We start from the raw sequence: 72,089 nt of genomic DNA, 5'->3' as shown, positions 1-72,089 counted from the left end.
ATCCTCTCCTAACTTCATGGAAGTGTAGCAAAATCAATGAACATTGTATAGAGTTCAGAGACTTCAGAGCTGAGGGGGAAAAAATGAAGCTTAATAGAATTCTACAGTGAATGAGGTCATCTACTGAATAATGAGGGAAAGACAAATTATTGTCTATTTTTTTTGCTAAGTATAATATCTTTTGAAAGAAGCCTTGGGCTTACAGAAAACAGACATTGATGACAACAGTCTTTGGAACTATATCATCTGTATTTGCTGCACAATTTTAGAGTAAAAAGCTTGCGTTCTGTGATATGCATAAGAAGACTAAAGCTCAGATATCTTTATCCTATTGTGAAATATTCATATTTACAACCTTATAAAGGTAATGTAGTTTTATGGTGTGAGATATCTGTCTGTCTATATAAATACCTCTCTACTAGTACAGCACACCAGAGAAGTGATATCTTTCCTGATAAATGTTTGTTTACATGTGAATTAAGAAAAAGCAAACAACTGAAAGAGTAGAAAATAGTAATTCCCACACATGTAAATACATTGCTCACTTTATGCATCCATTTTTGGGAACTGAAGATGTCACTAAGCACAGACACAGAGCTAGCTGTGTGCATATGTGCAGTTCCTCCAGGGCTGGTTGACATAGGGCTGCTCTCTCTGCAGGACAGTCACACGGCTCTGCTGCTTGGCTGCCAGCTGTGCTCATGGAAACACTCTGCAAGTACCCAGAGTGCATCCCTCAGCAGGAGCTCAGTGAGAAAAAAGGAAACACGCTGACTTCTGGACTCTAAAGTAAAATTCTGAATCTCCAATACAGCTTTATTCGGATTGATGTGGGGGCACGAAGTAGATCTCTGTAGAGATTAGATTCCCCCTCTGTGTAGCCCCTGCTTACCCCAGGACACTCATCAAAAAGTGCACAGCCTGAACTGCTGCTTCCCAGGGAATTTAGTGACTGTCTCCAGCCTTATACTCCATGGGCTAATCCTCCTGCCCCTGAACAGGTGGGATGTGCTGGTTCTGAAGGAAGGCTGTTTCTGTGAAAACTACCATAATGGAGGACAGTTCAAATTCAGAAGAAGAAATCTTAGAGAAGTGATGTTTGCCTGAGTTACATACGTCTTAGGAGGATGCAAGGAAAGAATTGCTGAAGCTAGCAAATGAAGTATAAGAAATACAAGAACAAGCAAATGAAGTTATTTATGTGTTGATGATCTTAGAGGACCCTTGCAACCAAAGCCATTCTATGATGCTGTGATCCTAATTATAAGAGCAGTGAGCCTGGGGAGTCATAGAGGCTCAATACCCAGCCAGTTCTGACCCAGATCCTAACAACTTTCTGAAAGAAATCACGTGGCAGAAGTGCTCTGAGAACAGAGATTGAAGGGGGCATCCCATCCATATTTCTGCTCCCAGCTCTGCTCTGCTGTGAGTGCAGTGCTTCCTTTTCACAGCCTGCGGATGGAGTATCACCCTACTGCCTCTAAGGGCTTCCAGCCCTGGGGATGTTCTGTGCTTTCAGAGACTCTCAGAGCGAAGAGTACTCTAAAACTATCACATGCTGCCAAAATAAAGCATGCATTCCTTCTAACAAACTCTCAGATTAATTCAAGCTCCAAGCAACAGCCATTCAAGTGTCCTCTAAATGTGGATGGGAGTGAGGATTTCATTTTTATCACTACCGAGCATTAGGCATTTTGTAAAGCACTAGCCAAGCTGTATGCAATACAAAACTTTCCTCAACTGGAGAACAACACAAAGTATAATTCCTGGCTCTGTTTTTAAGTTTTTTGAGAATTTGAGTAAAGCACATGGCATATCTATGGAAGGAACTGAACTATTTGTGCCCTACATAGTGTTCTTGGAAAAAGCTCAGCTTCCCCTGAAACATGGCTGTTTCTGGATTGCAAGGCCAGAGTACAGTGGACAGGTGTACCGCTGTGAAGGCAGTTCTGAAATGGCTGCTGCCTGATGTCTTAGCCCAAGTCTTAGCCACGTCAGCCTTAAAATCTGGATCAATGTAAAAATATGTAAAGATCTTTTTTTGGATAAAATGCATAAAAGATCTTGATTCTGTTTCTTACTTGGAGAATTGGCTAGCAAACCCTTAAGCCTCATGATGATGCATTGATTTAGTGGTTAGTATGGATGAAAAAATAAAAGACTCAATAGATCAACAATTCGGTCTCCTGTCCTTAGTAGGGGTGTGTTTAGAACAAAGACAAAGGCTTCAAATGGTGCAGAAGCAAGCAGAAACAGTGACAGCAGCTTCAACATAGACAGTAATGCTAATAATAATGTCAACATTGAAGCTGCAGTTGCCTGGATTGCTGTGTGTGCTAGACAGGTCCATGGGGCATCCTGAGTAGCCATGCTGCTAGCTGCCAAGCTGGCTACTTTGGGTATTTCTGTCTTTGCTGCTGTCATGCATCTTATTGCAATACTTCTGGGAGTCTCAAAGTCCAGCACCGAGGCCCTTTGCTCAGAATATGAAAACTGCTGCTTGACATACAAACGGCACCTTAAAAAGAGAAAGCCAAGAAACAAGGTCAGCATGGTCAACAGACCCATGGAAGTTCATCAAGATGGCTAGGAGGATCATGCTCAGGAGGTTTCGCTGGCTGTGTGAGGCTGCCCAAGAACTACCTCTGCTGGAGCTGCTGTGTCTTTGCAGAACGATTAACTCCGTTTCTGCTACATGACAAACACAACTCCAGAATTTCCCGGGGCAATGTATGCTGCTTTTTACGCAGCTAAACAGTGCAGAATGGTTCACTACAAGATTTCCATTGAGACACCACCAAAGCTGTAATGTACAATCAATATTATTGACTGCTGCCTGGTTCCTGGCCCATCCCTAGGGTCCATGAAAGGAAGGAAGACCCGATGGGCAAAAAGCCATCATAAAAAGCTTTTCATTTTTACATGTTGTCAAAAGAAAAGCATCTGCAGGCAACAAAATTCTTGCTGTGCTTGCTTCCTTGCCATGCTGTTTTTTTCAGTGCAGATAAACTGAAGCCTGGATGACTCATGGTTATCACAAGTGTCTGGAGGAGTACGTGATGGCTTCAGGGCTCAGGCAGTCTGGAGCACTGGTTCAAGTGCCTAAGGCAGGAGCCCATGGAGTTGGTTTTGTCAGAGCCAAATGAAACCTGGCCCAACATTGCCTTGGGCAGTGGCTCCTGCTTTGGATCTGGGACCAGAATCTCCACTTTCATGAGTGTTCCACACTTACATTTGTGGGGCTGTGTCTCAATTTGACTTCCTGTACATGTTTTGTATACAGTCCCACTGGGTATGGAAGAAAAATTTTAAAGCCTCTTCCTTGCTTAATGTATTTAATGCTAATCTCAAGAAAGACTGTTTTATCCCTGCAGCTGCCTAGATGTTAGGACACGCCTGCCATATGGCAGACTAAAGTCCCATCCAAGTGTTTTGAGTACCATTTAATTGCTTTTAATCATCAACCAAAAAGACACATCAAAAGGCCTTCCTTTGAAACAGAAAACTCTAAAATCTCAAATTGTTTCCTACCCAGACCGAGATGTGAGACTGCAGACTCACTGCAGACAGCAATTGGACTTTTTTTCTGCAGTCGGTTGCTCTGGCTCCATGCAAACCCTAGCAGTCATATTTTCTCTCCAGGTGGCTGCGGGATCCTGAACGAACTGTAACACTATTCATGGGCACAGGAGCTAGCAAGCTTACAACCAGGATTTACAGGAGGGCTTGCTTCTTTTTCTATCAGGGCCAAAATTAACTGAGTTCTTCAGGTGTAACTGATTGGGTCAGAAATTGCTGCAGCTCTATCAGAGAGAAAAGGGCATTGGAAACTTTTCTGCACTGTTTCTAAGGTCAAAAGACCCCAGCATTTGCACCATCCACTTGTAAAGGTGGTGAGGTTTTTCATATTGGAAGGTCTGAAGACTGCTGATCACCTCCCAGGGGCTTAAAGCATCGGAAGGGATGCAGCTCCCCGGAAAGGTTCAGGGGTGGCATTAACACCACGCAGATCGCAGCCCAAACACAAAACCCCACACACTGCTCTCTGCCGCGAGCCTTTCTTCATCTTTGAAAAACAACCGCAACGTCATTTTGCAGAGAGGCAAAAGCCGCTCTCAAACTCTCTCAGACCGCTGGGCATGATGTCGGCATGGCTGCAAAGCACAGACCATTTGCTGCAGCAATTAAAGCTGGAGAAGAAGGAGGTCAGCGGACCAGTCAATAACCGGTGCATCTTTTCCTCGCAGCTGATACGCGGTGCTGCTTGAGCTTGGTGCTTAACGAAGGGCTGGAGTTTTCGGTAGAGCACTTCTGCCATCTAGAGGCTCATTGCCATTCCGAAATCTCTACCAGGGCGGATTTGTATATTCCAAACGTCCCTAATCAGGTATCAAAGCCGATCAGAAAATGACAAGGTTAAGGCTATATCACATAAGACAAAACTAGAATGAAGAATTAGTTGGGAATGGGAAAGAGATGTTCTGTGGATCACAGTTTCGTTGGACTGAAGATTTTATCTGTCAAGTATATTTCTTCATAATCTCTAATAGGAAACATTTTGAAGCAGGGAGGATAATACCTGAATCAATACCTAAGATATAGCATTCTGGGGGAAAAAAAGAAAAAATAAGAAAAAAAAAAAAAAAGAAAAAAAAGAAACAGCATAAGACTCTGATCCCTTTTAGAGCTCTCTAAGACTGGGAAAGAACAATCCTTCTACTTATTGCCCACAAATTAATTTGACTTCTAATGAAGGCTGATCCTGTGATTAATAGAAGCCTCATACAAAATGCACAGCCAGCACATCACAATTAAATATCTCTCAGCACTTGAAAGTAAAGTACGGGGATTTACATAATGACTGCACCCAGCCTGCAGATCTCTCCTCACGCCCAGGCTCATGCTGCCATCAAGTTGTCACCTGGCGTCTTGACTCCGACCTTCAAGACATCCTCAGAACTTCTTTCAGCATGCCCAGCTCCTTATGCAGGTTTCAGACACTTCACAAGAGGGACAAGAGTCGTATTAACTGAGCTGACGTATCTTTGCCCTGCAATCTGATGATGCCGATAGCACCAGACTCGCCACTACAGCAGCAGACAGGAAAGCTAAGCTGCAGAAAGAGGTAAGACCTGTCTTCTATGCTTTTTGTGTGCAAAATACACCTGACAGGGTGTTGCCAAGCGTATCCAGAAAGCTTGTGTTTGGGCTACGCATGAGATAGCTTCTTGGTCTGAAGGCAAGTGGACCATGAGCCTATATGCTCATACCTGCTCTTGTGCATCCATCAAACTCATCCATCCATCACATGTAAGGCACTACAGCCAGTCAACTGTCAGCTATCTCAGTTTAAAGTACAACCTCAACATTCATTTTCAACAGCTGCCACTTGCTTAAAGCCTGAAAGTTCACCAGGAAGATGCAGACCTGGTGATCTGTGCCAACAAACCTCCAGCCCCTGCTGGAACCTCAGAGCTGCTGTGGAGCAGTGCCCATGTCCCTCAGAAACAGCTGACAGATGTGATCGGCACACACCTGATGTACAACAATAGGATCCACCTGCTAATGATGTAGCATTACAGATTTTTTTTCTTAGTTGAGTGGGTGAAGGATCCTGCTTGAATTTTTAGCATAGTGTTGGCTTATTGTAAACAGCATGGCAGGAAGACTCAAGGTACCATGTCGTCTTCTTGGGAATGTGTTGAGCACTAAAGAACAAAAATCCTTAGTGCTTTACCATTGAGCTTGATTCTGCTTTTGAGAGAAGTTCATGCTTGCTGTCGGGAGCCAGGGGCCCTGGCCTCTCTCTTACCATGCAGGGCTCCAAGGGGAACAGATTTTGGGAACATTCCTGTGTTACCGTTCCCGGTGGCTTGTTTGGCATTCCTCATTGCTCTGCACAAGTCCTTTTCAATAACTTATCAACAACTGTACAGGATTTATATATAGTTATATACCCTAGCACTGTCTGTGGGCTTCAGCTCCTGCGTGTTCCATACAATCACCTATGCTCCAGGTCCTATAGATTCAGATGAAGTCTCTGAAGGTCTGAAGGAGGACTGATCATTAGCCATTTCTGCCACCCCAGGAACAGACTTAGTCATTAAGCACAGACACTGCCTTGAAGTTTGTAAGAGCTGAGAGGAAAACATGGGGGAGAGAAGAGGAGCATGGGGTGGCAGAGCTTGAGCCATCAATGTGCTTCCACACAATGCAGCCATCTGCCATCATTTGGTACGTCAAGTCTAAGCCAGCTCACATCAGGGAAGAAACTCAAGTGCCAGAGAAGGACCTTGCCATTTGTGATGTGATCATGGATGCTGCGGAAGGCTCAGCAAGTACAAAGCACATGTATTTCAGCAGCCTTGAGGAGCAAAGTCTCTGAGATTTCTCTCTTTTGAAGACATCAGGGACTCTTCTGGCAAGTGGTTAAACTAATCTACTTTGTCAGCCTTTAAAGAATTCACTGTAGGATCGGGCTACCTCCTAGTGCTCAGGGCCTGACCCTACTGAGTGCTTTAAAGTTTTAGGAAAATTCAACTTCCACCTCCGCCAGATAAGCATTTCAGCTCTTCTGCCAAGCAGGAATCCCACTGCTGCTACCCAGGGAATAAAGGCCATAAACAAGCAGTGGAAATGTCCTGCAGAGAAACCTTTTTGTTCAGTGTTCAGAGAGTAGCTGACACAGTGGGGTAGCAGCAACACAAATCATCATTATTATCATCCTGAAAGACAGAGGGAAAAATGCAGACAGAAACTAAATGAAAAGGGAAGCCTGTTTCCAGGTCAGATTTAAACCAGAGGCTGCACTTGAACAAGCAGTGACTTAACTGCCAGAAGTTTTTGTCCTCTGCATTTTATAAGGCACACAGTTCAGATGTAATTGAACAGATGTAACACAAACTCCTCCAGGGCAGCAGAAGGAAGGTATTACAAACACCAGCTGAAGACAACGAGATGGATTTCAAGGCCTGTGTTCTAAGTTATAATGCACTGAATTATGCTATTGTCACTAGTATTGACTTGAAGTGATTATTTTCACCAAATTCACTGATTCATACAAATAGTAGTGACAGTGACTTAATTCAGTATGCCTTCAGTATACTTCAGAATGTAAAAAATATTGGGTATTCAAAAATACTGAAATCAAAGTCTGCTCACTCCATTTGGTTTATGTCTGTCTGTGAGCAGACACATGTAAAAGCCTGTACACCATACCTGTGCAAACAGCACCAGCTCTGCTGGGAACATTCTTCCTTGTCTGACTCTAGCCCAGTTTTATTGCCTTCCCAATTGTGTTGAAAACATCATGCTTCTCATCAGATCCTTGCACTGGCTTGCTCTTCCTTAAGTTTTCCTCTGGTTTCTTCCAAACTGTGCCATTTTCAGCTGTGCAAAGAAAAAGCCCTCCCATGTGTGGTCACTTGTCATTCACTATCAAAGAAATAGACTAGGCAGCGTGATTAATTTTTCGTTTCATCTTTCAACCTTTATGCTGTTAAAACTTGGTAGGTATTCATGGCCCATCTGAGGTATGATTCCCCCAGATAACTGCACCTGACACAAGCTGGTTCCCTGGCTTCGTATCATGCTTTATTTCATGTCAGGTCCCGCACAGAACAACATCTGAGGTATAGAGAAGATTTGAGAAGTCAGGGGGTGCTGCCACCGGCTCAAAGCACTGTCAACACTGATATTACAACAAAGCTCCTTTCAAACAGAAAGGTGAGCTGTGCTTGCTGCCACGGCTTGTGTTTGCAGTCCCTGTCCTTGTCCTTTGTTTGAGGCCAGAGGACAAGGGAGTCCTTAGAGGGAAAAGAGGAAGAGCCATCGTGCTCAGCATGCCAGGAGCTGGTGGCTGATCTGAGTTCAACAGCTGAAGCAGATATTATGATTTAAACGAACCCTGTGCTTAGGAACAAATTAAACCAGAAAATGTATTACAGGCCCTGCTCTTCCATTTGATGAACTGTATGTCTATTGATTTAAATATATATTTTTCTTTCTCATTATCAGTTAAATGTATGAGGATGGTGACTGATTCATAAAGCAGCAGGTATTGGTTCTTTTACATTTGATGGTAATTACTTTTATTTAATGAATAAGGTCCAGGTTCAATAAAAGACCCATCTGGCTTCATATAATAAATTGATTTTATGGGGCTGCTGTGAAGCGGAAGCCAGAGAGAATTTTTATTGAATCTAGGCCCTAACACAATATATCACAACTCTCATTTTCAGCTCATTTCATCTATTAATAAAACTCCATTTAATATCTTTGGATATTTTTCAAAGGTTTGTCCTTTATCCTCTTTGTCGTAATTAGCACAGAGGGTAATTAGTTTTTACATAGGCGTTCTCCTTCATCTAGATACAAGTCATCTAAATTATTTTCATTTGCTTATGGAAATGAGAGCACCACAATTTTATTTCTCCTTCAATTGCTCCCTGGCAATTACCTTAATTGGACTTGCTATTTCTATACTGCTATCATGGAGTTTAACTCTTCAGGCATTGTTGTGATGGACAACTACCTCCGACCTTTCCACAGAGGTTTTGGTGGATGGCTAAATCTGGCTCTGTGTGGAAAGGCAGTGTGGCACCATGGCCACCGTACAACATAAGGCCTCCAGCCTCCATACCAAATACCCATGAGGAAGGTTGAGGGCAGCGGGATCGAGGCCCGCAGATGTTCTGGAGAAGGTTTTGGTCAAGGAAACAGCAGAAATAAGATGTTAGAAGCATGATGGTGTATAATTCGGCACTGCTGATGATTGAGGCACATTTCTTTGGAAAAGGACATTAGAACTTCAATGACTGTAACTGGTGCTGTCATTCCTGTAGGTATCAAAGCCTAAGCAGGTGTTCAAGAAAGGTCTGAAGGTGGAAAGCACAACGACTTCACCCACTCACAGAACGCGGCTGATGCTGCAACTGCAGCACTCCTGCCCTCTGCTGAGGATCCTGCAAAGCCATTTTGGCCATGCCTAAGCACAGCTCTGACCCCTGACCCTGTGTGGATCCTGATCCTGGCCTACATCCCCATGTTCTTAGGCTACAGGGTGACCTTCACGAGCCCCTCGTTGTTACAGCCCTTCAGCTCTGCCTGAGTGAGCACACATCCTCATCCCACTTGGCTTGTGCTGGCCATCAGGCTATATAAATCTATATTAGCATCCCATTAAACATGTTCTATAAAATTAATATTAAACTTCAAAATACAATAATACAATAATAATAACATACTATTTATTTAGCAAAAATAACATCTTAATTTTTATTCCAGTTTCTAAAGTAAATGGAGGAAAAAAGGTATTCAGGCCGCAGAAGTTTTCCTCTCTTCTTCATTTGCTGCTGTCTTCATCTTCATGGCACTCTGCAGTATGCTTACCTCCAGGAGATAGGGAAGGACTGCAGGAAAAATGGAATGGAAAATATGAAACCATTTTAAAATTACTTTCTAATTCTCTAAAAGAACAATTCATTTTAAACAGCATGAGATACAACATTTTCTGTCATTTCGGAATAAATATTGTTTAATCTTAAATATTTCTAGGAGCGCTTACTCTCATCCTTGCTGTGAAGCACTCTAAGACTTCACAAAGATATTTTGTTACTTTTGTAATTCTTGGATTCACACGTAAGAGTTTTTAAAAGACCTGAGAGCTTATTCAAAGCGTTTTGATTAATTATAAAGGAGCAAGTAACTTTCTGTTCCAGCTGAATAAAATAGACAATAAAACCTTACTTAGTATGACTGCATTTAATATCTACTTGACATCTTTATGTCACACACCCAGTGGCATATTATTTTAGATAATAAGGTCATTAGAAATACTCAGCTTGACTGTTCTCACATCAGGAGAAACACTTTCAAAGCTAATGTAGTAAAACTAAAAGTGCCAGGAAAAATAAAGAGCTATAAAATGAAACCCAAAATTAAAAATATGGGCAAGCTCATTCATTCAGGTATCATCTCTGTGTGTGTACCCAAAAATATATCTAAGAAAGGAAAAGATTCCCAGCTGATGTAGTGTTTAACAAAGCTAGCTATGATGCATCTGCAACCATGCTGGTATGGTCAACACACTGAGCTCAAGTTATGAATGACTGTAACTCACCAACTTCACTGCTGAGAAGGCAGAAAAGCCCCATATGTCAAATATTCAAATCTCAGGTGATTCACTTCAGATGTAATGCTGAAGAGGGGAAACATTTGAAAGCAGGTGCAAAGTCAGTACAGAAAGCCATGGAGATCTAAAAATGAATATGAGATAAGAATTCAGTTACCCCTCTGAGCCAAACGTCACTTTCTGGAACTGACTGTTCACTTAAAATTGAAAAATCTGAACAATTCTCCAAGACCAAATTTAGATGCCAAATATTTATGTTGTGTGATCAGTAGAATATCCTCCTGTGGATTCCTGCACGTTGCTTTGGGAATCAATTAAAGGCTCAGCATCTTCCTTCCAGTCCTGAAGGTTTCATCTCTCAGCCAGGGGGGCCAGGGATTGCCAGATGCCAGAAGTACTAAGCTGAAGATTAGTGGAGATATGAAGGGCAGAATGGCAAGAGAGGAGGTGGGGAAATCTGTTTCCTGCAACTATTCATACAATAAAGCATTATCGTGCCCTTATTCAGAACAAGAATGAAATGTATGCTAATGAAATTGCTGAAAAATAATACCATGGTTCAGTATGAACTGAGGAAGTAAGGGACCAGTGTTAAATTCCCCTTACCCTTGGGTATGAACAGGTGCATGTGGAGTGGTACTGTGTCAAGCACTAAGGGTGATGATTAGTGGCACAGACTCTAGTTGGAATCCAGTAACTAGTGGTGTACCTCAGGGGTCAGTACTGGGTCCAGCACTGCTTGATACCTTCATGATCTGTATGGTGGAGAATGATCCTGAATGATCTGGATGACGGAGAAGAGGGTACCCTCAGCAAGTCTGCAGGTGACACAAAGCTGTGGGGGGTGGTGGGTACACCGAAGTGTCATGCTGCCACACAGAGACTCAGATAGGCTGGAGAAATGGGCTGAATCTCACAAAGTTCAGCAAGGGGAAGGACAAAATCCTGAACCCAGTGCAAGCTGGGGGCCACCCAGATAGAAAGGAGGTTTGTAGAAAAAAATTCAGAAGTCTTGGTGGACACTAAGCTGACCATGAGCCAGCAAAGTGTCCTTGTTGTAAAGAAGGTTAATGGTATTCTTGGCAGCATTAAGAACAGTATGGTCAGCATGTTTGAGGGAGGTGATCTAGAGCCTTGTGCCCAGTTCTAGGCCTCCCAGTACAAGAAACCCATGGACATACTGGAGAGTCTAGGAAAATGCCACAAAAATGGTCAAGGGAGTGCTAGCACAGGTTGCCCAGAGGCTGAGTTCTCCAAAAGCCACCTGGACGTGGTACTGGCAGCCCTGCTCTAGGTGCCCTGTTTGTGCAAGGGTTTGGGCTACAGGGACCCAGAAGTCCCTGACAATCTCAGTCATGCTGGGATTCTGTAACAAAGAGTTCAAGTGAAAAGATCCTGTTCCCTGTAATAACAATTTTTTTCATCTCAACTATTTTTGCCACAAAAAATGAAGAAACTGTGACTTGGACCTACTGGAGAAGAGAAACCAACTGATAATTGTGCAAGAGGTATCCTATGTGTTACAGTTCTTGGACAAGGCAAGTTTACATGAGACAAGGTTTGGGTAGTGAGATACTACAGAAAATACTTTCTGAGATGACTAGAGACCAGCACCTGGGACAGAGGTTGAGATGGAAAGAGACGAATTAATTTCAGAGACATACTATGGGCTCAGAATTTTAGTAGGAATTTAGTTTGCGGGAGTGAAAAGGTTTGGAGGCAGGAAAAAGAAGCAGATCTGAGATGACATCAATTCAAGGGTACTTTTCAAAGATATCTGCAGGGTCGTCAGCCTGGATACCCACAAGAGCTCCCAGATGAGACATCCCATTCCTCTTCTTATTAAAATTTAAAAAAACATTGTTTTCTAAGGATTTCTATTATAGAAACAATGTCACAAAGTAGGAATGAGTTCTTACTGCTCGAATCTATGTCCGTAAAACTAGTTCCCAGTGCTTTCAGATTGCTAATGGAGCTGGGCTTCTTGTGAAGGACTCAGCAGAAATGCACCACATATGCTCTGATTTCCCTTTGCAGGTGCTTACAGGTGGAAGTTAGATGAGTAGCATAGAGCGGCTACCTTTTAGATAACTAATATATGTAGGTAGAAGCAGATTGAAGCAAATACCTCAAGATGAATTGATGAATTGAGTGTTAAGGCTTAGCATGTGATCAGGCTAGAAGAGGCAGTGAGACCAGCTTCCTGCACGCTGCACTTGCCTGGAGTCAGCCAATCTGGATAAGCAGTACAGTTCCAGTGATGGCAATGGATCACCTTCTGTCAAACATGTCATTTCTTAAACTCATGGGTTGCTGCATAACTTTATCTTCAGACAATTTACTTTGCAGTACTTCTAAAATGTCACAAATTATTTTGATACAAGACAAAATCTTACTCAGAGCCAATCAAATGTCTATTAGTTCCATTAATCTTCATGGAACACCCTTCACACAGGTGCATCCCTGTGCACTTCATAACAGAAATCAATTTCAATTGCAGTATCTACTAACGAATCTTCTTTAATTGCTGACAGTGGGATAAGCGACATCAGCTTCTTCTATGAAGCTGTGTCCAGCTGTTGCACAGTCTTCCTAGCTGCAAAAGTAATTGGCAAATACAGCAGCCTCAATGTCCTGGTACATCAGGTTTAAGCTGATGGCCCAGGTGTTTTCCCATTGCAGCTAAGCTGGTATTTTCCTGCTCCTGACTAAAAGCCTGACATTCCTTAGATTTCTGTGTACTAACTCTACTGTATGGAGGATGCTCTGGATGGCCAGTCAGCGACAAGACAACTGGTGCTCTGCAGTTTCTAGGCAATATGTGCAGGTATACTAATAGCTGAATATGAAGGCTTTTAGGCCCATCTCCCCTGTCAGTCTGCTGCACACACCTAACACCTAACAGTAAAATTGCAATAAGACGAGGCTCTTAAAAAAATACTTGGGTAAATCTAATGTAAAATTCATATACTGTAATGCATGAGAAGATATTGAGTCACCACATAATATACTAGTAAGGCTCATGGCCTTTTAAAAATGATCCTGTTTCTTTTTCCCTCCTCTGCTAGTTCAATTACTTGGCTCTCCAACCCAGCATACTAATTTCTTGTGGTCTTCTTTTCTGTCTTACTGCTTTATGCAGTTCAATTCCTAATTGTTCACATTACCATCAGTTGTTACCAGTCCCACTTTCCCAGTTTTCTGCCATAATAAAATGCTGATTTTGTTTAGACATGAAGGATGCTCCAAAAGTAATGCCTCCTATATTATGATGTTGGCCCGTGATGTCAGAGGCGGATGCTGGTGGTATGGCAATAGAGGCTGAACCTTCTCAACAATATTCCGTTACATTTTGTTGCCATCTGATAGATGGCAGCAGAGGAGCAGTCTGACAAAATGGCATCTGACCTGGAAGTGTGTATGAAGCAAAAGTGTGTCAATGGATTCCTCCATACAGAAAAAATGGCACCCACTGACATTCATTGATGTTTGCTGAATATTTATGGATACCAAACAGTGGATGCGAGCACAGTGAGGTGGATGGTGCACTTCAGCAGTGGTGATAGCAACAGTAGGCCACCTCTGCTGGTGCAGAATTTTATTAGCATGGCATGCAGGCTCCTGTTCATGACTGGTGAAAATACACAGCTAATGGTGGCAGCTATGGTAAAAAAAATTTTGTAGCTAAGAATTTGGTATATCAAATCATATTATTGTGCTCTTTGTGTATCTCTTGTAGTTTTCATGGAAATAAATGGAATCATAGAATCATTTGAGTTGGGTAAGACCCTTAAAGGCAATCTAATCCAACTCCCCTGCAATGAACAAGGACACCTGCAGCTAGAGCAGGGTGTTCATGGCCCTGTCCAGCCTGACCTTGAACATCTGCAGGGATGGAACATCCATCACCTCTCTGGGCAACCTGTTCCAGTGCCTTACCACCCTCACTGTAAAAAATGTCTACCTTATATCCAGTGTAAATCTTTCCTTTAAGTTTGAAACCATTTCCCCTTGCCCTATCACAGCAAACACAGTCTTAAGAGTCTGTCCTATTCTTTCTTACAGTCCCCCTTTACCTACTGAAAGGCTGCTATCAGGGCTTCCCAGAGCCTTCTCTTCTCCACGCTGAACAGCCCCAGCTCTCTCAACCTGTCCTCATAGGAGAGGTGTTCCTTCCCTTGAATCATTTTTGTGGCCCTCCTCTGGATGCACTCCAACAGTTTTGTTCTCTCCTGCACTGAGGACTTCACATCTGGATGCGGTAACTCCAGGTGAGGCCCCACCAGCACAGAGCAGAGGGGCAGGATCACCTCCCTCACCTTGCTGGCCATGCTTCTTTTGATGCAGCCCAGCATTCAGTTGGCTTTCTGGGATGTGAGGGCACATTGCTGGTTCAGGTCCAGCTTCCCATCCACCAGTATCCCTAGGTCCTTTTCAGCAATGTTGTGTTCAATCCTTTCATCCCCCAACTGGTATTGATAGTATATAGGAGGCATTACTTCTGGAGCAATCTACATAAATTAAAACATTAAAAATCTTGGAATACCCTCACTGCAAAGAAATGCCTGTACAGACATGCAAGCTGGTCCAACTAACTGAGATCAACATGCACTGGTTTTGTGAGTCATCAATAGCTCTTACAGAAATATTACAGTGATAAGCAATACATGCTATTAGTGTGTCTGATCACATTATTGGCAGGCAGTCACATTCATGGTAGGTTATCAGAGGATGAAATTTCTATTCTGTGGGGAAAATCAGTATTTCTGAATTTGCTTTCATATTGAGCGAGAACAGAGATAAAACACAGACTTTCTTGGGAAGAAAATGTCAGAAAAGAAAAGATTTAGAAGTACATAAAAAAATTACTGAGAATGCTCTTCAGTGAATTATTTCAATATCGGTGAAGTGGCCTTCTCCCCTTCTGTTTAACCTTTTCTAATGTATAATGATATATAAATATTTTGACGAGTCTGATATAAAATATTTCACCTCTTCCAGAATTTGATCTTTCAATATTTTTTCATTACACGTTGAATAACCAATACATCTAATTAGCATTTTTATATCTTCAAATCGGAATTTTCTGATAAAAGTTATTGGCCAACTTACTACATTTACAATTACTCCGTTGATGTGTTGTCAATAGCAACAGTAATTTATTCTCCTTTAGAAATGGCAGCTGCAACCTGAATACCAGGTATTAAACTTGACTCACCCATGACCCCTCAGGTGAAGCTGGAAAACATGCACGTTCTGTAATTTTCCAGACCCAATCAACCTCTTAGAAGAGATGGATGACAACATTCAGAACAATTCTCATATTCCTCAGCTGTTCACTTGCTTAATTGGTGTCAAGTCAACTTCACTTAAAAAAAAACCCTGACATCAGAGAGTGGGAGGTAGAGATTACTTTTAACAATCTTCTTTGTTTCAAGCCTTAAACACATCAACTTCAAAATAGGTTGGAAACTGTTTATCTCAGTGAAAAGCCTTTCGTAGCTTGGATGAAGAAGAGGCAGTCCCTACCACTAATAATAATAATAATAATTCAGAGGCTTTGGACTTCTTGACAGCAGTGAGATTCTTTATATTTTGTTTTAGGGAATTTATTTTTATTGGTTAATACAAGCCTGACGGTGATTTACAGAAAGTTCCACATCCTCTTTAGCTGCTGAGGCATTTGTTTCCTTGCCAGGCTGCAGTGCGAGCACCAGGTGGCACTCACATCTTGCTGTTCTCAAGGCAACCGCCGGGAGAGGAACAAAAGCTCTGCCAGGGTGGGCAGAGCCCTGGGGAAACTTCTGGGCAGGTTTGTGGGAATTCTTGCCCTGCAAATGACATTTATATTCTGCAAAGGCGATCGGATAGAAACCTGTATTTTAATTCAGATTGCTACGCCATCCCATGGTGAGGGCACAAGACAAAGTAGATAGCTTGGAAAGATGTGTCAGTGCATAGGATTTGATTGTTATTACAACTGTTATTTCTTTTTGCGTTACTTTTAAAGATCATCTTCCCTAGAGAAAAGAAACAGACTGACAGTTTTCAGATATGTAAGAAATTCTTTCGAAGTACAGCGCTCTTTGTATTCATCCCGAATAAGACAAAAAAGTAATAAGCTTAAATTGCCACAAGGTCAGACAATAGATAAAACGCTGTAGCAAAGAGAGTGAAGCACTAGAAATGAGTGCACAAAGAGGCTCTGGAGAGCTCATCACACCCTGCTCAGGAACAAATGGGACAACAAACTGGTTAAGGAGCAAGGGCAGTAGAGGAAGGATAGAGCACGCATCAGGATTCCTCCTACAGCCATTTTCTCTGGCTAGGTGAGATAAAGACTGTACTCAGGTTCTCCAACAGCACATTGCACAATTATACTAGCTACATCATGTTGGATAAAATTCTTTATAATAAACACTTGGTAACTACAGCTCCTCAGATCCAAACTTGCTCAGTTAACTCCAACACATCCATACTAAAGGCAATCAAACCTTTGCATTGTATCCCATTCGTAATATATCCTTAGAATTTGCATTCAGAGGACAGACTGGGATAAAGAAGCAGCTCCTTTATCTTGTAAATAATTTTTGTTTTTCCCTTTGGATACGTTCTGTTTAATATTTGAAAATATCTACTAGCCTGGTTGGCTTGATCTGTATCTTCTGGCCCTTGGAAATTGCTCAGAAACAGATTCTGTTGTATATATGTGCAACAGCTTCCCACACTGTGGGCCATAAGAATAAAACTCAACTTGAACTAAAAGAGAAAATAATCGTATTTCGTGAACACCATGGTCTAACACTCCTATATATCATCACACAAGTGAACATTTTTCATATAATAACAAACATGGAAATTGTGAGATTATTTTCAGAGACTGGTCAGGTAAAACTATTTTTCTTTTACTAGATGACCATGATGCTTCTGAATGGAAATATAGAATTCACTGAGACATCGATAAAATCCTTATTCTTGGCATTATTTAAAATGTCTGTTGATGGATCCCATTAAAACTTGGCAGAGCCTTTCAAATTGAGATCGTTGTCAACTTTTTTGCATTGTTGGTGACTTTTGTTAAGTAAGAGCTTAATTATCCTTTCAGTGAAGAGAATTCTCCTTTTTCATACAGCAGGTTTCCAGTGTTAGGCTTTTCCTGGCACAGAAACTTCCAGTTCCAGATGTACATTCCCTGTGCTGGCTGCTCTGTAGTATGTGCACAGCCTCCGGAATGAACCTGATGGTGAAGTGGCTGTTTGGGACCGCCACCTCTTTAAAAATGACTGAAAGGGAATGAGATAAAATGATACAACATGAAGCTACAAGTAGTGAAATGATCCCCAGTCTGAGACATTTGGAATGCTGGTAGTACAAAATGCCTTCGAGATATTAACTAATGCACACACAGCTTCATGGTACAGGCAGAGACTCTTCTTAACAAGCTGTAAGCCCAAGGCTACCTGGATTAAAAGTCACTCCAGGCATTCTGTGCAGTTACACCATGTAGAGCTATGATGAGTACAAGAAATCAAACCTGTACCAGTGCACCTTTCATCTATGCCATCAGCAGGGGAACGTGTCAAACTATTCATGTGAAGTGGAAAAACAGCTGTTCCTCATCATTTCTTTCCCTACAAACATACATACACAAGGAAGCACATGCTAAAACTATCTCCTATTGAAGACAACAATTCTTATGCTACGTTTCAGTTTTACACATTGATTTTCTGGTGTGTGTCTCTCTAATTTCCACTGTGTAAACTGGTCACTATTATGGCTTATTGATGGCTATGAATCAGCTCAAGGTTGACTGGAAAGCTGTAATAAAAAGTATGAGCAGCATTTACTTGTATTATGAATAATAAATCTTTCATTAAAATTCCTCCCATCTCTCTCAGTTCCCTTCTGGCTGGATTAACCACATCACCCATATAGACTGCTGATTCGTTGGCTCTGATGTCTGAAGGAGGAAGAAATGGAATCAAGCGGTCCCAGGGAAGTACTTGACTACAGTAAAGTGGCAGATTACGGCCATCAAGAGATTTTTCCATCAGATGCTGTAACCAACCATCTTAAAAATGGTTAATAAAAAGACTTGACAACAAACCCACCTTAGTTTTTGGAGAAGCAAACAAATTTTCTTGTACTCCTACAACCATTTTAGCCTTCCTTCTGAAGTTCCCACATTCTGGTACAGCATCCCTCACTAACGTTCATCTATCTTTTAAGAATTCCATCTCTCTTTCTCACCTTTCTTAACACCAGTCATCCCATTTATCACACAGAGAAAACTGTAACGGTTTTATGAACAGCATACTAGTTCAGATTTTTAAATATATATGTTACCCACATCCATCACTGAATCAGCTTGAAAGAAGATGCAACATTTCATTAGACCAGATGGCGCAATTAAGAAAAAAAGAGAAGCCTGGATAGGGTGTAAAAATTGAACTTTTCCCATTTGGAGCAATAAATGCATTAGTTCCACTTTTCAACCCACTTTGATCTTTAAACACATTTTATTTTCTAATTTTGGAGAATTAAGAAAGTCAAAAAAGACATCAAATTTTTGAATTCATTGGAAAAAAAAAAGTGCCAGCTGACCAAGAAGACAATGTTTTAATTAATGATCTTTTTCTTAATTTGCCATTTTGTTTTATTCAAATTTCAAAAGGAAAATTAAAATCTGCAGCAATTCTGTTCCTGTAATTTTCTAGTTATGCTAATTTAACAGCAGCAGGCAATTTATAGACAACAGCCACTAAAGCTGTGCTCATTCGGCTCACCATTCTTAAACAGTAAGTTCTACTTCAGCTTATCTTGAGACAGAATTGAAGCAATGTCTGTCGTTACTTTTTAATTAAAGCAAAGTAAAAAGAGAACACTAAGAGAGAGAGCTTGGCACCGGGATTCTCAAGTCTGTTTGCTGCACGAGGGCAGGAGAAGATGTAGGGAAGTGGGCAGTAAAAGTAGAAGTGAAGTGATAAACTGCATTCTGAAACACTGCCTGCATCAGACAGCAAAGTGATAAGGACAAATACGACATTCATGGCATCAGACTTCTCAGGAAATTTTGGAAGATCTGAAAACTGATGGTGCCGTAAGACTCAAGTAATATGAAAATGAGAATATTAAAAACAAACAGGAATAGAAGGTGGGGAATTTCAGCTGACATTTTCAGAAATGCATTTAGTTGGGGAAAGAGTCCCTTTGGATTAGAAAGTAACCAACATAACCTTTTAGAAAAAGAGTCAAGGGATCCGACAGGAAAATACAGAGTAGTCAAACTCACAATCTACTTTCAGAGATCAAAAGGAAGAATAGTTAAAATAGCCAGGCTCCTCTTGCCTCCAAATGCGTCCTTTGTTAAGATTTCTGTGAAGATCTCTCTGACATGCTACTCCAGAGAGATGCATCCCTTAGCTAAGTTGTCCTGGAGCACTTGATAACACAGTCCACCAGCAATGAATGTCTAACGTGAAGAAAGAAGCATAAACAGATAAGACAGAAAGTGGAACAATGGAATAAGAATAACAGGTTGTCATAAACGAATCCTTTGCCTGCTGAAAAGAATGTCTGCATACCTTAGAGATCAGTGTTAGAGATGGCTCATTGCTTTGTCAACAAGTCAAGAGGAAAAAAAATGGGAATTGAAATGATGCATCTTGTACAATAACAGAACAAAATGCATTTTAAGGCTGAAAAACATAACGTATGTTATTCTCCAACATACCTCTCCTGGATACAGTATTCACTTTATACTGCCAGATAAAGAACAAACAAATCCCGGTGACATCAGATTAAACAGCACAAGGATTTGCAGCCATCCCCTCAGAACCCAGCTATGGTGGGAAGCCAGTGAGATTTTTATTTTTAGGGATGAATCCTCAGCTGATGCAAGTTGGCACAGGGCCACTGAAATCAAGATGCCAAACGTGAAAATGAAGAGCACAGTTAACACCTTATTTTGAAGCAGTACAGCAGTTCACAGTATGCACTGTTAAGCCCTAGATGACTTGAACAGGACTCAGCTGTTGAATTCAGCTCTCTGGAGCTGCAACACAGAGACTTTAACACAGTCACCATGAAGCATGTCCTTAAAGCCACCAGTGTTAATTCTCTGCTGCTTTCACAGAGCCTTATATGACTCAGTTCCTCTTCGCTGCTATTTGCTTGCATGTGTTCACTAATCTTTTATACATCATCGCAACCTAAATTAGCCCGTAAGTGGCTTGGTGCAGGGAGTTCATCTCCTCTTTGTTAGTAAAGTGCCGCATATACCCACAGTACAATATAAATAAATAATAAGGCTAACAAGGCTGACTCTATATGTAGGGACTTAGCAGTCAGACAACCTTAACATCAATCCGCCACTTTATTAGCAGCCAGTGAAGCTTGCAGATTCCTGGCCTAATGTGCACATGCCAGCCAGTTTCAGTTGGCAGCTTAGCTCCAGGTGACAAAACATCTTTTCTGACTTGCATAAAAATATGTGTGGAAGCAAAGAGAGAGCCCAGAAAATAATATCCACTCGAAAGAAAAATGATACAAGACAACAAAGAGATTTAGAAACTGGGGGAGGGAGAGATCTATAAAGCCCATGATGATTTGAAAGCGCAGAAAGATGTTGAATTCAGTGATGCTGATGGTGATGGATTGGGCATTTGGCAATATGCATCTCTTGTTGTTCCAAGCTGCTTGTCTGAATTCTTGTTCCCTTTTCTTTGTCTCTTTCATCTGTCAATACGGGGAGCATGAGAATGGAAACTGAATCCTTACCTGACCAGGACTGAAAGCGCACAGCAGGGAGGCAAGGCGGGAGATGAAGTGCCAGCTTTTGCCATGCCTATCTGCTAAATAATGCAAACATGTTAAGTAACACAAATTGTATCCTTTGTTTAGCATCCAATGCCCTCAACTCAGAGGTCCTGTTCCAAATTTTTGAAACTGACTATGGGCAGAACTCTCAAAAGTGATTTAGCTTTTAGAATTACCTGATTTCAGGAACTCCAACCGCTGGCATTTTTCACAGAATGATGGTATGTTTAGAGAAGAGCACTTGGCACTTCTTAAAAGAGACCTTAGGCTGGGTATATGACAGTGGAATCAGATTGTATCATTAGTCACCTTAGGATCCCCTTGAGACAGATTAAGTATTAAAATGTCCCATAAATGGGACAAGATGGGGGAATTGAAACAAAGCTTAGACAAGGTATTAGTGACGACCCTGATAAAAACAAGACCTTCATGTCCAGATGCTCAGTGAGGCTATTCCAGTCACTAGTGTCTACATCTCTTCTACACTAGAAGGTTGTACTGAGGCAGTTTTGCTGGCAATTTGCTTTCACATATTAGAGAGTCATCATAGAATCTTTTGAGTTGGAAGAGACCCTTAAAGGTCATCCAGTCCAACTCCCCTGTAATGAACAGGGAGTCCAAGTGGACTTTCTAATATGGATTCCACTGTCTCCTTGAAGATTTCCTTGAAAATACTATTTTTCATGCCAGAGTAATGCAGACTTACCTACACACTCTCATCCTCTAACAGTGCAAGAGCAGGGAAGGACCTGCACTGGCTGTAAAGGCCACAGTGGATATCTCAAACTGAAGTCTCTGCTTGTGTTATGAATGAAGGGTTTGAAAAAGCTGCCGGTGACAGGCTGTAAAGGGAATATTGTGCTTAAGGATCTTTGCTGGAATGAAGCAGAGTACTCATGTATTTATCCGTGCTTCATACAAGGACCATCAGCAGTTTATTAAGGGAAACGTTTATGGCACAAGTAGTGAAGAAGCTATTCTACATAGAACAAAATACAGCGTATGTGCATGGCAAGACAGACAGCATCAGAAAACAGAACAAAACAGAAGTATCACACAAAATGCCCCTGTAGAAAAAATTAAATCTCACTCAGATACAAGTCCTGTTAACTTCAACTCATGCAGGACTATACAATTTTTCAGATTAAAGAGGATTGCTGTAGATATTTCTGTAAATAGGTTCTATTACACAGCAAATGAACCTAAATGGTTTTACACTTTTTCTTTTTCTTGTACTGACATTCTACTTTTTCACATCTTTACTCTTCTTTTTCTTGCCTAAAATTCATCCTGAGAACAAAAATTTAATAGCGAAGTGTCATTTTTTCTTCAGCGTGAGGGCATTTCACCTTTGCTATCCTTTAGCACCACCAAACCTTCTATTTAAATCACTAATCCCCTCTGGAGGAGGTCTTGCTTTCTCAGAGGCTTCATCAGTCAGACAACAAAGAGACTGCTTCTCAATTTATATCATTTTAAATGAGATGCCTTTAACTGCCATTGTCGCACAGCACAGTAAGCCATCTTTCCCAGATGAGGGGGATGGTCTATTTTGTCACTTTCAGCTCCCTACTGCAATTAGAACCTGCTTGCCTGCTAACCAATCACACTTTGTCTGGCTCACAGCCACATTTTCACTTTTTTACATTCTCAACTGGCTTCAGCTGCATTTCAAATCTCTGAAATTGACATGATTTCCCAGTTATAAGCTCTAGACCTACATCAACAACTCTCAGTTTTGTCTCAGCAGGAAAATTCCCCTTCCATCTTTCTTTGTCACCTAGCATTCATCTTTCAAAACAAAGAACAGTGTTGCACTTATGACATCAGACTTTGGACGTCTGCTTCCAATTTTTAGCTACGCCTCACACTTCTCCGGTAGATTTGCCACTATCACTGGAAATAAGACCTTCCTGACTCAGCTGTCCGCTCCAAGCTTTTCTCTAGTGCATCTTCAGCGACCTTGGGGACATCTTTTCCTGCAGGTTTCTTTCAAGTTCCTGTGGCTAATGGGAAAGTCTGGACAACAAGCTTGTTCTGCACACCACAGCTTTCAGATGACAAACACTTACAAGGAAATCCTTTCACCACCTACTCTCCATCCCAGATCTTTAATGTGCTAATAACAATGATGCCCTTCTTCCATCTGTTACCAGCCATCTCCGTTCAGAATATAAAATGTTAAAACACTCTTATTGTGTGTTTGAAGAGTGTACAGTCCGATAAAAGAGAGAGTACTAGTCCCTCCAGTGCAGGAAAGGTTAATGCCACAACAATCAGGAACACCAAGAGTTTTGGCCTGAGCTGAACTCTAGTCTTGATCCAAAGTTGAGAAGACTTACAGATCCAGAAGCAGCAATTATCACTGTAACAAAGTTTAAGGCATCAGGAACAACATAATGAAGAGAGGCTGCTGAAGTAATTCGTTCACTTTTCGCCAGGAAGCCAATCTGTTCCTGGCTCTCAGGCTCATATGAAGGCTGTGTTCAAATTTAGGTCTTGCCATATATGGCCAAATAAGGCTCATATCTGTGCCTATGGAACGTTTCATTTGAAGTTATTTTCTACTTTTTCCTTCTCCTTCAGCTAGGGAGCACTTCAGTTAAGTTCATTCTGAAAATGTTCTCCTCATTATAAACACACCAGTATACACTGACACGTTCTTGTGGTATATAAGGGAACACTACCAGCAGTAGCACGATTGCTGTCGATCAATCAAGCTGCTGACATTTATTAAATAATCAACAAGACAAGACACAAGTTGGTATCATTTTCCCAGTGGTAAAACAGATGGGCACAGTCTTGTTCAGATAATTCTTTGAATTTCAAAGAGTCAAAATACATAAGGGGTCAGAAAGACTCATTTGCTTCCTCTACATTTTGAATATAATGATCTACAGTATGAAGATGACAGGGCATATTTATATGTTTCATAGAGATACAGGTATGTACAAACAGATACAGATACACACATACAAACATTAACATGCAATACAGCATATGTAATACATCATATGTGGTTCATAAGTCTTCATAAGTTCATTCTCCTGAACATAGATTTGTGTTGGATACATTGTTAAGACATGACATTCAGCTGCATATAATTCATTTTAAATGTATTTATGTAGTTGGTCTCTTCAGTTTTTCAGAAATCATTTGTGTGCTGAATGACTTTCTAACATCCCTTATTTAGAAGGGTCAATACTAATCCGATTTTTGTGTCAACCTTAGAGCACAAAGCACAGCAATTTCAATAATAAAATTAGTTATTATTTTGACAGGTCTCAAAAGTGTGATGCTGGCCTGAGTCTGGAATGTCAATAAGCTCAAAGCTAAGCACATGCTTAAGTACTTCCCTGGATCAGAGCCCATAAAACCAGCTGAGATGAGGGATTCATTTAAGGTAGACTTATGAATCATTAGCATGGAAATGGTCACTGAATCTTTTTAAGCAGATTACATGGAGAAGCTGGATACAAACAAAGAGAAGAAAAGGGACACTGTTAACTACCCCTGTTGGACTTGGCAGGAAGCTGAGGTCAGCAGAAGGATCTGCCAAAAGCATCCCAGTAAGAACCTGACTCTGTTTCTTCAGACAGTGTGTAAAAATAAGACTGCTAGTGCTTTTCAACGACCTTAGTGTGGCCCCAAACAATGGGGAAAGGTGCAGAGCGAGGAGACAGATGAAGTCCTGAGCATTAGCTATCCGTATGAGTTTACAGCCATCACTTACATCCACACTAAGACACTGATAAAACATTCTCATGCTGATGGAAACCAATTTGGAGTTTCTTCTAAAAACAACATGGTGCAGATATACAGCTGGAATGATGCAGGATCATCTGTAGGATCATCTGTTAATCAATAAGCAATTTTGTATATGTACAGTGTAAGAATATATGCAACACATAATCATGAGAGTTAAACTCTAACGCTGAAACCAAGGCATCACAAATTACTGACTCCTTGGTATATTCACTGTGGAGGATGCTGGTCCCTCTGGAATTATGAGTCTGAGAAGCACTGTTATTTCAGACCTGATATTTAGATCAATAAAGACTCAGTTCAGCCTTATTCTTTACTTCAGTATCAGTAGTCCTGTTTCTAATGTCATTTTTTTGCATTTAGAATGTGGATTTGATATGATTAACAACTGAAATACATTGCCTGGGCTTGAGTTAATTAATTTGGCCAATACATTACAGCTTTTAAACTATGTTGGTCATGGAAGGGTGAACTGTAGGGTTAATTAATTCTGGAGAATTTTAAACAGAAACAAAAATGTAAAATAAATAAATAAATAGAAAAATTAAGAGAGAGGTATCTTATGTTATTAGTATCCATACCAGTGGTTAGGTGTCCTGTGAAGAAGCCACAATTCTTCCACTGTGCTTGTGTTAGCTAGACTTTACAAGAAGAACGTACTATCAGTCTGAATTTCAAAGAGTTACCCCAGCAAAAATATATATTTTATAAACAGCCCCTTATTTATTCTGAGCTGGACCAAGCTCATCAATTCCACATTCCAAAATTTCCCAAACCACGATTTTGATTCTGCATATCACACTTTGAATCTGCGAGAATCCAGTCTTTAATTATTGGCCTCATTAGCTTTCAGTCAGGATTGTCAGTTAATAAAATGCAGGATGGCACAGATCCTCAACTCATGTAAATTTGCCCTGCCACTTGATAGCTGGCTCTTTGACATCAGTGGAAACAGGACAATTCCCATCAACCCCAATATACATTTTTTCCTTCTGTTATCCACTTCCCCAAAGACATTAATCACAAGATAGTGCCACTGCTGTCCTATACTGCCATATAGACAAAAGATAAGTCACTTAGAAATCTTCACACTTCATGCTATCAGAGGATATGGATTTAAAAAAACAGTTCAACTTAAATGACAAACGATGAAACACTGACTTGACCTTTGCACTGTAGTTTTCTTCTTTTCGTGCTTGAGGATAAGCTTTTAATTCTCCTCATGCCTGCAGCTATTACTCAGCAGATATCAGATGCTGAAGGACCTCTTCCCACACTCTCTTAATACTGTATGTTTGCTCTACCACTTCTGGCACTAAAGGAAGCAGCATCCCTAAATACATTTCTATCATTGAATATTAAGATGAAGAAGAAAGTTGGGATGATCGAGTTGCATCTCTGTTGGGAAGATGTGTTCAGGCTGAGAGAACAAAAAGGAGTACTTGAAAGCATTGTATTTACTGGTCAAAAGGAAGGATTTTATGAATGTGTGGAGCTTATAACAGTATACTATAATCGTTCTAAATGAAACTAAATATTCTTTTCTTCTCAACTGCAGGAGTAGCAACACGGCACTGACTTTTACCTGTAAGCACTCTCTCTATACTCAGACTTTCTTCCTCTTAAAGCTGCAAAATGAATTTGACAGATTTTTCTGAATTAAAAAACTAACTTTTTAATGTTTTATTTACATACAATAATTTGGCATCTGCACATGAGAAATAAAGACATGTGGCTCTGAAGATCCTCAGCTCATGCAGTGAAACCTAGAGGTAATATCTGCTGAAGTTAAAAATGGAAAAATAATTCTATACAATAAAGTACTGCTTTTCTATACATTTATATCTCTTTGGTCTTAGAACTATGCATGAACTGTTACTGTTAGAAGCACCATATGAAGAGATCACCTTTGTTTTAATGTCTGAGCCTTTTTTAAGTCAATTACCACACAGGTGGCATTTCCTAATGCTTTTTGAAAGGGCTTCTCTTAAAGGGTTAGTGTTACCATAACATTTTTAAAAGTCCCAGTTCCTATCCCTAAGCTACAATACTTGCCACATGTGCCAATAACACTCTAATAGCATTCTGTTAGCTTGTTTAATCATGGTGGTTTTTTTTTTTTTCCTTGGAGCAATCAAACTAATTAGCTTATTTTCATGCTGCTATTTTCTGGTCTGCTTCACAATGATAGTTTTTTCCTCTTATTGTTATTACAAATCTATGTGATATGTCATTGAAATAGTGGACAGAAACTTTCCATCCAAAACTTTCATTTAATGAAAAGCTTCTTTTCTGTTGAATGTCTTCAGTTATACCTCTCATCATGTACCAAAAGATGAGTGCTTTCAGAAAGACATTTTCCCCTGATTTCAGAAGTTAAAAATAAATGAAAAACAAGAAGAATATGGTTTCCGACCAACTCTATTTGGTTACACCACATTTGCAGTTCTCACTGAATACTGAAACTAGGCAATTGAAACATCTTTACCGACTTCTGGCATATACTATTTATAAGACCTACATTTATGGCCTTTTATTTTTACATTTTTAATAGTGACTTCTAAAATCCAAACCAAACCTTCTAGATATTGCAAGAAGCATGCAGTTTGAGCTAAATGGACCCATGATGGCTGCTCTGAACTTGAAGATACACCACAGTACCATCCAATGCAACAGTCACAGCATTCAGTGTTGGAGTCAAGATGATTTGTCAGCATTGACAGGGTATGTGAAAACAGTATTGTGTCACTCAGGAAAGCAGCAATATTTCAGCCAGTTCTGCAGAGCAGCTAAGATCCACCTGGAGGAGGAGGAGTAAGGCTGAACAGCAATGCAGGACTTGTGCTTTTCTGTTTTTCATTTCCTTTGATAATTCATTGGATCTCCAAATATCTTGAGTAGGAAGTGATTCACAAAACAGTTGCATTTTCTCAGAATGCTTTGCTATGGTACCATGTAATTTTAAATAATTTTGCATCTTTCTATCCTTAAAATTTGTCTGCCTGCATCCTTGCTTTTTGCATATCCATAAAGACACATTAAGCCATGAGTCTTTTTAAGGCCGAGGCAGCTCCTCTACTGTCCCTACTGAAGCAACATCAACAGCACATCTATGGCAAAGGTACAACACTGTACTGCTTATCCACAACATCTTGATAAAGAAGCAGAGAAACTGATATTTGAGCCCTGTGTGGCTGAGATTCCTTTTTGCCTTTTATCATCATTTCCAGCAGAAGTATTGCTACTGGTAGGGGTTGAGCCTTTGCACAAATGACTGGAAATATGCTTCCTCCATCCAAAGGAGGAATCCTCTGAATACTCTGGATATTATTAGCACATTCAGAGACCCTCATGCTATCACACTGTATGTGACAGTATGCTCACTCTTCTAATAAGCCTTTTTGAGTTGTAATCTTAGAATCTTAGAATCTTAGAACACGATCTCAGGTCATTAATTATCATCTGCATTCCAAAAAGAATCCTCCAGACACTGACAAACTTCTGAAACTGAAGTAACATAAGATTTCTCGCTCGCTTCACACAGCTCAGAAATGCTGTGCTCCTTCATGCTACATTTCATGTTAAAGACCTTCTAAAATAATAAAAACACCAGAACTCAAACTCCTCTATATTCCTTTTTTTTTTTTCTCCTTTTTAAAATGCTATAGATTACAAGATTATGAGATTTCCTCTTTAATAGTCTTCTCCTATTCCATTTCATTTTGCATTTCAAAGATATTTGTTATAAGAACAAATTTTAAAAATGTTTATTATGGGTACATTTTAAGGTGAGACTGCATTCCATAAAGAAGAGTAGACTGGAGTGCATTTATGAAAGTATGGCCAGAGGTCAAGGGAGGTTCACTCCCTGTAGTCTGCCCTGGTCAGGCCACATCTGGAGTACTGTCTCCAATTCTGGAGTCCCAGTCCAAGAAAGACAGGTAACGTACAGAGGGAGTCCAGTGGAGGGCCACAAGGATAATGAGGGGACTCAAGCATCTCCTGTGTGAGGAGAGGCTGGAACTGCTCAGCCTGGTGGAGACTGAGAAGAAGTCCTATCAATACTTACAAATATTAAAGGGTGAGTGTCAAGTGGATATGGCCAGGCTCTTTCTGGTGACAGGACAAGGGGTACGGGCACAAACTGGAACACAAGAAGTTCAATCTGAACATGAGAAAGAATTCTTACTCTGAGGGTTCCTGTGAAATGTACTGTAGGGAACCTGCTTTACTAGGAGACTGGACAAAACAATCCCCAGAGGTCCTTTCCAGTTCCTTTAATTCTGCAAATCTGTGATTCTGTGTCTGCCCTGCTCAGCCAGCACTCTACTACCAACTGTCTGGAAGTTAACATGAGACAGTGATCATTCCCAGTAGATAGTACATCTGTTGCTACTCTTTTCCAAAGTTTAGAGTCAAACAGTGTGCATGTGGCCTGTTCCATGCCAACTGGCCTCGCACCAGAGAGAAGCCCAATAAACTTTTATTAGGACAGTTGCAGCCATATAGAGTCTACTGAACATCTGTTTCACACACAGTATGTGCTGTAAGCTACAAAACCATTTCCAACACTCCACAATAAAATTGGGATATACGATGTTAAAGAAGAAAAGCCTAAAATCTTGTGTGCAATTACTATAGACCAGGCAAGATGATGAGTTTTGCAATTGTCTAAGACTGCAATAGCTGGGAATGTGGTCAGTAAAAATGGCGAGATGTTGCAATTAGCTTCCACGCTACTATAGGAAAACTACTGCTTTGAGTAATTATGAGATACATCTAGAAGGCTGTATGGGAACAAGATAGAAAACTCTAGAGAAATATAAGAAATTCACTCAGTTCTGTAATGTATCACTTGAAATACACTACACAGAGGAAACATGGCCAGAAGTTTTGCATAAATAATGTCAATGAGTCAATCCAGGAACCCTGCAGTAGTGCATCAGCCTGGAGGGATGATTTGTATTCAAACATCTGCCTCCAGCTATGCTTTTTTTCTATCTGTTGTTCCATTTCCTAGTTCGCATAGTCTTATATCACTGGGAAGACACAAGTGGCATTTGACTTACATTGAGAGATGATGGCCTTTGTGGACAGGATCCGCACTACATATCTTTCATGTCCTTGTAACTTTTCCTGTAACACCATCTATACTGCTGACTTCTTTCGTGGTAAATTAGGACACTCCAAACAACTTACCCAGAAGCTATCAGATCCTTCCTTTATCTATCTTCATCGCTGTTAAATACACAATCTCTGAATTGCAAACTGTTTAGGACAGGGAATGTTCTCTGCATTCATACAGTAGAATGATGTTATGCTTCTCCCTGGAGTCTTCTACTGCTACCATAATGTACTTGCCATTACTAAATAACACGTCATTTTCTTTTTAAATCATTCTAAAGCTACCAATAAGAAAATAAGATGAGCACAATGCATCTTGTGGTGAATAGATTATGTGAATGAATGTCCAAATGAGGATGTAACAGAGGCAGAATGATTCAATGAATGATTATACGCATACGCATGGAGCTACAGAATGCAAAAGTCGCCCAGGACTAGATTTCTAGCACTAGACCAGACAATCTTACTGCTTTTAATATCTGTTTTACATGCCATCCAAATTTGCAGGCAATATCTGATTCTCATGCAGGAACAGTTGTAGAACACGTAAGAAAGGAAGCCACAGAATCTAAATAGATTGACACAGAATAAAATACAATTAATTTTGCTGATAAAAATGAAGTTGCAGATGAAAGAAAACGTATCTTGCCAGAGATAAAAGAAACAATGATGAGGCTTACAGTGCTGTAAGAATACAAATACTTTTTGCAGGTGATGGACAGGTGGTTCCCCTTTCTCCCCCCCCCCCCCCCAACCGACAGTGGCACGGGGTTGTTTCTGTAAAGTCAGAAAGTTTTCACCTGTTACTAGTGGTTTACAATCAGAGGAAGAAATAAACCATTAAAAGCAGATGAAGAAACCCCAGGTTGCTGCATCTCTCAGAGTCTAGGACAAAACGTCACCTACTACAAAGCACAGCATGGATATTTTACACAACAAGCACATATTTTGTGAAATAGTACATGATCCTTCTCTATGTCTATGGAGTGAGACACAGAAATATAATCTGTCATCACCTTAATGAGAACTGTGGCTCCAACTGTAGAGGGTCAGTGGGAAACTGCATGCTAGCAATGACCCCTGAAGAGAAAAGTCACCCTTGCACACCTGATTATAATGCTAATAGCACGTAAGCAGTCAAACCACAGTGTACACTAGCTTTTCTCCTATATTAACTACTGTGCTGTCCACCACAAAGTCATTTGTCACCAACATACTTCCAGCATTGGTGTAACAGCTGCAAAAATATAATTAGTCCCTCCACCTCTGTCCCACTGGGTACCACTCACTGCTTCAGGGGTCTCTTTGGATAGGTTTCTGTCCTCTGCTGGACAGAGGTCAAGTTTCCCAGAAGCTAGTTGCCTGTATAAATTACAGTGCACATATTTTACATCTCATTGTAATGCTTTCTTTTGCCAGCATCTGCTTCTTTGCAAATGTTCCATTTCCAAGCCATTTTTGTGCAAGCCCCAGGAGAAGCCATCAGACAAGCATGCTGAAAATCCAACCACAGGCATCATTAATGCACATCTGGCTGATGAAGACACACAGTTTATATAAACCGCAATTTGGAAAAACTCCTTGTCCAAACAGTTAGTCCCACAAGATACCATTTGCTCAGGAAAAAATAGTACCAGGGAAAATATCTGAATGTCTATCACAAGGCAAAAGAAAAAAAAAAATGATGCTGTTGTGCTTGCATACATCGCAGTGTTAGCATTTAGAGCACCGATATAGCTATAGGCTGTGGAAGAGGAGCTGGATAGAGAGAGACCAAAGGAGACAGGATAGGCCTGCTGGTGGGTTTGGGTCACAATATTGAGATTATGTTGGGAATCCAAGATGTCTCTTCAAAGACAAGCAACTGAATGGTTGCAAAATAAACGGGCACTTCCTTTTAATCCTTTCTTTACTCTTCCGTCACTATCACACTGAGAATACAACTGTTTCCAAGGGTGGATAGTGATAGGACAAGGTCTTAAATAGGAATGGTCTTAAACTGAGAGGGGAGGTTTAGGTTAGATATTAGGAGGACGTTTCTCACTCAGAGGGTGGTGACACCCTGGAACAGGTTGCCCAGAGAGGTTGTGGATGCCCCATCCCTGGAGGCATTCAGGGCCAGGTTGGATGTTGCTTTGGGCAGCCTGGTCTGGTGATTGGCGACCCTGCACATAGCAGGGGGGTTGAAACTAGATGATCATTGTGGCCCTTTTCAACCCAGGCCATTCTATGATTCTGTGACTGATTCTATGATTCTATGATTCTCTGATAATACCGACTACTGGGCATAATGGTCTACCATGTAAACATTCTTCATACCAAAACTGGAAGATGAAACTAGTTCTTAGGTGCTGTGAACGACCAATATAAACACTTTCTGACTTTTTGTGGCATGATTACAAGTGTTAAAAGAAGCATGAAATAGACCAAAGATGATATTTCTGAAGTGAAAGTCAAAAAGAAAACTTTGAAGAGGTAGAGAATATATGATGTAATGAACCTGCTAGGATCAAGAAATGGAACTGTAGTACCTGCTACAAAAGGACAAAAAGAAAGCAAGCTACATCATCTGTTAAGCTCACCAAATGTACACTGAACTATCACACTTACCTGACAGCTATAATCTGACAAAGCTCGTAAAATTTACCATGTTTTCATAGTGTGGGAAATGGATGTGACTTAGTTATGCAGGTAATGCAGGTCCTGACGATACCTAAGGGAACATCATAAGGCCTTTCTGAAATTCAGTTTTACAAATCATTCTGTGTACTCTGTGAACATGCAGAGGCTTGGCTATGGCAAAGCACTGAATTTGGTTACTGCCTGCATCTCTCACCCTCAGCAGAATGCACCATCAACACAGGGCAAATACAGATAAACTTGTTCATTGAAGTTGCTTCCATGAACACACAGGATACTATGGAGGATGAAGGAGAAATGAAGCAAGCAGGGAGGCTTCCACATTGATCTCTTCCAGTCCTTTTACCATCCGCAGCACCAAAGAGTTGCACGATAGAATCACACAATGGCAGAGTTGTTAGAACTGCTCGATCCACAGCTTCTCCTCCATCCAGATAACTGCTGTATCGATCCTCTATCAGACAGTCATGGATTACACCCTGTGCTCTGATGCTTTGGACTTCCAGCTGATGTGATTTATCTCATTCAGTCTAGCACTATCACGGATGGTCCTGGTTCCCTCTAAGCTGTTGCCTTCACAGTTGATAGAGATGCTTGTTTGGCTGGGGAAAACAACACTATGGGAAAAACAACCAACACTCCAAGCCCACATGACACACAAAAACCCCACAATCCATCTCATCTAATCACAGTCCTTAAATGCTTCCTTTGTCCTATAAATGCAATCTTTGTTGAATTAAACTCCACCCAGTTTTACTATCTGTGTTGGCCACAAACACACTAAAAAATTTATGTGCTGTGCTGTTATCTATCACAGCTTGGTAACAATAAAATTGTGCCTTGCCTGTTTATTGTTGGCTAAGGTTCCAGAAAGTCCCATTATTTTTTCTTGAATCCACACATAAACACAGAATGGGACAGGACTGAGAATGAAAGTCCTTTCCTGGTTAACACTTTTCCCCAAAGCCCATCTGTCACTCTGGAAGCGGTATCAAAGCACTGCTGCTAAGAAATACCACGAGGGGAACCTGAGAGTGAGCATACTTTTCTTTACACAAGCAAAACAAATGATGATCCACGAATTCCAATACTTCTGTTTACTTTTAAATAGAATGATTCATGCTGCCTTGCAAGCGCATTGACTGTTTTACAGAAAATTGAAAGAAAACAAAATATTCTCTTACCTCTCTATTGAGTATTTTTGCTTTGTTGATAAAACACAGCCGCACAAACTTTGTAGTTACTCATGGTTTGAGTTAGAATCTCTTAAAACACTACAGTATCATAACTTATTATTACTTTGAAAATGATAACGTCTGAACTAGTTACTGTTCAAAAAGTTCTAATTAGAAATTTGGTTTAAACTTCAGAGGACTAGAAGATCCTGTGTAGATGCATGCTCTCTGTTAGTTTTTTGTTAGCTTCTCTACAACCCTGTGTAGGAAGAGAGAAAACAAGGACTTGATACTGTGTAGTAGTTGGCAGCATCCTAAGACACTGGTTGAACTGATGCCACAGAAACTGAAACGGATGTGAAAGATGAGCTGTCTGATTTGGACACCTTCCAGATGAAAGTAGTTTGGTCCAAGACCAAACTGAAGACACACAAAGACAGCTTAACTGATTTTTTTAGAAAGCAAAATGTATATTCATCTTTTTCTCATCCAACCATAAAAACATTCCTTATCTGAAAGGAGATTCCTTCTAGTAGTGAAAAATCAGACTTAGATGGCTCCATAGATCGGCAGTGAAGAACGTGAAGGTCCCCTAGCAACATTCTTCAGCACTCTTTGCATGCAGACTTGGCTCTACATTTCAACTGCCTACTGCAAGTAGCAGTCATATACTTTAGTATTTGACTGTACACGGAGCCTGTGTCTGGCAGCACTGAACAGTAGGTGGTCTGAATCGCTCATTACTCTCTGGAACTTAAGATGCCATTGGATTTGGAGCAGCAAGTTAAGCAGTGTGAACAGAGCTCTTGGGCACACAATCAAAAAAGGAAAACATTATCCTTTGTGCTCAGCTCTTGAACAGTTCTTGCATCATTTCCTTAATGTACAGTAAACTGAGATGCAAGCCTTCACATAAGCCCTTAGAAATTCTCTGGGGGCTGCTTTTCCCATGCGTTGTCTAGCCAGACACAGTGGGATATTCTTTTGCTGTCTGAAAATATCTCCCTCTCATTTTTATGAGCAATTTTTTTTTTCAGTCAGTTTAAGACACTCCTTTTGTTGTTGTTGTTGTTGTTGTTTTTCTTTTATGTTAAAATTTTGTTAAAATACTTCATAATTATTTACATTGTGCCTTGGCTAAAAGAGCATGCTACAAAGAGAATGTAGCCAGGCAACAAAAACTTCAGTTTAAGCAATGGGGTGATGTTTCCCCTCATTAATCTGAAGGAAAAAGAAATGCTTTCTGCAGAAAAATGTCTCTGACATTGTACAGTTCTGTCCCTGAATGTTCCTTCTTTCTTAAACAAGGGTGGTACATTATGAGTCATTTCTGGCTTTTTATTGTTTGTTTTTTTTTTTTTTTTTTTTTTTTTTTTTTTTTTACAGCACTACAAATGCAATGCATTTTGTACAAAAGATCATTCATAACATCATTTTTATTACAGCTACTACAGTACAACTACTTTAAATGCTCTCTTCTGCATTTCAGGTTCTTATCACCAAAACCAGAGTTTTAGGTAAGACATTAATGCAAAAAGACAAACTTTGACCCCATTTTTTGCTTGTGAAGAAATTTACTTTCAATTATAAAGACAGACAATAAACACCGTGTAGTGCAGTGATTACTGAATACCTACCAGCCCTCACAAACTTTGCCCTATGTCTTTTAGATGGAGTTTATTTTTCATTGCACAGGAATCACTGTTTGTGCTTTGAAACAGCACCAACTACTTGTTTTGATAGAAAAAAGGAAAATTAGTTTCAACCTAAAAGATGTGAGATTTTAATCGGATATAAGGAGGAAGGTTGTTACGACAAGTGTGGTGAGACACTGGGACAGGTTGCACGGAGAGGTGGCAGACGCTCCATCCCTGGAGACAAACTGGGCTGCACTCTGAGCACCTGATGGAGCTGTAGGCGTCCCTGCTCATAGCAGGGGAGCTGCACTAATTGGCTTTAAGGCTCCCTTCCAACTCAAACGATTCTACGATTCTATGAACTACCTTAGCATAGCCTAAGCAGCCAGGGAGACAACAGAGAAGCAACTTATATGCATTCAAATACTGTGAAACCAGAAGGCGTTTCTATGCGGGTGAAAATATACCTACACAAGAAGTGCAGTGGTACACCTATAAACAGATAGTACGTAACCAGCAATTTCCCAACGTGACCAGCCAAAAACAGTTTGCCCAGCCGCTCCCCTTCGATACAAAACCTGCGCCACAAGCGTGAACCCGCCCAGCCTCAGCCACCTGCCCAATGCCAGAGCAGCAGCCGCAGCCAGCCAGCCCCGCCCCGCTGCCGTGACGTCACTTCCGCCTCGTGTGGCCCGCTCTTCCGGGCGCCGCACACTGCTTCCGCCTCTGCGTTTCCACGGCGACGCGGCGCCCCGGCTTTCTCCGGTCCTGTGAGTAACGGTCGCCGCTCGGCGCCGAGGGCGGCCTTAACGCTGCGTATGTCGCGATCCGCCCGCGCGGTTCCTCGAGTACCGCCTGGGCGGTCGCTGGCTGACCTGCTTGTCCAGTACGGGCCTGTAGCCGCCGAGCGATGCCAGGACAGCGGCCCGCAAGCTGCGGTTTGGGTGGCGGGGCGGGAGAGCCGAGAGCTGCGCGTGTGAAATCGGGCAGCCCTGCGTATCGCCATGTAGCACTGGGGCAGCACCCCGCGTGCAGCTCCGTGAGGCCCGGAAAACCTTGATGATTTAAGGAGCCCTGTCCGAAGCCAAGGGATGTCACAGAGCCCTCTAATATTTGTTGAGTGGTTTTGTCTCAGACAAGACGACCTGTTGAGCAGAGGAAGTATAGCCACGGTAAGAAGTTTGTTGGTTAGAATAGTCTCAGACAAATACTTCATCGTTGTCTTATCTGTGTGCAGGTTGTTTCAGTGGGACCCGTTGGCATCCAGAGATGTCAACCCCACCTCTGGCCGGGGCGGGGATGCCTCCCGGTGCATTCTCAGGAACACAGGCTCAGGCAGCTAGGGAGGTCAATACAGCATCTCTGTGCCGTATCGGCCAGGAGACCGTGCAGGACATTGTGTTTCGAACCATGGAAATCTTCCAGTTACTGAGGAACATGCAGGTGAGAAAACTTTTTTATTTATAATTTGGTGATCATCAGTTCCCTTCTCGTGTTTTTACTACTAAGTGATTGTGTGCACACAAAGATAGTTTGGGGCATTTAAATACATGAATAGGCTAAACTGTCTTGAAAAAGGGATTGGTTGGAGACACATATACAACTCTGAATACATTTGGCTGTTCCTGTGTATTTAGTAAACATGGAGAACATTCACAAATGCTAAATTGTCATTTCTACCACAGTAAATATATTCCAAATGTACTTAATGACTGTTTCACAGAAATATATTAATCACAGAATCACAAAATGGCCAGGGTTGGAAGGGACCTCAAGGATCATGAATCTCCAACCCCCCTGCCACGGGCAGGGCCATCAACCTCCACATTCAATACTAGACCAGGCTGCCCAGGGCCCCATCCAGTCTGGCCTTGAACACCTCCAGGGACGGGGCATCCATAACCTCTCTGGGCAGCCTGTTCCAGCACCTCACCACTCTCTCTGTAAAGAACTTCCCCCTGATGTCCAACCTAAATCTCCCTTCCCTCAACTTAAAACCATTTCCCCTTGTCCTGCAGTTATCTACCCTTTCAAAGAGTTGACTCCCCTCCTGTTTTAAGGCTCCCTTTAGGTACTGAAAGGCTGCAATGAGGTCACCCCGCAGCGTTCTCTCCTCCAGGTTGAACAAGCCCAGCTCCCTCAGCCTGTCTTCATAGGGGAGGTGCTCCAGTCCCCTGATCATCTTTGTGGCTCTCCTCTGGACCCTCTCCAACAGCTCCCTGTCTTTCTTGTACTGGGGGCTCCAGACTTGGACACAGTACTCCAGATGGGGCCTCACAAGAGCCGAGTAGAGGGGGACAATCACCTCCCTGTCCCTGCTGGCCACCCCTCTTCTGATGGAGCCCAGGATACCATTTGCCTTCCGAGCTGCAAGAGCACACGGCTGGCTCATGTTGAGTTTTTCATCCATCAGGACCCCCCAGGTCCTTCTCCTCAGGGCTGCTCTCAAGGACCTCTCCTTCCAGTCTGTATGGATGCCTGGGATTCTTCCGGCCCAAGTGCAAAACTTTGCACTTTGCGGTGTTGAACCTCATCAGGTTCACCTGAGCCCAGCTTTCCAGCCTGTTGAGGTCCCTCTGAATGTCATTCCTTCCTTCTACTGTGTCCACTGCACCACTCAGCTTGGTGTTGTCAGCAAACTTGCAGAGGGTGCACTTGATTCTGTCATCAATGTCATTGATAAAGATATTAGAGAGCACTGGTCCCAAGACAGACCCCTGGGGGATGCCGCTCGTTACCAGCCTCCACCTGGACATAGAGCATTGATGACCACCCTCTGTCTGCGGCCTTTCAACCAGTTTTTTTATGCACTGAGTGGTCCACCCATCAAATCCACATCCTCCAATTTGGAGATAAGGGGAAGATAACTGTTTAGTGAATAGCGAAGTGTATTTATATGAAGTTTATGTTTCTCTGTTTTTGTTAACCTCTATGGAGTAATTTTAAAGGAGTTGTCATTGATCAGTGATATCATTCTTCTGTAGTATTTTCCACTTAAAATGTTGTGACATTCTGTTCATTATTAAAGTGGACAGAATCCTCTTGATTATGTACTGAAGAGAATGTACAAACTTCTTTCATATTTCTCTGTTGACAGCATGCTCTCAACTTCAGAGACAAACATGCAAGTAATCACTCCAGTTCCCTTTTTCCCTGTATTTTCATGTCTCCTGAAATTTCCTTCTGTAATTATTTTATGTAGATACACAGAGTATTACTTTGAATTCGCATTGATTGTCTGAAATGTGACCTGGGTTCGGGCAGAAAGTTTCTCAGATTGCAACAGCAGCCATGCTTAAGCATGGATTAAGGCATTCACTGGAAGTTACAGTGGTCTATAATGACCAGGATGTGGAAGACATGAAGCTGTTTGAGAGCAGTGATTTGGCACGTGAGATGGGCAAATAAGATTCAGATTTTTACAGATAAAGAAAATAGAAATTTCAGACTGTGAGAATATTGTGATGGTCTTATTGTAGAATGCACAAAAAATCTCTCATTTGTCTTAGATTTTTTTATTTCCTATAAGAGAAAATAATATTTATAACTCTTTTGTGTTTTGGTTCTCTGAAGTTGCCAAATGGTGTAACTTATCATACTGGAACGTATCAAGACAGACTGGGAAAACTACAGGAGCATCTCCGTCAGCTATCAATACTCTTCAGAAAACTGAGATTGGTCTATGACAAATGTAATGAAAACTGTGCTGGACTCGATCCTATTCCCATAGAAGTGAGTATCTTTTTATATCTACAAATTACAGGTCAGACTTCGTTTAAAATCCTAGCTGTTTACCTCAGGCTTTGTGCACTCACCAGTTTTTTTCCTCTAGGGGAAAAAAAGGGTCAGGGGAAGTTTTTCTTTTAAGAGGTTGTTTTAGTGGAGTAAGTCTGTGGTGAAACAATTGCAGTAGTTGCAATTCTTTTTCCTTTTAGTGACTTAGTATTTGTTGCTGTGAAGTTGACAGAATGCTCACTTTCCTCGTGTCAGGGTGAATGAAAGTGTCACATCATTTCTCTTATTATGTTTCTTAAATTCTTATTTCAAATTTTCACTGATATTCTCAATCATATTGTTAAATGACTTGACATTCTAACCTTATCTTTAACGAATATAGACAAACTTCTTTTTTAAACAGTCAAATTACTTAATGGCTTTTTTCTTCTACTCAACTGACTCCCGGTTTCTAAGTCATTAGTGGAATGTATGTACACTGCTCTTCCCTCCTTACTGCCAATTATTAGCCTTCTTAATGATACTGCACTGAACAAGACAGGCAGTTATTCTGTGGCTCATGATCTAATTCTGTAGTAATTCATAAAATCATAGAATCCTTAGAGTTGGAACGGACCTCTAAGGGCCATGTAGTCCAGCTCCCTTGCAGTGAACAGGGACATCTACAGCCAGGCCAGGTTGCCCAGTCCTGATCCAGCTTCACCTTGAATGTCTCCAGGAATGGGGCATCTACCATATCTCTGGGCAACCTGTTCCAGTTCCTTATCACCCTCACTGTAAAAAGAATTTTTTCTGTATATCTAACTTAAATCTCCCCTCTTTAAGCTTGAAGTCGTTTCCCCTTCTTCTGTCACCACAGACCCTGCTTCAGAGTCTGTCCTCTTCTTTCCTGTAGCTGCTCTTTAGGTACTGAAAGGCTGCTTTCAGGTCTTCCCAGAGCCTTCTCTTCTCCAGCCCCAGCTCTCTCAGCCTGTCCTCATAGGAGAGGTGTTCCATCCCTTGAATCATTTTTGTGGCCCTCCTCAGGATGCACTCCAACAAGTCCACATCTCTCCTGGGCTGAGGATTCCTCATCTGGATGCAGGTGAGACCTCACCAGTGCGGAGCAGAAGGGCAGGATCACCTCCCTTGCCCTGCTGGCCATGCTTCTTTTTTCGTAGCCTGGGACATGGTTGGCTTTCTGGGCTGCAAGAACATGACTGATGTCTGAAAACATGTGCAATTCCATTGTCACCGATCCACTTGTCTTAAATACTTCAATTTTTGCTTAGATTTTGTTGCTTTTAAAATATATATACATCCATAGCTCCTCAGCCTGTCTTCTTCCCTGACACTGGGAAGTGATTTTGAAAATCACTGCTGCTAATCAGTGACAGTGTTGTCATTGTACTTTATTCTGAGTAGTCAGTAGTATATGCTTAGTTAGATACCCCCTTCAGTGGTTATTTTAAGATTAGGAAGGTAACTCCTTACTTTCTATGAGATAGCATTGGGATAGATTTATCTGCATGTTATCTGCTGTATTACAAAGGGTGTGCAGCAGTTTGTTAGTTTGCTGCCACTTAAGGCAGAAACCCCAAGGTGAGTCCGTTGAATTCCCAGGCTATAAAATTTAGGTTGATGTTACACCTTTCTTAACTTGCGCTACCAAAACCACTTTGTTGTTCTGTCTCTTTTTTCCTGTTTGCTTCTTGTTTATGGCAAGAAATTGTGTCATTACCTTCCATCAATTAAGTTAGTGTCTACTAACAGTATAAAAATATTATATTTCTTTCATTAATGTGTACTGCTAGTTTAATAGGTGATCTTATCAACTTCCTTTTAGCCAACATAATAAGCTGTAAGATTGTTGTGAAGGAGATACAGTTACAGAATTCTCTCACTAGAGAGAACTGCTTTATTTGTGTGTTAGGTGTAGTTCTTTATTTGAATTCAGAGCTTTTCTTACAGATGGGAGGTTTTCAAAGGAGGCATTCTATTTCAGGGGCGTTATTTTTCCTTAAGAAAGAGGAGGAGCTTTTTCCAAGAGTGTTTAATAGCTATGCTATTTTGCTTTACATGGCAGAGGGTAACACGGCATTCTTTGTCCATTTCAATAAGTTTAATGAGCGTGGCCTCCAAAAGCGTACGTGGAAGAAAATATGATTTTCAGAGCTAAGTCAGAGTTTTCAGCAGAATGCTGAAGGTTGCTGCTGAATGCTTCGTATTACACCACAACCTAAGTAACAAGTTAATATGCATTCTATCAGCAACCTGTTCCCTGACTTTTGAACTGTCTTGCTCATTTGCATCACTTACTAATATTTCATTTGTCTGTAGGATGTAGATTTGATCAAGGTTGTACTTTTGCTACCAGCTTTAGCTTTTCTCAGTTAAGGACAGAAAATTCAACAGACTCCATGTGTGCATGTGATGTTTAAATTGTAAGTACGTTATAACTATTTTTGAACAAGGTGTTACTTTGGAAGAGTTTGGCACAATGCATGTATGTGTTTTGTAGCTAGTACATTTCCTGAGTCTTTAAAAAAATTTTTTTGATCAAGAACATACTGATATTCATTTAGAAACTCTTTACGGAAGATCTTGACTTCTCAAAAGCTTACGAAAAAATGCAGTGCATTATGTGCTTGAGGAGATTACAGTGGAAAATCCCTATGGAGAAATTCCTATTAGATAACTGTGGGCCTGATCTTAAGTACAGCCAAACAGAAAACCAATAAAATAGAAAGTCATAATTAGAGTATTAACCAAGTATTTAATCTCCATGTGTAAAGTCTGTCATAAATTATGTTTGGGACATCACTAAAATACTTGATAATGATGATAACTTCGTGTTTGTGTTATTTCATAAGTGGAGTAGTAAGCTTTAAAATCACAGTCTATAGAGTTCAAAAATCCAAGGTTACCTGTGATTGACCTCTTAAAATGTTAATACTGAGCTCTGCCTGCAGTCTAGGTGTGAAAATACGTGCTGTCGTATCTTTTTGAAGCACAGAACTGACTGAGGCCATTGTGAGGCTGTTGGTTTTGAGGTGATGAAGTATGCCTGTCTGCACTTCTTTCTGTTCAGGATGTTTGAACCTTTGAAGGAAACTGTTAGTACCTCCCCTTTTCAGGTTTTTTTTCCTTTTTTCTTCTTTTTAAAAGCTGACCTTTTTTGTCTTCTTAGCAACTTATTCCATATGTTGAAGAAGATGGCTCCAAGCATGATGATCGTGGTGCTGCTAGTCAGCTTCGTTTTGCTAGTGAAGAGAGAAGGGAAATCATGGAAGTAAATAAGGTAAGGAAGTTGAAATGAATTTGTGTAAAACAGGAAGTGTCACTTTGACATTACAAAGCCTAGGTTTCTAGACTGCTGTACTAAAGACCATATGTGCCACATAACTATTCTAGAATTAGTTTTGTTAAACAATTTTTTTTTAGCTGCAGCACTGGCTGCTGTAGGTTTTAGGTACCGTAACAATTTTAACTTATGACTCCTTTTAAAACAGTATGTATTCTTCTGAGTATTCACAGAATCATAGAACGACTTAGGTTGGATGGGACCTAAGAGCATCCACTTGCAGCCCTCCTGCCATGGCAGGGTTGCCACCCACTAGATCAGGATGTTCAGGGCCCCGTTCAATCTGGCCTCCATGGAAGGAACATCTACAGATTCTTTGGGCAACCTGTGCCAGTGCCTCACCACTCTCTGAGTTAAGAATTTCTTAGTAACATCTAACCTAATTTTTCCCTTTTTAGTTTAAAGCTATTCCCCCTTGTTCTGTCACTATTAGACTGGTAAAAAAAAATTGGGCTCCCTCCTGCTTATAAGCACCCTTTGAGTACTGGAAGGCTGCAGTGAGGTCTGCTCAGAGCTCGTCCCCTCCAAGCTAAACAAGCCCAGCTCCCTCAGTCTTTCTTCATAGTAGAGGTGCTTTGATCATCTTTGTGGACCTGCTCCTGCAATGCTCCATTCTTCCTGCAGTGCTGCAATTCAGACCCTTGTTATGGCAAAGTAGAGGGCGACAATCAGTGTTTTATATCGAGGTCATGGTAACCCAGTAGATACAGGCAATACAGATGGAGATAAGGTACCTTACTTGAATTCTAAATATGCATTAGGCAAATGCATTAATAAATGGATATAAGACATCAGATGTCTAAGTATTATCACAATTATGATGTGTGTTGGTAGAGGATTTTCTGGGCTACTTCCTGTATTTTGACAATGTGAGGAAGTGCATTTCTTTTGTGAAGTACAGCATTTATTGAATCTTGACACATTCAGAAAAAATGTACTATATGATAAAGAGGCTGTTAAATTTTCAGTTTGAGTGGCAGTTTGCAATTGAGTACAATTAATATAGACAGATATAAATCTAAAAATAAATATGCTGTAGTAGATGATAATATTGCATTGAGATTAAATATAAGTAGTTTTAACAGATCATAACATTAAACATTGTTCCTGCCATCTGTAAAGTACAAAGATAGGATTAACTAAGTATTTGTGTGGCAGTAATATCTGTAAGTGCTTGGTAAAAAGCAGCCATAATCTACAAAAAGAACTGAACAAAACAGGTGACAGTCTAAAATATTTTTGGAGAGAATTATCACTGGATTTACAGCTTTTGAATTATTTTCAATATTTGCATTTGTCTGCAACAAAGATGTACCAAACTCTTCATAACCCATTCATTTAGAAAAATTCATGTATATTGTACAGGCAAAAATGAGTACTGTGTGAATTTGGAGAAAAGCAGTTGTCTGCTTTCCTGTTGTGTTCTTTCTGTTCAGTGCTGATGTAGCAGGGTGGTATGCATTATATTGTATGTAATGTTACCCTGAGAATTTATGCACATTTATTTGCAATCTTTAAGTGCTAATAAGCTTAACTGTCCATATTTGATATGTTTTTGATAGTTTTATGACATGTTTTGCCCTTGTTGTTGTACTTGTATGCTAATGTGTTTTTAAACCTCCCTGGCGTGATCTTGGGAAGTGAATTTCATAAATGTTTATGATGGGTTTTAAATCTTAAGAAGGTTAATGATGTTACAGGAGCATTAGTAGTAAGTTAGCAATTAAAAATGTATTCAAGCCATCGCATAAATCTGGACTGAAATCTAGTATTTGCATGTGAGTGCCTAAACATAATTTTCAGATTTTCAACAATAAATTTTAAGAAGATAGTTGAACATTCAGTAGTATTTTTGTGAAAAAATGCTTATGTGCTGCAAGGGAAATTGAAGCCTCTTGTTTTTAAGCTGCACTTTTAAAAAATATTATTTTCTTTTTCCAATTTCGAAATTCAAATTGTAATATACTGCAGTTTGGAGAAATGCTAAATGTTTTATGACTAGAAATAATGCAAACCATATTTTCACACGCAGGAAACAAAAAAGGTAGAATCATATTAATCTGATTTCTGATTCTGGCTGCTTAAATAGCCTTCTCTGTTGCTGGCATTCCTGAGAGCTTTTCAGTCCTGTGTAATTGTAGCATTCATCTCCAATTCAGTTTTGGTTAATTTCTTTCAACAAAATTTCAGTAACATAAAGCGTTGATGAAAATGCTGGGACATGAAAACCAATTGACAGATGAAGAAGCTTTTTACATCTTCACTCACTGTCTTTTCTCCCTTCAGCTGCTTGTCCTGATCTCATCTCGCTCTGTTTGCTGTGAACAGCATAACCCAGTGCTTTAGCATTATTGAGACATAGGAATTGTTGGACCTTCCATGGGTTGCTTAAGTCCTTGCTTGACTTCCCAGGCAGTCTGGTCTTTCTAGTGATACCTATGTGTGTTTGAAGAACACCACCTCCCAGTGAGAAGCACAAACAAAACTAGTAGATAATATAAAGGTTTGTTTCATGCTCACACAAAAACTTACCCCCTTTCAGGAATCACTGACTTGAAACTGTACAGTTCTGGTTTGCTCCGGCAGCTCTCTGGAAAGAGGGGCAGCCTCACTTAAGGAAGTGGGAAACATCCCATACTTCCTGTACTTACCATTCACTCTTAGGGTAGAAGAACCTGTTGATGTAGCAGAGTACCAAAACTGCAGTTGTTTTTGATATCAGTTTAACACAGTGACATCTTATTTATTTAATCTGCTGTATTAGACTTAACTTTTAGGTCAGAATATTTAATCACCTAATATTGGCTAAGAAGTACTTGTCCATTAATTAAAAGTATTGATCAGTTTACAAGGTAATGAATTTCTGTCCTAGCAATTCAATAATATCTAACAACTGTAACTTAAGATGAAACCTATTAAATGTAAATTGAGAGAGACTTTACCCATACAAGAACAGAATGCTTATAACTGTGCACAACTATTGTAAGAAAAACAAAAAAATGTATGTTGTTTGTACACACTAACTCTATCTTATGTATGAAGCAATTATTTCCTGCACTTCCCACAACTCTTGGTTATTTCTTTATAATAGAGTCATAGAATGGCTTTGGAAGGAATGATGAAGATCATCTAGGTCCAACCTCCTGCCATGGGCAGGGCTGCCACTCACTAGGATCAGGCTGCCCAGGGCCCCATCCAACCTGGCCCTGAATGCTTCCATGGATGGTATATTCACAACTTCCTTGGGCAGTGTGTGCCAGTGCCTCATTATTCTCTGAGTTAAGAATTTCTTCCTAACATCTAACCTATTTTTTTCCCTTTTTAATTTAAAGTGACTCCCCCTTGTTCTATCACTATTAGACCACGTAAAAGTCAGGCTTCCTCCTGCTTGTGAGCTCCTTTAAAATACTGGAAGGCTGGAGTGAGGTCTCCTAATAGCCTTATCTTCTCCAAACTAAACAAGCCCAGCTCCCTCAACCCTTTTTCATAGTACAGGTGCTCCAGCCCCTTTGTGATCTGGCTGGATGGGGCTTTGAGCAATGTAGTCTAGTGGGAGGCATCCCTGCCTGTAGCAGGGGAGCTTGAACTAGATGAACCAGTGCCTTCCAACCCACTCTATGATTTGTAGCCCTCCTCTGGGCTCACTCCTACAACTCTGCATCCTTCCTGTGCTGGGAGCCCCAAGCCTGAACACAGTACTCCAGGTATCAGTATTTGCTTTCCAGTTGGAAATTGGTGAGGAATTTCACTCTTTTTCTGTAGTAAATAGTTTACTGTTCCAGTATCAATGTAGTATTTGCACTGTTTTGCTAGTAGAATTCCTGTAAGTTTTTAGTGAATATAATTACTGTTTGCAGCAGCAAATGGCAATTTAGCTGCTATTGCAAATTTTTTCTCTATTGCCTTCATATATTTTTTTTTTTTAGTCTGTATATAATATTATACCTACAGGTTTCTTGCCTTCACAATACAGCATCGTCTGTAATATTTTTGAGATGTCAGGCTCAAGTTTTGTAGTATATTTGATAGGAGAGACAGCAGAAAATATCAAATCAGAGACTGAGAATGTTGTAATGTGTGTTGCTGCATTATGGACAGTCTTTTTTTATTGCTTGTTTTTAGAAATGGAGCAAATGCAGCTTTGGGCTTTTTTAGATTCTGCAGGTGGCCCTTTTGAAAATAATTATGCTAGATATTTTTAATTAATCTTTGCTAACTGGCTAACCATGATCTTGCTAGGAGTGGGAAAGACAATCTGCAACCTTTTGAGTTAAGTTGCTACGAATTTACCTCAGGGCTTTTTTGATAATGAAACCCTTGTGCACTGGAACCAATGTTGTTTTGTGGAGTCCTTTCATATGGCAGCAGTTTGCAACTATCCTATCTCTTCAGGGAAGAATTTTGCCTGAAAACTACTTTTGCCTATGTAGAAACTTGATTTCTTTTAAAACTATTTTTAAAAGAGTATAAAGGCAAGTATTTGCCTTTACTTGTATTTCTTATTTTGTAGTTGTGGGATCCTTTTCACCCCAGATATGAGTGTGTACCAAAGAACACTTCAGCAAGAGAGGAAGAATTGTTTCTTTGGACACTGTCTCAGCACATCAGTCTGCACTGAGCATGTTTTCCTGCTGTTTTGGGTACCAAAATGGCTGTCTGCAAGGACAGAGAATTTAGGCTTAGTATCTAGTTCAATCCCTAGGTCAAAGCAGGGCCAACTATTACAGATCCAGTTACTCAGGTGGATATCCAGTAGCTTTGTGAATTTTTGCCTACTACCCCTCATCCTTTTGCTGTGCACATTCAAGAAGAATCTAGCTTTGTCTTTTCTATAATCTTCATTAGGTAGTTAATTAGTGTGAAGGAAACATTAAACTGTTTTAATGGACACTCTTATCTCTCTTTGAGCAGCAGAGCAATGGATACATGGCTTTGCTGTATGGCTCAATACGTGTAGCGTGTTGAGCATGGAGTGGAACACAGGCTGTCACTGCTGTCCCTGCTGTTGTCAGGAGCATGAGCCATTTTCCTACTCACTGTAAGGCTAGAGAGAGACTGAAAACTCAGTTTCTCATTTCCAGGAAGGATAGAACAGTTGTCTGAGAACAAGATCAGAAAAAGTTGCAGATAATGAATGATGAATACATTATATTTAATTGCCCAGAAGTTAGTGTGTTAACAATGAGTACTCTTCTAAACCACTTGAAAAATACATGAATAGCCATATGTGTGTATTTATTATGATCGAAAGTGTTCTTTAATATAAATTGAATGGCCATAATTTAGAACATCAGCTGAAAGCTTCAAGAGAGTTGGAGCAAAGTACTGATTCACTTTTTCCCTTACAGCTTTTTTCTGCCCTTTACACATAGTGTTGTGAGTCTTTTGACTACAAAACTGTTTTCCCACCTCCTTGCCTTAGAGATTTCATTGTGAAGGGCTCTTTTGAAAAAGGTTTCTGACAAAGCTGGAATAAACTATGGCTGGCGTAGTATTTTTTTGTCAAGCAGAAGAGATGCCTTTAAAGCACAAACACATACGTTTGATGTCTTTACAGGCGTCAGCTGGAATGTAGTCTTACTCTTCCACATCATTATCTTAGGCTGAAGAAGAAGAGAATTTTAACAAATAAATTAGGTGCAGAATAATGACTCATAGTGATGTTTGGGTTAAAATCTGAAAGATAACTGAGCTTAATATGAAGAGAGATGGGATCAGTGATTTCACAAATAAAAGTTTTGATACATCTCTGATAGAAATTTGCAGATTAGCCTAGACAGCTTTGATTTCCAATGAAATGAATGTGAACCAAAAATGAGTATTAGTCAAAAATGGATTTTGGTCGAAGCTGAATTTACTGAATCCAAATCTGTACAAAACACATCAAGTTCTTTATTGTGAATTCCTTGAAAGATAGGTACTGTCTGGGTGGATATTATGGTTCTCCCTCTTCTTTTCACCTACTGCTTTTTGTGCTTACATTCATGTTTTCGAAACTGCTCTACCTGACCTAAGGACTGAGGTCCATATTGCTGCTAAAGGGTGTAATCCTTGTCAACTGCCTCATGCTGCCACTGGTATTTGCCATCAGTCAAAGCGGAGAGGTAATCACGCTGGAAATAAGTATCACTGGAGAAAACCCCTCAGGACTGTTTTTTTGGTCAGATCACCTTTCTAGTAGGTGAACAGCAGAAACATGCCTGTCAGATATAAGGTGAATGTGCCTAAGTTACAAACTACCTCAAATAAGATAATTGTTATGTGCTGTCTTAAAACAGATAAAGGCAGAACCTGTAGCATTTACGTAGGATGAAGTGCCTCTTCTTGTTTCATACAACCATTAATCCTGAGAAACAGTCCAGAGATCAACTAAGTCATTTCAGGAGAAGGAGGAAAGAGTGGGAGACAACTTTGCGAGCAATCTGTTCAAATGAAAATTTGTCAGCAGTGCAGAAGCTTCTTTCAGAACTTGTAAGTTTCCCAAGAAGGCCATTTCACCTCCTTCCACGGCAAAGTGGAGATGTCCTTCATTGGATAAGGTTAGAGCCTTAAACAGAGACCAGCACTGCCAGTGCCAGCGTAGGAAGGGCATGCTAATTATATGCCATGATCCTTGCTAGCAGGCTGTGGCAGACGATGATCCACACTGCATAGACTGCTAACAAAGATCTAGCTTTTCAGCTAGGATGCTGTGCTCTCTGAAGTGGAGCTTTTCCCCTTGCCATTTATTCTTTTCTCAGCCTTGCAATCCAGAGACGGTGCTTCACCTTAGATGTTTTTTCTGACTCTGCAAGAAGTAGAATAGAAGAGCTAAGGAAATAAAACACCAAAGAAAAGGACTTAAAATTATCTTCAGATAGAGATAATAAAAAATATATTACTCACCTTTTTACAGACGCTTTGAAATCAAATGAAATCCAGTTCAGGGGTTCACTTGTCTAGCGTAAAAATCCTGTTTCATAATAGTTGCACAAGAAATGAAAATTATTGTCTTATAGAATGAATCTTTTGAATGTAACTTATGCAAAGTTCATACGGGCATATCTACAGAAAAGCATGTAACAGTACAGTTAAAAAGGGATGGAGAGAAAACAGTCTGCAGCACCAGAGGTTAATGGTTCTTCTTTGTCTAACACGTAATCATCACTGACTGCTCAGCCTTCATTTCTGTTGGTGAAGGCTTTGGAAAATAATGAACTGATGTGCCCTCAGTATCAGTGAGTGACAGTTTGCATTAAGCTAGTTGTTTGGATGTTACATTTCTTGATTTCTCTGAGATTAAATGTTGAGGGTGGGAAATGGAAATGCGTTTTTAAATGCCACAGGTATGAACGTGCTTGTTTATCTCATCTCTTGGAGTCTGTAAAGCATCGAATTCTTGTGTCATTATGTTTTGCAGGGAAGCAAAATTATGTCATTTAACTATTGTCATAGCTACATTCTTCTCTCAGTTCTCCCTCTTATCTTTTGGAAAGGAATCTTTGCTCTATATAGTGCAGTTTTCAATTAGCAAATGGAAAAAGATTAGAGAAATGCACGTTGTAACTTAAAATGGTTTTTAGTCAATCAAATGCTTGCTAAGAATTTCCAAATCAGTTCCAAACCTACATCTGTTTTACCTTCTTCTGAGGTGTCAGAAAGGAGTCAGAGTGTGGGCCCTGCTTCCAGGGAACGTGTCCACTGAAATGTGTTCAGAAATATTTCCCTTTCTCAAAGCACAGTGTTCTCCTAAATTTATTACTATGTTTCTTAAGACTTTTCACAGGTCTGAAAAGAATAGGCTTCCCCCCCTCCTTCCCCCCGGACTTCTTTCTGAGCCTGACCAGCTGGACACTTAAAAAACATTGGTTTGTTGTTCACCTGAAAAGACAGGGCTCTGATTTTCAGTATGCTGCTTCTTTTGTTACTTCTTTTTGTCACTGTTACAATTACTTTAGTTACTGAGCTGAGTTATTCCTTTAATGTATTGCTGTTTGTGTAGTACAGAAGAAACAAAGTGATGTAAAACCTGAGACATTTTGAATGGCAGCAAGTCTTTCCTGTGCTTTGGCTTTACTTAGAAATCTGGGCTTCCCTTATGAATTCTATCTCTGATGTGATGAGGCTGACTTTATATCAAATTTGAATGGAATGAAGGGCATGGGCTTGTTGTTAACGATACACACTAACTTATTACTTGGCAGCTTTGATTTGGGCAGGAAAATGGATAAATTGGATAATAAATATGTGTATTACTGTGAAACATGAACAGTTAGGAATATTCTGCATTGGCTTAATGCACTGATCTTCTGTAGACGTAATTTTTAAGTTCTGGTTCCTCAGATGAAAGTGCATTTTCTACTCTTCTGTCCTTTCAGATGTTTTTGCAGGAAGTACACAGTTGTATAGCATTCAGCATACTTGGGAGGACAGCATCACGTAGCTCATCAGAATTGACCAATGTAGGCAGAAGGTGTAGAAAAGCTTGATTGACTTTGTGGTTTTTCAGACTTTGACTTTTAATACCTTGCTTTTCTGAGCACCCAGCTTGTACAGTGCATATTAGCATAAATTTAGCTGTTCCCTGAGCTCTTCTGGTCTCAAATTTCACTTCCTTCTCTTTGCATCAAGTGCTGTCTTTTGGACTTTGGTTAGAGGGCCAATGGCCACAAGCTTGCTCTTGTTGAAGGGATCAAGTGTTTTGATAAAAGAGTGCTGTGAAAAGAAACAGCATTCCTCTCTAACAAAGGTCTTTAACTTCTGAGTGTTTCTTGTATTTTAAGAGTGTGCTTTCAAGAAGATGTATTATCTAATATTGCTCACAGACAGCTGACAAAAAGATACATATAGCATTTCATAACACTAACTTTTCTTGAAATCCTGAGTGTACTGTTTTAACTGATGACAAAAATCTTCTCATAAAATCTTCCCACAGAAACTGAAACTGAAGAATCAGCAACTGAAGCAGATCATGGATCAGTTACGGAATCTCATTTGGGACATAAATGCCATGTTGGCAATGAGGAACTGAACAAGGAAAATCGAACTCCATAACAGAAAATATACAAATATGTTCGAGTATGCTTCATTTTAAGAATAAATATTTTTTCCTACAGCCATATGGAAGCAGTAACTTCAAGTTCAAAATGGGTTTTTTTGTGTGTGTGTGATGACTTATATGGTGTTGGCTTTGTTTTCATAAGAGTCATCCTGCAGATTGTACCTGAACAATTTGCTTAGGTTGATTATAATACATTTTGTAACATAGAGTAATTTGAATTGCTATGCAAGTTAGATCTGTGTAAAATAAGCATTTCTGGATTTTTTTAATAATATATTAAAATACATTTTAAATATATAATCTGCTTGCATTCAGTCTGTAGTGCAAACAACCTATACAGAATGGGAAAATTGCAGTGCAGAACAGTAGCTTCATTAAACTACAGAACTGAAATAAATTATCAGATCTTGTGATGCAATGTGTTTCCCTATTGTAGGAACATGAATTACAAGGTACTGCACCTCAGAAGTTCATCTTACCCTATTGTTGTTATGTTGGTAGCATTAGATAAATCAGAGCAAAATCAAAACCTACGTTAAAATTACTCATCTTCTCATGGATATTATTAAGTAATGAAGTGTCTGTTATATATCCTCGACCTTATATATCCTCCTTCTGTAACTGTATGTTGTCATCTCTTGAATACTGCTCCAACTGTTGTCTGTCCAGTATTCTTGTAGCTTTCTGTATGTTTGCAGTACTTTGGTTTTGTGCAATTTTCATTAATCCTTCTCCTGTGAATTCCAGTCCAAAAAAACATTGGAGTGTATGAGCAGTTTACTATTATCTTGAGTTATTCTTCCAACTTTCATCTTTTACTGTTCTACTCTGGTGCTGTTATTGTCCATAGATGCTGCGAGCGCAGTGCCTCTCTTTACAGATTAACAAATATCTGAAGTAATACTGTTTCAATACGAATCCTTAGGGCAATTGATTTTTAATGCAGGCTGAAAGCTGACCATTCTCATGACTTGCTTCATGCACATAACTTTAAATTCTCATTCCATGCCCAATTAGATTCCTTAATAGTTACGTTTGGAGGGTTTGCACAGAACCTTCTGAAGAGCCCAGTTAAATGAATTTTTTTTTGAGAAATGTGGGTTTTGGTACTGAATTCTTACAGACTACAGATACATGGTTTTAAAAGTTTTAGGCTGATCTGTTCTATCAGTCTTTTATTTTGGTTTTTAATAATTTCAACCAATTTGCTTACTTCTTGAGGTAAAAATCACTGACATGCAATGAGTCATATCAGCTATTAACAGTAAGTCTGATTACCTGGTTAATAATACACAACTTTATCCTGTCATCAAGTACAATTAGGTACAAACTTTTATTTCTTCACTTGAAGTCCTTAGATCTAACAGATGAAAGGGTGTCCAGTCTTGCCTGTATCATTGCAGGTAGGCACACTTAAAAAATGTTTTGGTTGGTTGCCTAGTGTTAAGTGATAGTTGTCTGTGACAAATGCTAGGTGTAAGTCAATCTCAAAACACCCAGCAGGTAAGGTCTGTCATGTTTTGCCCATAGTGCAAATGGAAGAGTGGATAGCTTGCACAGTGGCAGAGCTAGCAGCAAAACTGTTTGTTGTCCACTTAGCTCAGCCACTACAGTAATTTCTTTTTGTCAGAGATGATGGCTGATTTCTTCATCTATGAGAGATGCTGTTGCTTATAAGTAAAGAAAAAAAAAAAAAAAAAAAAAAAAAAAAAAGATCAGGTTAAATTTTCAAAGACAGCCTTTAAAAAGGAAGTAAGGGCTTCTAGTAGAGATTTTTTTGTTGTTCTTTAAGATGCAGGCGTGTTTTTGTATATGCAAAGTGTAGTGGCAGCTTTTTGGTGTATGTATAAGCATGCACTCAGACAAAGAAACATTTCAGATGGACTCTGAAATGGAACCAAGAGTTTAATGGTGAGGTAAAATTTTGTTTTTTGTATTTTGTTCTAGCTTTGGAATAACTATAGAAAATGGAGATTAGTCTATACTTCACTGCCTATGTAATAATTTTATATTCTCTTTAAAAGTTTTTAGATTTTGCTGGCATTTTTATTGTGTATAAGTGGTGCAATAGCAACCTAAAATGTGGAAAAGAGTGCGAGTATGGCAAGTAGATGTCAGGCCAGTACAATATTCAGCTTACACTGTGCTGCTGCTGGCAGCAGCCAAGGTTTATACTACAATTTTTCATCTGGGAGAGATGAGAAAACACTTTAAACCACTACGAGAATAGATAGCACAGTAGCTAAATTGCAAAGCGTAGAAATTGACAGAGTTGTAAATTATCACAGGGAATACTGTCAAAACAGGAACTTTGCAAAGTGTAAGACCAAAAGCATACACTTTGACTTACACAGATGAAAGTAAAGGTAGTATACATAATTCATTTGCTACCGCATCTGTGAATAAGTATAGGATCTGATCAGGAAGATGACAGGTTTAGGAAAGGTTCTTTAACAGTGGAGCACTTGCATTATTGGTCATGAGCATGTGCTGAAAAGTAATGTTTTAGTTAATGTTAACTGGACTTTAACTGCTAGTTAATGAAATGGCACCAAATGTAGAATTTACAAATACCAGCAAAACAATATCTATGTAGATGCTTTAAAATTGCATTTATGTGTCATTGACTGTTAGACTATTTCTGCATTCCAGGTTAGACGGAGACTGCAGACAGTCCTGGGAGCAGAACCAAAACGTAGGATGGCTCTGTTGTTGGATTATAAAAACATTTAAGGGTTGTGGTGGGGTTTTTTAGGGCTCCAGTTTTGCCAGGAATGGAAGAGGAGCAAAGGAGATGGGATGTTGAGTACTTTGTAGTGTGTTTATGGGAGCACACCAAGTTAACACACTCTCAACAGGAAACCATTAGTTCTGCATCTTCGTATGTAATACAGCAGATACTGAACGTTGTGGTCAGTAAGTGAATTGAACCCAGCACGACATGCTAGCAGTATGCGAGGGTCCAAGGTCTATTTACATGAAAAAGGCTGAGTGCAGAGCAGGTTGATGTCATGTTCAGGAAAGATGCAAAAAGTTTACCTCCTTTTGACTTCTGTAGAGGCAGCAAGGCTGCATCCAGAGTGCTTTAATAAACCATGACTGTTTCTGTTGTCCTGCAGAAAAACCTTTCCTTATCATAGTATTTCTTATTTAATGAGAAACTGGAGATTGTACACAAGTGCTATTGAAATTCATCTCTGTAAACAATGGATTTAGGTGGAGACTATCAGTCTGATTTCATGAGAACCAAGATTTCATCACTGTGCTAGTTGGCTGCAAGAGCCAAAAAAGACAGCAGCCAAAGGATGACTGAGAACTGGTGTGGAAAACAAAGTTTCAGATGTAGATTTGAGGATTAGAAGTTAAGAAAAAATACCAAAAAAAAAAAAAAAAAAAAAAACAAAAAAAAAAAAAAAAAAAGGATGCAATGACAATAAAGGACACCGAGTCAACTGAGGTTTACAGAGGATGGATTAGTTTAATTACTTTGTGCTAACAAAGGAAATGGGGAATTATAAAGTAATTTACAGATACATCAGTGCAGAAAAATATTTGAGGAAGGAAGTGAGTAGTGCCTTCTCTTATTTAACAGCAGTGAAGTTATATGGTAGAGCAAAGAAAACCATTTGCTGAGTTGGAAGGTTATTCTATTTTTATACATAAAAATAGCAAACTGGCTGATCTACACTGATTGATGTTAATGAAAGTGACAAAGTTATATACCAGTGCCAGTTTTTATTTAAGAAAATATAATGGATAACTGGATATAATGTAAGAGTTAGACACAGTGTAGTCAAACTTATACATTAAATCTAGTTTCAATGTAAATTTTAAGGATTTTTCTTACATTATATTCGGGATCTGTTCTGGTATCTGTAATAACACTACATAGCCAATAACAGTACTAAGAGCTGTGAGCAGTGTTTGCATTGTGAATGTGGTCAGAAGCAGAATATGTGTTTTACAGCACTTCTCCCTGGACTTGATCCAGTAAAGATCATAGACATATTTGAGGCAAATAAACAGAGGCACATTTTTGTGTGTGTGCTTAACACTGGGACCATCTCAGGTCACCGTATGCCTTCACATTTAACTTGGAAGTTATCTAATTGCTTAGACTTCTGCTTCTGCAAATGCCCCTAGCAGCTCATATCAGATAATCACTGCTGAGGTTATATAAACTGTGCTCTTTTGCTCAAATCCTATAAGAAGCCTGCTGTACTTGACCCTCTTCAGCTCCTCATGCTCTCACTTTCCCTTTTCAAATGACTGCCCTACTACAAGGCTCTAAAGTAATGTTCTGAAATAGAACTGAAGGTGAGTGGCTGAAAGGAGAGCATTACACGTCTATAATAAAATCAGAGAATCATTAAAGTTAGAAAAGATATTCAAGATCATCAAGTCCAGTCAGCAACCTAACACTGCAAGTCCACCAATAAGCCATGTCCCCAGCTGCTACATCCGCACGTCTGTTAAGTATCTCCAGGGATGGCAACTCCACTGCCTCCCTGGACAGCCTGTTCCAAAGGTTGACCACCCTCTCCGCTAATGAATTCGTCCTGATATCCAGTTGAAACCTCTCCTGGTGCCACACATTCCCTCGAGTAAAGAGGCCAACAATCACCTCAGTGTAGCCTCCTTTCGCGTAGTTGTAAGAAGGTGATGTGGTCTCCACTCATCCTCCTCTTCTCCAGACTGAATAAGCCCAATTCTCTCAGCTGCTTCTCACCTGGCTTGGTCCCTTTGCCAGCATCGTCTGCTCTTCTGTGCACGTTTCAGTAACTCAATATCTTTCTTGTACTGAGGGGCTCAAAACTGAGTACAGTACTCAAGATGTGGCATCATCAGTGCCACATATAGGGGGACGATCACTTCCCTTGGCCTTTTGACCATGCTATTTCTGATGCAGGCCAGGATGCCATTGACCTTCTTGGCCCTCTGGGCACACTGCTGGCTTATGTTCAGTTGGCTGTCGACCAGCACCTTCAAGTCCTTTTCTGCCAGGCAACTTTCCAGCCACACTTCCCTGAGCTTACACCACTGCCTGGAGATATTGTCAAGCACACAGAGCACCTGGCATTTAGTCTTATTGAAGACATACAATTAAATGCAACCCATCGATTCAGCCTATGCAGATTCCCCTGCAGAGCTAACCCACCCTCAAGGAGATCAACACTCCTGCCCAACTTGGCATCATCTACAAACTTGCTGAGAGTGCACTTGACTCCCTCATCAATATCACTGATAAAGATATTAAACAAAATGCTTTCTTGTGAAATCTTGAAAAATAAATTCAGATTTGACAAAATAGAAAGAAAGTATGTGAGTTTTAAGTTGTCTCAACAGCAGTGAATAGTAATGCAGCTGTTTTTATCATCATGTAGAGGTTTTAGTGGTATTTACAGTGATGGAGAGAGGAAAGAAGATATGAAAACAGCCCATTACTGAAATACAATGTTGAAGTTAGAAAACTTTCAAATAAAAGGAAAATACAAAGAAATAGAACGGCAATAATCAAAAGTTAGGTGAGCATAAATCAGCCCTAAAATAGTGTCAGAGAAAGAGGATTTGGGAAAACACATTTTGAACTTGCATTAGAGATAATAGGGATGCAGTCAGGGGAAAAAAGCCACTGAAATTCTAGGGTGCATGACCAAATACAGCATGGTGGGGAGTATAAATGAGAGGACTCCTCTGAGTCCAGTAAATCTGCATGAAATACTGCATTAGTTTTGGGGTCAGCATGTTGCTAACACAGTGAAAGAGAAGAATACCAATGTGCTACTGTACAAAAAAAAAGAAGAAATCAATGCAATAACTTCTGAATGCCAAAACAAGGCTCAAATTTGGAAATTCTTGGGTGAATGTGTAGAGGAGATAATTACTTAATGTCATTTGGAGTTGCTATAGCACAGAATAGTGAAAGAAGATAAGCAACTGCTTTATTTATTTCATGAAATACTAACAGGGAGATGAGGATGGGAAAACTCTTGATTCTAAGATATAAAATCTTAATTTCCCCAGGAGTTTAGAAGATGTTTCTTGGGTTATGTGGAAATTTTAAAATTAAACAGCACAAAAAGACTAGCAAAATGCATTGAGAAAATGTAAAATAAATCAATCAATCAATCAATAAATAAATACATAAATAAATAAATAAATAAATAAATCTTGCACTAGGTAAAGCAAGATGTAGACTAAACTAACCATAGTTTTCTATCTTCAGATTCTACGGTTGTAAACTATCTGTGTATCAGATGGCTATTAGTCACGTGATGAGCTCCTGACATCAGCTGCACTGGGTGCCACCTGTAAGCATTAAACAGGTTTTCATGGCTTCTTTGTGATGATTTGTTGCTGAAATTCTTCTTCAGGTGAAGTTGTTTTCGTGAAATTTCTATTACAGGGGAATCAGAGCAGAAAAGGAAATGAAGCAGTAGCTGCCCGCCTCCCTACTCCACATCCCCCACCTCCCGCCCTTAGCTTTGGTTCATTTCCTAGTGAAGAACTGCTCTGTGTTCTTGCTACAAAGCTGAAGAAGTAACTGATTCCTGATTACTGTCCATTGACCCAGCAGAACTTGTGAGGTCATTGACTGAAGTGAAATGTGAGGCTATTTATCCATCCTTCCCCAGCTGAGATCAAAAACAACTGCAGCACTTACATGTCATGCAATGTGAGCTCTTGTCACGATCCACACTGGGAGAGCATGTTTGTTCCAGTGCAGAGACAGAGGTGACCTGAGTATGTAAAATGTGAGTGCATTTGGCCTCAGCTATAAAGCAGCCATTGTCGTATAAATTGTTATGTAAAACACATGCTGCTTGAACAGCATTTGCATATGCCACGTATGTTTTTTGTTCAGTGTGGGAGGCTTAAATTACTTTCTAGGAAATGACAACTTTTTTTTAAAAGGTCTTGAATAGTCTGAGCAACTGCATCTAAAATGCCCTCCAGCAATCACAGAAAGTGAGTAAAGGATGGAAATAGAAGAGGCGTTGCACTTTCCACATGGAGAAGAAAATGGCTTTTTACATGTGTTTACTATTGCCACAGTCCCAAGGTCTCATCATAATCATTTGGGAGCTTAGATTTCATAAAAAATATTAGCCCCACTGTAGCATTTTGAAAGTAATAAGTTGATGCAAGATAGATAAGGCAAATACAATTATATTTATTTTACAGCTCCTTGAAGTAGCAGGAACTGCCACATTTCAAATTATCTTTAGAAAAACAGAATGGAGGTGGAGTTAATTCATAGGAAGAGATTATGACTTTTAGATTTGAGCTTTTGAACTTGAACAATTTAGATATTTTTTTCTGCTGAAAGGCAATAAATGTAGAGCAGCCATAAATCCTTCAGCTCTGTGTGTTCACATCACAGATGGGAGCAAGGAAAATGGGAAATTTCAGCCTGCCAATACTTCGAAATACAGCCATGGAACAGATTATGGAACGTACTGCCGTTCTGCTACCTGCTAGTACAGCACCTACCAGAAGAGTTGTTATTTCAGAACCCAAACTGGTAGCGTAAGTCAATAGCATGCACTCATGGTCAGACTCTGTTTTGAGGTTCAAGTATTTATTCCTGAAGTTGGTTGGATCCATGCACCATATGTGTCAGTTTGTAAAAACCCTTTGCATTAAGGTCTTCGTACTTTTCAAAAGGCACTAACCACTGACATGGAGTGAATGAAAGTTTCTTTTGATCAGGCCTATACAGGATGCCAGTAAAGGTCTCTATTTGTGCAGGCTTAGTTATACAAAACTGGTGGGTGTCTCTGTTGCTGAGAAGCAAGCTAGATATAGAGCAAGGAGTAATAACAGTAATAGAGGAAAGAATTGCTTCTACAAAAAACTAGAGGGGTTTCCTTTCCCTTTTTTCCAGATATTTTTGTTTGTCAGGCTTTTATTTGAATATGTGAGTAACTCATCACTTTTGTTGCATGCAGATTTCTACTTGCAGATCCAAGACCACCTGCACTTGGAGTTTGAATTCAGGCTGTTGAAAAACTATCTGCAGAGTGCAAATCTGAACATGGAGTGCAGCTGCCCAGGAGAACAGTGATACATCATCTCCAGGGTTTGCTGAGGACTTATATTTTAACAGTGTCAGCCTTCCCACTCTGTTGCAAGCAAAATTTACACCCCTTCTGTCTCCTAAGAGGAAAGGAAATAGAGGCGACAGAGATGTTCCCAGAGGAGTGACTAATCTTTACCCTTCAGGAGTTCTCAAGGATAGCCACCTCTACTGATCATTACATAGTTGATTTTAAAACAAGAAAAAAATACAGTAAATGCAAAGCAGTTAATTCCATTTCCCAAGCGTTCTGCAATGTACATCATTATCTATTCAGTTTGCCGTAGTCATTACCAGGCAGAAATTAGGTCTAGCAATGAATGGTCAGTATGATGCTGTCAGCAGTATACACTTCAATTTTAAATTTAAAATGGAGTCTGTTGTCTGAGTATATCAGCTATTAACTTTACTGTCATTGTCACAAAGCCATCAATCTCAGTCTGTCCCAAATCCATTTTCTGTGTAGAGTCAGCCCATCTTCCTCATTTCCTACACATGCAGATTTTAAATCATCTTGTAATCCTTGTATTGCACCAAAGGTTTAAGGCTGTAAGAGCTGGCAGGCTGTTTTTTGTGGTTGGGTTTTGTTGTTTTTTTAATTTTTTCCCCCCTGACGTACACTCAGTGTCTACTACCAGATGACAGATTGCAGCTATTCTCTGGACTGGCTCATGCCAGAAACAAACAGGAAAACAGAAAAGAAACCTTATAAGCCGATATAAAGTGGATGAAAGCTCTATTCCACTGAGGCTGATGGCAAATGAAACCTTAATTTACAGTTTGCAATTAATTGCTAGAAAAATTGTTTCTGAGGGAGTGCTCAATTTGGCCTTTGTAGGCAGGATTTTGTATATTTTAGAAATGATCTCTACTTGTATAGCATCAAAGCATATGAGATTATCAGAAATGCACTAGTTGGCTACCTTCTAGTTTAATGAGGGAGAGTTTGTTACCAGAATATTTTAAAACTTTATGAGTCTTCAGTTCTGGATTTTGGCTCTCTTTCTGATCTAACAGTGTCCAAGAACATTGACTTTTATAGCCCATAAATTTCCTCAAACTTGCTAGAAGGGCAAAGCTTAGGAAGCATATGTATGATTGGAGAGCTGCAGCTTTGACGGATGGACTATCAGAGGGATGAGGAACTGCTAATTCCTATGGATGGCCATATTCATTGCAGTCAGTGGCTGAATGTCCAAATGGAAACCTGTAATGAGTAGTGTCCCTCAAGGGCCCATACTAGGACCGCTACTATTTAATGTCTTCATTAGTGACATGGATAGGGGGATTGAGTGCACTCTCAGCAAGACTGCAGAAGGCACCAAGCTGACTACTGCCACTGAAACACCAGTGCAAAGGGTGCCATCAAGAGGGATCTTGACAGGCTTGAGAAGTGCACCCATGTGAGCGTCATGAAATTCAACAAGAGCGAGTGCAAGGCCCTGCACCCGGGTTGGGGCAATCCCCAGCGTCAGTACAGACTGTGGGATGGATGGATTGAGAGCAGCCCTGCAAAGAACTTGGGGCTACTGATGATTGAAAAATTGTGTATGATCTGGCAATGTGCACGTACAGACCAGAAAGCCATTGCGGGATGCATCTAAAGAAGCCAGCAGTTCAAGGGAGATCTTTCTCTCTGCTCTCTTGATACCCTACTTGGAATTATTGTATCCATATCTGGGGAGCAGATGCAAAACATGGACCTGCTAGAGCAGGTGTAGAGGAGGGCCACAAAAATGATCAGAGGGCTGGAACTTCTCTGTTACAAAGAAAAGCTGAGAGAGCTGGGGCTGTTTAGCCTACAGAAGAGAAGACTGTTGGGAGACCTTACTGCGGCCTTTCGATATATAAAAAGATGAAAAAATGAAGAGTTTTTTACCAGGGCCTGCAGAAACAGGACATGGGGTGTTGGCTTTAAACTGAAAGAGGGTAGATTCAGGTTGCATATAAGAAGAAATGTTTTATGTTGAGAGTGTTAAGACATTGGAACAGTTTCCCTGAGAAACTGTGGCTATTGGAAAAGTTCCACACCAGAGGTTGGTGGGCATGGAACAGCCTCTCTAGAGCAGTGGGCTCGGCCCCACGCTTCAATAAGCATTCGGACAGTGCTCTCAAAGACCACGTTTGAATTTTGGGTGGTTCTGTGTGGAGCCAGAAGTCTGACTTAATAATCCTTGTGAGTCCCATCCAACTCAGGGTATTCTACAATTTTATGATCCTATACTGGTTGTGATATGAAGGGTTCCTTGGATAGAAATATGTCCTGACCTTCAGTTTGCTCTACAAGCACAAAATCCTTCAAGCAAGAGCCTCCTTTACAATTGCTACAGATAAGTTTCTGCCTCTTTATTCCATGACAGAAAGCTGCTTTATTAACCAGCAAATCACAGTGAAAACTGTGATGGGACAGATTTGTTAAATACAATAATTGTGATGTTGTGTTACATCAGTTCATAACAGCATTTAATGAAATATGGATAATTTTGGTCATTTACATGTGCAATTACATTCTTTTTTAGCACTGATTGAGCACACAGTGGATTGTGCTTTTGTAATGTACCAGAATGCCAAGCCAAATATTGGGTACGTGGAACCTGAGTGCTTGAAGCGCTCTTTGAGTGCTGTGTCCAACAACTAAGGTGGCACTATTTGTTGTAGATCCTATGTTCAAATCCCATTCCACATTGTAGATATTTATATTATTGTAACGAAGTGCTGAAGTTTTGCTTACAAGAAATCACAGACTTGCTAAGCCTTAATGTTACTGAGTAGTTGTGAGCCTTAGATAGCACCTGAGTATTTCATGGAAACTGGAAGATGACACAGTATTTGCATAATTCCGCTTATTTTAATGATTTATTTATTTTTGGAAGATACAGTTTCTAAGTACAGATCAAACAGCTGCATCCAGGAAAAGGAAGAGTACAAAACACAACACAATGAGAACCAAGCAAGTATTCCCCTTAGCAACAGCAGCAACTGCCAAGGCATAAAGAGAGAGATGGTACTGTAAGAGGGCCCACTGAAGCAAGGTGCACTGAGTATTTGTGCCTTCAAACTCTGCCTCGAGGTACAGTGAACTGCTTCCCTGGTCAAAGAGCAGTACAGATATACTGGCCCTTAAATCTATGTTACAGCTCACATGGAAGCAGGAGCTTTTTCTACAGTCTTTGGAATATCCATTAGCATTGCACTTGGTCCTGTAACACTGCTTCTACTGTGAGAATTGATCTCCAGTTACAGGCCTGGGCCCAAGACATGGTTGCAACACCTTCTCACCAGATCTTTGCCAAACTGCCAGAAAATATTCCATTAGACAAAATACACTGCACACCCTGTTTTACATTTTCTTCATGCACTCTTGACCAACACATAAAAAGCTGAATCCTATAAACTCTTCATGACAAACATACCTGTATAGCAAGAACTGTACACATAAAATTGCAAACCTAAGCTTCTGTTATTCACATTTTGTGCAACTGGAAAAAAAAGAAAAGGAAAAAAAAAAACCAGCTTTCACCAGTGGAAAGAAGCATTCTTGGCTAAGCCACTAGATCTGTGATGCCTGACAGGACTCCAATAGCTGGCTGAGGTTCTCCACCAGCCCTTGCAGGGATGAGCCTGCAGTGCCACGTGTCTTCTAAGTCTAAGTAAGGGAAGATAGCAAGGGCCAGTTATGAGAAGAGGCTCATGGCAGGAGAAGTGTCCTGGACTTAGCCTCAGCAAGTTGGGTAGGGATTGTGGAATATTCAGGAGGCCTAAATCTTTATTCCATGTTTGGTGTTTTTTGTTGTTGTTGTTGTTTTGTTTGGTTTGGTTTTTTTTGTTTAGTTTTTTTGTTTGTTTGTTTGTTTTTCATCTGGTAAGCTTCTCTGTTTTGAAAAACAGCACTGATCTATCTGTAAAATAAGAAGGATAATAGTACTTAATTGTAGGACTCTACATGTTATTAGTTGTTGAAGGTTGGCTCTGTGCAAGGCATGAAGAATGCTGCTATCTCCAGCAGCTTTAAAAAAATGAATTATAAATACAAGCCTGGAGTTCTTGAGTGGTCAGTGTGATATCACTGCCTAGTTTGAACAGTACGTGGCCTTACCTGAATGGCAATGTCACACTGGGGCGGGAGGGATATAAGTTGCATCAGTCAACAGAGGAAGGTGTGTTGTGAGGAAGGATGTATGAAAACAGAGGTTCATTCCTTAGTGAATTGCATAAAAAAGGCATTTCAGTTGTTGAGGACGGTATGGGGCATGGAGGAGACGATAAAGATATCACTGAGGTGTGATATAATGGTTGAGTGGGAACGGGAGGAGGAAATATTGCAGCTGGTGCTATAGGTCAGAACATTGTTCTGGAGGATCTTGAAAGAAACTATGAGTAGCTGAAATTTAATGCAGAAGGCCAAAGGAAAATGATAGAAGAATTCAGAGGTGCCAGTGTTGAGGCAGATGATTTACTGAGGCCTTTGAAATAGCTTGCAAAAAGAGCAGATGAAAATGAAGAGGAGGATCAGTAGCCTTGAGGAGAAATGATCAGGATGTGACCACAATTTTTGTTGTACAGCTGACAAGGGTGAACTTGAGAGAAGCTGCACATGGTGAAGTGATGGATCTTGTCTCAAACAGGGAGAGACAAGTCTCAGGAGGTTTAATTAATATCTAGAAGTCCTTGTGAGAGATTGCTCGGTGTTGCTATGCCCAGAAGTTTCTCAAGAAATAGAAAAGAAAAGGAAAGATGGTCACAATTCCCTGATTTCCAAAAGAAATTCAGTAAGTGTGGTAGTCTAGGCTTGCTGTCCAAGCGACGAGTATTTGCACCTATTGTCTCCCTATGAGTAGAAAGCTCCAGAGACATCAATATCTTTCTTCTTAGGCCTTTAGAGGGTTCTATCTGAATGATATTTGAAAGCACAATAAATCAGTAGGGAGAGGTAAAGTATAAATTCTGTCTTGATTTTGTATTGACTTCTTATTGACAAACAGTTCTTCCCAACCAGTTCATTCATCTCCCTTTAGTGAATGCAGTGTGACAGTTTCTGAAAAGAACAAAATTATCATGCATTATTTCTGAATGCAAGCAATTTGTGGTTAACATTATTCCATCAAAAATGTGTGCCGAACTTCTGCAACCAAAACTACCAAACCAGGCAAGTTTATTGGACAAATTTAAAGAAAAGGGAAGAAATTTTCACCTAATCCAAATAATCCACCATGTGCTGGCAGCCTACAAATAAAACTGAAGCTAGAGCAGCCTAGAAGGAGATGAAGAATATTAATATAACAAAGTATCTGTAAGTCAATGAAGTTTATGAACTAGTGGGCATTGCTGAGGAAAGGTGGGCTGACTCTTGTCGATGCTTTAGATATCAGTAAAGAAGAATACAGCCTGCCCAAATCAGGAGACACATGGTGACCTGATACAGATGTTTTCTCACTGATGTGGTGGATGCAATTAGCACAAAAGGGGACCAGAGGAAATACTGAACATGATCAATACAATGTGGCATTTTTGTTCAGATCTGGGAAATTCTAAAACTCCTGTACAAAATGATATGAATTTCTTTATGATAAAAGACAATTTGAGTATTTTTGTTAAATGCAACCTCACCACTCCTTAGTGAAGCTACAGAACTGTGGATGATGTGTTTGAAAGTTAAGTGTATTCTTATGAAGTTTCCTAATTGCAATTAGCACCAGCCACGCTGTGGGCCACCCACTTCTCTTTCCCACTTTGGTGTCATCTGCTCAAGGGAAAAACATAAACAGAAGATGGACTGAAAATGCAAACACTGCTTGAGGTTTTGGCCTCAGCATTGTAGCCCTGAGTCATTGTTTTAAGATTGGCCATCTCAACACTACAACAAAGAACTATCCTATGAATTATGAAACCATAAATAAGACATTTTAGTCAGTCCCTAGGCATAAGTAGTTTGATCATTAATGTTTTTTGCACTTTTCTTTTGCACACTGCATTGATCACTGAAATTCTACATCCTTTGGCTGAATTCTTATGTTGCGAGCACACAGACAGCTGGGTTTGGATGAAGCAGGCTTAGCTTTCCCCAGGGATCCTCGTGGAGGCTGAAGCCATATGCTAGAGTATATATTGCCTGCTGTCTCCAGAGGCTGAACCCTGAGCTGTTGACTGCAACCCACACCAAGCCACTGGATGAGTTGCACGTTCCTTGTTGGAGATGCCTGTAGGCAGGTGGGTTCAGCCTCCACCCCTACCTTGCTTCTGGCTTCAGGACTGAACAATGCCTCTTATGAACAGCAGAATGCTTTATACCCAGGATATTGCTGCAATCCCTTTCCAGCAATTTTTCTAGCACCCACACATACCTAAATGCTGGCTGGCTGAAGCTGGCACTTCAGCTCTCCAGCCTTGTTCACATCCTGCTTTCCACTGCAATGGGTCTCCCTGCAGCCTGTACCAGCTGTGTTAGCTGCTCCTCACCATCCTGAGATCTAGTGCCCTGTTCCTCTCCACAGAGAATCATAGAATCACAGAATCATAGAATCATAGAATCATAGAATGGCTTGGGCTGGAAGGGACCTCAAGGATCATCAAGCTCCAACCCCCCTGCCAAGGCAGGCTGCCAAACTCCATATCTAATACTAGATCAGGCTGCCTAGGGCCCCATCCAACCTGATCTTGAATACTTCACAGAATCACAGAATGGCTTGGGTTGGAAGGGACCTCAAGGATCATGAATCTCCGACCTCCCTGCCACATGCAGGGCCACCAACCTCTACGTTTAATACTAGACCAGGCTGCCCAGGGCCCTTCAACTTAAGCCTTCAACTAAAAACCATTTCCGCTTGTCCTGCTGTTATCTACCATTTCAAAGAGTTGACTCCCCTCCTGTTTATAGGCTCCCTTTAGGTACTTCCAGGGATGGGGCATCCACAGCCTCCCTGTGCAGCCTGTCACAGAACCTCATCACTCTCATAGCACTCTCAGAACTGCACCTGCACTCTCAGAACTGCAACTATTGACCCTCCTTCCATTTAGATTAGCTTAAATGTTTTTGAGCAGTAAATACGACCTCAAATGAATCAGTCAGAAGATGGGGAATGCTTGTTTGACTAACCTACCCCTAATGCTTTAACAGCAAAGCTTTTATCTAGCAGAACTGGTGAGTGAACTACACAGGACAAAGGCTTGTTAGCAGAAAATATTGCACCACTGTGTTCTCTTTGGCAACTCCACAGCAGACAGCAAGGTTTTATAGACATGCATGTGTCAAAGCAAGCCGTGCTGCTCTGCTGAATGCAGCCTGCTGGGAGTTGAGAAGGAGCAAAATTGGAGATGGGTCTGGGATGAGATATTGCAATCTGCAACTGTCCCACATGGATTATTAAATCAGCGCTTTTTGATATAAAAACAGTGTGGAACTGTCAACACTAAATATGTCAGTCACAGGTAGAAACTGCCTGGTGTCCTGCCATTCTTATTTGCATGAAATCAAAAATAGTAGGAGGAAATCTGCCCACAGCAGACTTTCAATTTACGTCAGCCTGCCAAACTCTTCAGTGACAGAAAGCCGCTGTGCGAACACTTAGTCATCTCCTTCATTTAACATCCAGTGGGTGTAATGTTTGGCAGCCTAGCCCTCAGAAGAGACAGTCCTGGCATCTCATTTTAGCACATTATCCCATTATATTGCACTTTGTAGTATCCTAGTGTAAGGAAAGCAATGAATAGCTGCATTCTGAACAACCTGATCTAGTGGTAATTGTCCCTGTTCATTGCAGGGGAGTTAGACTAGATGACCATAATGGGTCCCTTCCAACTCAAATGATTCTATGATTCTAAGATTCTGTGATTGTGTAACTGCACAAGGGGCAGGCAGTCAACTCTGGCCTGTCTGGGGGCACATGAGTGCCTGTAATTAGCAATTAACAGAGGAGCAAATCAGGCAAGGGAAGCGCTGACACTGCTTAAGCAGACTGGGGGCACATGTAGACAGTTGCCAGGGATGCTGGCTGGACCACACCATGGCTCAGAAGTGTCCTGGCTGGTGCAGACCAGCAGCTGCCCGGTCCCTGAGCTGGAGTGTTCTAGGAATGCCCTCAGGCTGAACTTGAATGTCTTTTTAGGCATCAAAACTCATTCCAAATTTGATCCTATATGGAATAAAACACAGGTTTTCAAAGATACCTGGTGGTACAAGTTCAGAAAATACTGAAGTGCACAACACTGATGGGAGATGTTTAATAAATCATAATTTCTTTTTTAACAAACCCTATGAATTACATTTAGGTCTTCAGGGACCTTTCTTGTGACCTTAGATGCTTAATTTTTGTAGAATTTAAAGTCCAAGGCCCAGACAGGCCCTCAAGGGTACCAAGCTGTCGATGAAATTCATGAAGCTGGAAAGCAAGAGGGAGATTAATATACCTACAAGTAAAGTACCACAACAGTTGGTTTTTAGACCTACCTGGTGCAGAACACAAAGTGAAAGTGGGAATATAGAAATCACAGCCACTCCAGTGAATGAAGTACACCCAGAAGTTCTCTGTCACAGGAGCTGGCTGGCATCAAGGGGCCTGCGTTGATGAGGTTGGTGCCACAAGCAGACTGCCTACTTGGAAGGACTCTGCCCTATTCCTGTACCAGACCTTGGCTGGATGCTCTTTGGCAGACCAAGAGGTGGCGCAAGCCAAAGAATTTTCCAGAAACCATTTGGATGATTTAAAAAGCCTTGGAGTTGAATTTCAGTTTCCCTAGAAGCTGCCTGGCACAGTGTAGTTGCCCAATGCAAACATGCTCGCGGGCGCTACACAGCATTCAGGAGAGAACATCATTGACAGAGGAGACATCCTTCACCTTCACCACGTGTCTGGCCACCAGGCTGCAGCATGCTGTGCTGGCTCATGCACCCTTCTCCTGCCCCAGAAATCATAGAATCATAGAGTCATAGAATGGCCTTGGTTGAAAACGACCTCAATGATCATCTAGTTTCAACCCCTCTGCTGTGTGCAGCGTCGCCAACCACTAGACTAGGATGCCCTGAGCCACATCCAGCCTGGCCTTCAATGCCTACAGGGATGGGGCATCCAGGACCTCCTTGGACAACTTTGAATCCTGAATAATTGTGCATGCTGTTAATTTCTTGCTTTTTCTCTCAACCTTGGGCAACTCTCTGTTTTGCTGGCCGGCCCTGCTATGTCGTGCTGTCATCTGCCTCCAGGCAATTTACAAGGAACCTGAATAGCATGGGATATGCAGCAGAAAATCCTGTGAGAGCTTTGCTCTGCTAAGCAATAGTGAAATCCCTCACTTCTGTTTTGTGACCTTTAAAAATAGGAATAAGGTGCTTAAAATGTTATCCTGAGGAAAACTGGGGGGAGCTGCTATGGTGGCATTGAAGCCTTGTAACAGGCTGTATGACACGAATATCCCTGGAATTCCACACATGCTCCAGGCAAGGAGGTGGATATTTTTATTTACAGCAGGCCTGCGACCTGATCCTGGTAAAGCATGCTTATTAACAAGCCTGGTACAAGTGACAATACTCATTGCTCCCCAAAAGATTGAGCCCACCAGGCAGAATATACCCTCACAGATCAGGTAGTAGGTGAGTCATCTTTTCCAAACACAAGAAGACAGCGAGTAAATAAACACTCAGTTAAATTAACTACCTCAACTGAAGTCTAATTTTTAAAGAACCTGGGGTGGGGATAGCCACCCACACACGCTCACATCTCTGGTCTAATGTGTCCCAGCCCTCTAGGGACTGCTCCTCTCTACAAACTGTGGCTGTATGTGGGTGGATGGACTGGTGAGTCCTGCAAGGTGAGCATGGCGAGGGCATGCCTGTCTGCTCTGCTTCCTCTGCTGCCTGCTCAAGTCCACAGGGCCACACAGAGCAAATTAGGGGGGAATTGTGTTCACGGGGTCTGTGGCTTAAGTGTAACACTATGTTATTTCCCCATGGATGTTTCAAATAACTTTCAAGCACTAGTATAAAATCATAAGCATTAGATTAATAAAATAATATTTACGTTGGGAATTCATCCCCGAGGAATTAAAACCTTTATAAAACCCACACAGAAGTGTTTTCTGCAGGAGTTTCCCAGTGTTGTATTCCACACATCTCTCAAAGGACCAAGCAATAGGCCTCCGCTGGCACACAGTCAATTAGACCTCTCCTGTGGTAAGGTCCCACCTACGTTCAGTCCGCGTTGTTCTCATCAGACGTTGTCCTGCTGCTCTTCGCTGGCCTCATCACTGGCAGCCTTTGTGGTAGGGCCTGAACCCGTCAGCAGTGTCCTTGAAGACTTCATGCAGTGCCCTCGGGGCAGCAGGAGCCTTTCCAGTTAGCGCAGTGTGACATGAGCACCGTGGGGCTGTCCGCTGGCCTGTGCACTGCTGTCACAGGAGGCTCTGCCCTTCAGCAGGAAGCTGCCATGTTCATCTGGGGACTTCTGATTCGGGGTCATCCCGAGCAACAGCGAGGGCCCATTCTTTAGCAGAACTGAGGATGTCGATACGTATAATGTGCTCATTGTCTGTGGAAGTCGGAAAAACACATAGGATATACACAGATGGTGTTCAGTGCTGGAGAAAATAGAGCTGCTGAGGGAGTTTTGATGAATGTGTCGTTGCTGCATATGGAAGCTGTGCCTTTCAAAAGAGAGAGCTGTGTGCTTTGTATGGACCTTTGTTGCATGAGGTGTCAGCTTCAAAACTTTAATGAAGCAATTTTTTGTGCGTCTTTTCCCCTCAGCACTAGATTGTCCACAAGACACATTTTTTTCCATTGCATTTCCTTCTTAGAAGAAATCTGTGCAGCTGACAATGACACTTGAGATCCCTACAGCTGTAACCGTATTTTGACAGTATTGTAAATGAATTACGGGACCAATTTAGGATGTAGCATTAGCCACTGGTCCCATTTTCACTGTGATTTTGATACTATCTCTGGTATCCACTCCAAAGCTCTTTATGGGCTTGTTGCCATGTAGTTTGACGGCGTGCATTCCCATTGAAATCCATACAAGTCTAGCACATGGGCAATTTCACAGCATGGAAATGACGTTCCCAAAAATGTGCAGTGTTGATATCTTTCCTTGGGCATGGGGCCCACTCTCTGCCTTCTGAGCTGAGAAATGCTCCAGTTGTAGCAGCGGTTTTGTGAAATTTATTTAAAGAACTGATTCCCAGCTGTTGCAGACTTAACAGCTCCACTGATTTCTGTTTCCACCTGATAAAACTACATCTTGTTTATTTGTTGGTTGATTTCATTTAAGGTTTGAACAGTGCTGATGATCCTCATAAGATACGTTCCCTTCTGCATCTTCTGTTGTGCTGAGTTAGTTTGAGCCGTCACACGGGAACTCTTCATCTTAAAAGAACTGTTTGGTGAAATCATGGCACGTGACAAAGGGAGGAAGATGAAAGTCTTTGGTGGGGCTCCAACTCCAAGCCCCCAATCAGCTGTCCTTCAGCTCTCTTACCAGTGCCACAGAAGAGCTGATAAAACAATTAGTGTGTGTTCTGGGAGTAAAACTGCTGACGGAGCTCAGCGCTGGGGGTAGTCACAGCTCGGAATTGTTACTGACCATTTAGCAGGGGGAAACACACCACAGCAAATCAGATGCAAAATGTTGCTGATGTTATTCTGTGAGCCATTCCATACAGGATTCTTCTCCATGCAGTTTGGCTTCTGCTGTCTAAGGGCACAGCAGGCAAGGCAGTGGAGAATCAGACTGTGTCATTTTAATATGGAGTTTTAGCTGTGTTGCACTTCAGTAGTATTTCATAGGAGACTTCTATGACTGACAAGTACCATATAAATAAAATATATTATCATTTCAAAAGCATAACCTGTAGATTGCTCTCTTGTGCTGACTACAACATTTGCTACTCCTATTCTTCCTCAGCCATAAATATCATGAATCAGTGAAGCTGCTGGACATAGTGGTTTTAAAACCAGTCTATAAACTTAGCATGTAAAAGAGGTGTATAAAACGTAAGGTAGAGTACATATATATATGCATATATATATGTCAGTTACTCACTCACTGTCACATATTCACTTGGTACAAAGCTTCAGTTTCTTCATTTTCAATCATACACTTTTAAGAAATGTAAAAATAGATCACCAGTAAAAATAAATCAAGTGACTCAGTTGCCCGTGTTCCATGGACTGTGATATGCCCCGGTTGTCAGTAGGTGTCATGCAACACCATAGTTTTTAAACACCTGGCTTTCGTGAAAATAAAATGCCCCTTAAACAGTGTGTTCATCTTCAAATGGTTTTGATTATTTGGGTTTTTTGCTTTATTTTTTAGGCCACAATAGTCTCGTTTGGATGCTGACAAAGTGTAATGTGAGCATCCACTCCTGAGAAACTGCAGCTAATTATGTGTATATTTGGCTATGTATTTGGTGGTATTTGGAAAGGCAGCAGGAAGCAACACAGCAGACAAAGCAGTGAGCTCTTGCTGGAGAGTCCAAGCACCAAAGCACCAAGCATAATATCTGCTCACCTCTACGTTAATTCTTCTTTCCCCTCTTCTCCTTGTGCCTGCAATAATCCAATAAAAAATCTTTGTCATCACACAGATCAGCCAGCTCTAGCTTCCTCTA

The 72,089-nt window shown here is 40.6% G+C and overlaps 1 protein-coding gene across 1 annotated transcript; it reads left to right on the top strand.

Moving 5' to 3' along the window:
- Window positions 1-35,982: 35,982 nt before the first annotated feature.
- On the top strand, window positions 35,983-51,463 carry MED30 (mediator complex subunit 30). The gene is made up of 5 exons (XM_042809006.1): window positions 35,983-36,061; window positions 36,529-36,734; window positions 38,865-39,023; window positions 42,196-42,306; window positions 51,284-51,463. The coding sequence occupies exons 2-5, from the start codon at window positions 36,561-36,563 to the stop codon at window positions 51,377-51,379; spliced, it is 540 nt and encodes a 179-aa protein (XP_042664940.1). The 5' UTR covers window positions 35,983-36,061; window positions 36,529-36,560; the 3' UTR covers window positions 51,380-51,463.
- Window positions 51,464-72,089: the final 20,626 nt, after the last annotated feature.

Source organism: Centrocercus urophasianus, unplaced genomic scaffold, assembly GCF_019232065.1.
Source record: "Centrocercus urophasianus isolate 14NV4802_14NV808 unplaced genomic scaffold, USGS_Curo_1.0 seq_11, whole genome shotgun sequence".
Lineage (NCBI taxonomy): Eukaryota > Metazoa > Chordata > Aves > Galliformes > Phasianidae > Centrocercus > Centrocercus urophasianus.
This window is presented reverse-complemented; position numbering and strand designations above follow the sequence as displayed.

Excerpts from the sequence above, each read along its gene's own strand:
- MED30 (XM_042809006.1), top strand. The coding sequence starts at position 36,561 with ATGTCAACCCCACCTCTGGCCGGGGCGGGGATGCCTCCCGGTGCATTC. Across the intron at positions 36,735-38,864 it reads AGTTACTGAGGAACATGCAG|TTGCCAAATGGTGTAACTTA; the intron begins GTGAGAAAACTT and ends GGTTCTCTGAAG. Across the intron at positions 42,307-51,283 it reads AAATCATGGAAGTAAATAAG|AAACTGAAACTGAAGAATCA; the intron begins GTAAGGAAGTTG and ends ATCTTCCCACAG.